This window comes from Cucumis sativus, chromosome 5 (assembly GCF_000004075.3).
Source record: "Cucumis sativus cultivar 9930 chromosome 5, Cucumber_9930_V3, whole genome shotgun sequence".
In the NCBI taxonomy this organism is placed as follows: Eukaryota; Viridiplantae; Streptophyta; class Magnoliopsida; order Cucurbitales; family Cucurbitaceae; genus Cucumis; species Cucumis sativus.
Genome location: NC_026659.2, coordinates 17,055,606 through 17,127,694, shown reverse-complemented (window position 1 = coordinate 17,127,694; position 72,089 = coordinate 17,055,606). Strand labels below are relative to the sequence as shown.

Genomic DNA, 72,089 nt, shown 5'->3' with positions numbered 1-72,089 from the left:
TTGAAACAAGAAAATTAAAAAAAGCGCCACTCATGAATTCAAATGAACACATTAGTTAAGTAAAACAACAACAACATAAAAATAAAATCTAGAAAACAGAAAAGAGGGAAAACTAGAAGTAAACAAAACCCCTAAAGTCAAATCAAACACAAACAGAAGCCAATCAAACTAACAACACCCAAGAAAAAAAACAAGGGGATCGAAGTAAGATTACTGGTGGGATGATGGAAGAACCTATGAGAAATGGACTCATAAATTTGAAGTTGTTGAATCCAGAGAGAGTAGTCAACAATTGACTCGCAGCAGAGCAATAAAATTAAAAAACCATATTCGTTTGAAAGTTTCAGAAGATGGGAAATTATTGGAATCTACTTGAAACATTTAAACAGTGACAAAATATTGTCACTTTCGACAGAAATACAAAAAGAGATTCATATAGTCATCAAACAATTAAAAGAAAAGGGGAAAAAAAAAAAATCTCCTTGAGCATCAAGTAACATCTTCAACATAGATCTTGGGCCAACATGATACGAATAATACCAGGAACAACCTGCAAGAGAAGTGGAAATGACATGAAATGGCAAGAACTTCAAATTAAAGTAAAACGTAAGAAGCAAATAACACAAACCTTGGAAGCCTGGATGTTAGCATGGTGAACCTTACTCCCAGACTAACGTTTAAAATGTTCTACTCAATTAACCAACATAGAAAACAATTAGATAGAAAAAAACAAAAAAGAAAAAGGAACGAAGATGGATCGAACAGCCAAAATGTTGGGAAAACAGGTGGTGAAATCAACACAAGTTCAAGTGGAAGAGGTTGATCTGCCATCATAAATTTAAGATCAGAGCCTGAAGTTCTAGCCCATGTCACTGTAACATTGTGAAAGGTGACCTATTCATCCTCATCATTCCACCTAAAACTACAGTCCTACTCCCATCCTATATCCCAACAAATTTTTTTAAGATATTTTATATTTGGTACACAATTCTACTCAAATAACCGTTCGAAAAAAAAAAGTAAAAGAAAAATTGTAAACGAAGAAGAGAAAAAGACGATGGAAAGGTAAAGAAAAATTGGAGAAGAAAGAAAATGAAAATGAAGAGCAAACCTGAAATATTTAAACAAATAACCAGCTTCATGCACTTTTTGGTTTTGTTATATTTAAGAAAATTTCTTTTTTTAGTATTATCGAAATTAACTAGAATTTTATATAAATAATTTTTTTTACTAAGATAATCATTTAGGTTACCTTTAATATTTGATAACCACAACATTTACGTAATAAAATTATTGAGTTAAATTTGAATCTGCATCATTTAAGAGAAATGAATTGAATGAAAAATAATATTTGAAATCAAAACTTAACGGCATATGATTAATAAAAACTTTTGTACTATAGTTATTTATTCTGCAAAATGATTTATGTGTATTTGATAATGTTAATGTTTTATAATAATTTTTTTCTTCATGTTTTTATGAATTATATATATATATATATATTACATAATTAAAATATATTTAAACTAAAAAACAAGCAAATATTTTAGAAAAAATAAAATATGAAACGAAAAATAAGAAATGATTATCAAACAAATTTCTATTGTTTTGTTTATTTTTTTCAAAAATCGGGAAATGAAAATAGTTATCAAACATTAACACACCTCTTCCAAACCACATTCTCTTATCCCAAGAGATGGCGTGAAGGCAACATATACCGTTTTCTTTCTAAACGATTCTTTCTGACACACTCGAACTTGACCTGAACTAACCTTAACAAGAAAGATACAAATACAATGTAGACTTAAACACAAACTATATACGATAATGAAGTGCACCCATCTAACAACTAATAAGGTTTAATCAGTCTTATATAGACATAAATAACCATAAGTACAAACCGTACAAGGACTAACTCTAACAACCCACAACCCAAAAATTCAAACTGAACTCATATACATATCATATGCACGACTAGAACAAAACATACTATAATAGCAATTCAAAATATTCTAGCAGATAAGCAAATGTAATAGGTGTTAGAGTCCATGATGTCTTCCCGGAAATTAAGAAAACATTTATGGAAAGGGTGAGCTAAAGCTAAGTGAGTGACTAACTTTTAAAACAAAACATGATTTACAAATAACATGAGTTGTAAACTGAAGGGATAAAAGCCTTTTGCAGCAGAATAATTTAACTAAACCCTAGACTCAATTTAATTGGGAAATTAAAAATACCATTATATTATTGGAAGAAATACATGAATTAAATTTACTATGCCTAAGCATGCTTTAAAAATAAATTACCGAGAAGATGAAGCGTACTTACTTTCGCTGAAGTCTCTATATCTACTAATACACCAATATTGGGACATCACCACTTAAGTAGTACAAAAGTGGTCTACGACGACAGTTATTTACTGTCGCGAACGGTAACATTCGGGCATTACAGTAACATTCTATGACATTAAATAACCGACGCCCACGATTTTGTTGCTTCGGGTTGATTGGAGAGGTTTGGAGAAGACGGGGGTGGTGGCGACGGGTTGGTGGTGGCGACGGGTTGGTGGAGAAGGTTTCGACGGACGGGCAGGAGGGGATTGGTGGTGGCGACGGGACTTCAGACGGTCAGAAATGGGAGAAAGCCGACGGGACTTCACGCGGCGGGGAGGAAGAAATTGGGGGAAATTTGGGGAATTTGGGTTTTTTTAAAAATATAAATATGTAATTTTAATTTTTTAAATATAAAATAATAAAATTTTTAACCCTAACATTCTATGACAGTTAATAACTGTCGCGAAAAGTGTTTTCCGAAAAATTCCGTCTTTTCCCGCCAAAAACGCGAAATTTTATATTTCGTGACAGTTTTTTTTTCTTCCATTCATTTTTTGAGATATATAACTGTCATTGTAGGGTTGTTTTCTTCTAGTGCTTGGAAACCTCCCTATTCTTTAAGATTGAGATTTTAGTTGTGAAAACCAAAATTGAAAAAAGGGAATTTTGAGCGAAGAATTTTGTTCGAGAGAATACGCAGAGTTACCCAAAAGCACCTCTGTGTCTCTAACCTTACCTACTTTCCCTTTCTTCATCCTTAAAAAGGAGGAAGTTATTGAGAGATACAGAATACGTGGGAAAGCATCACGTGTAATGTAATTTAATTATTTATAAATTACATAATATTTCATTAATGTTTCATTTAAATCATATTAAAATGAATATCTCTCATATAACCTATAGTTTTGATGTGTATCACGTTAAAATTTAACCTATGGTTTTAATATGAATTTATTTCACCTTAAATTAATATTTGAACTCATTCAAATAATTTATTCTCTCATAAACTAATTTTGAATCATATTCTAAATTAAATTTATGTAATAAAGTTTAATTAAAATATAAACTTTATATTATAATATATCACCATACATTACAGTTAATGTCACACTCCGCCCCAAGTACCTGCTCGCTCACTCTGAGACGTGGCGTGAAGCCAACTGACATTGCTCCCCTTCTGAATAACACCAGTTGACCTTGATTATTGATATTTTACAATGCTTAACAACTTAAGTAAATTAAAACTTATGCAACAGAACTATGAGAAACAAGCTTAACAAACCTATATATATTTAACAAATATTCAAGGCTAGATGCTATTAATTAAAAACTATAGTTACAGACCAAACATAAATTAAACTATGCTTAACGTTATGCAAAACCATGTACACGATAATGTTTAAAGTAAGATTGACCTTTAGTAACTAAACTATCAACAACTTCGCACAGCAGTCTGAAGACAACGGTTAGGTCCTTGGATCACGACCTTTACCTGGAAAGTGAGAAAAGCATTTGGAGAGAGTGAGCTAAAATAGCGCAGTGAGTGATGGTTTTATTAAAACATACTTTTCAAAACAATTTACTTTTAAACTACACATTTAGCATAATTAACTTAATTTACTTGCTATACCATATGAAACACAAGGTGGACCCTCTGACGATCCTCATCTTGTTATATGATATTTACGAGGCAGAATCCAGACATCAGTAGTGCTCCATCTCGTTATAGCTTAATTACTATGAGGTGAATAACTTACAGATATCATAACTGTTGAACCCTCTTCTCATAAATTTGTCCCAATGATAAACATACATAGGTATCTATTGAATACCTCTATCAAAGGAACCTCTGTGCATAGGCCATAAACCCCTGAAGGGTTCATATATATATATATATATTGAACAATATAGTCTAAAACATTCTAAAATAATTCTTTAACAATCATTTCAAATCTCATGCTTTGGAAATATTTTACTAAATCAGAAAAGTCAAATAATTCATACATCAAACCATGCCTAAAAAATTTGATAGATAAATAAACTCATAATTAAAATTAAAATTCATTTTATCACTTACAGATAGTAGCTTAAAACCTTTGGTTTATAAATTTCCTGATCTCCTCTTTATCTGAAATAACGGGAAATAAATCCATTTAATTCCCTTTATTCATGAAAACATCATAAATTTGCTTAAAATTTCCCAAAACATCCCCATGACACTCATTTGACATGGCTCGCGCGTAGGGATGGGCGATAAGGCATTGGCCTCGTGTGCTAGACTACCCACGCTAACCTCATAAGAGGTTTACCATGTGCGCTGAGCATGCCCGTGTGTTAACATCACGCACAGGCACACCGCGCACCTCACTTGGTCGCATGCCTAGTGTCTCGCGTAGCCTCTTGCGCACGTCCTCTTCGTGCGCAGGGCTGACAGCACATCTTACACGTCTTGTATGTTCAAGCCAATTCAAAACGCCATGCTAACCTTACTGAACTCAAAACACCTCGCCATCTCGCCTAACGTAGACCACCTCTCGGTCAATAACCTCTACTACCTAGAAGCTCATTTTCGTCCAGAACCTTACCTCTACTTTAGAGGTTAATAATTATAAATCTAGAACTCAAATGAAAATACTTTCTTCCATAAAATTTTTACCTCAAAATTTCAGCTTCAAATTTCAACAGATGAACTCCACAATCCTCTGGAAGTTCACCTTGCCCATAATCACCCAAATGCTAACATTCCTTACTTTCTTCAACTCAAACTCAATCCTCCCTTACTCAAATTAAACCAGCAACCCTAATACATAAAATAGACTCCAAATGGAAACTTTTGGGAGTTTTACTCAAAACGCACAAGTGGATTGTGAGAAATTCAAAACTGAAGTTGACCTATTTATAGAGTTCCTTGCATGAGTACAAGTTGACATCTCATTCTTGCTTAAAGCCACCTTAAACCTTATTAAGACACCTCACACTTACTTTACACCTTAAAATTTATGCTAACAAAGCTTTGACACTTCACTTACTTCTTGAATCGATTGCCTTAATCATGTCACGTAGTTGTCCAAAACGCAAGCTTGCCTACATGACCATCTCGCTTAATTTCTCGCCAAGACTACATAACCCTATTTAGAAAAACTATAACTTAAAATACATAGCTCTTTTGATAAAACTTCATTCTACAAAGTTGCTGTAAAATGAGTTAATTTCTTACCTCAAAATTTTAGAGCAAAACGCCAAATGATGAGTTATGTAGCCTTCAGGGACTGCACCTTACTCGGGTTCACTCGAGAACTGACCTTCTCGCCTTCCCTTATCCAAAATGCAAACTTTCTTGTATCCAAAATTCCAAGCATCATTCCTTAAAAAAATAGACATAATTTTGAACTTTCAAGACCAATTTGAATGAAAATTCCAAAGTGAGTTGTGAAAAACTACTATCTGAAGTTAGTTAAAACGCCTAACCTTTATGTTCCTTCTTTCTCGCCAACCTTAAACATCCAAAACCCTTTCTAACCACTATAGCTATTTTGCCAAGCTAACCCATAATGCTTAGACACATCTCCAAGATGCCAAATGTGCTATTCTTTGATACTTAGCTAAAATTTTTCCTCTTTTAACTTAATTTCTTCTTAACTTTTAAACAACAACCACTTAATCTTCCATTATTTTACCCATCATAACACACTTATCAAGTCTACTTCCTTGTGTTAACATCACTTAAAATCAAAACCCTTTCAAGCTCTTAAAAAAAATCTTAGTTCTTTACGGTTCGAGGTATACATTTAGTCATTCACTAGTGTTCGTAACATCTGATGGGTCAAACTACCCTTTTATCCCTAGATTACTTCTAGTTCTTAAATAGTAGTGCTCCTCTAATGAACAACATGTTTATGGTCCAACCAATAAACAAAAACCCCTCTCGTGCCATAGAGAGGGTAGGACCCTTTATTCAAGTCCTAAAGACACCATTTTAGGGATACTCATCTACTTACCCTAAAATCGGGAATGAGTGAATTCCATTTTGTGTGATTATATTTTCATCTCCTCACTCAGTCGTGTCCTCAAAATGATAAACATATTGAGTTGAAAAACTGGCCACTCTCACCCTTACTAATCAAAGGACAATCTCTAGCGAACATGAGTTCATAATACACTAAGGAATAAGACTATGTTACCTAGGTTATTCGAATAAAATAGAAACTTAACATTAATGGAGTTACATCTAATGGTTACTCTTTCGTGGTCTGATCTTATGCAAACTCATTGCATATGATATCCTCACCGCGTGTCACCTACACGAACGTGTTGGATCCTTACATTTGTATCAAATACAAAGTGATCCATATTCATATTGTTACTAGGATAAGGTACCCAGACTTATCCCTAGAGTATAGACCCTTTAAGTTGTATCTCGAACATTAATCCTTATATGTCTCTACATATTGTTCAAGACTCATCAAACAACTTAGGTTGTTGATTTATTGGATTTAGGTTATTAAGAAAAAACTAATATTATAATCAACAACGATTTATTGAAATAATACTAATAACATTTTATTAATAATGGTCAACAAATTACCTTTACTATCTACAAGTTTTAGGACATAAAACCCAACGTAAAACACTTATATAATACATTTTAATAAAAGAAAATACATAGTTCTCAATGTGAACCCTAAAAATTTCATTATCCTTGGAACTTATTAAGTTGGTCAAGATAGGAGACAATGAAATTTATAAAAAAATAAAATAAAATACTTGGAAGCTTAAGAATGAAATGTTTATGCTCAAGGGGAAAAGAAAAGTTGGAAATTTGACGAAGTGTGAAAAGATTTGATTTTGGTTGTTTAGAGGTTATGTGGGTATCGAAGAAAGGCTAAGGAACCTCAAAAGTTGTGTCAACAGACGACAAGATGAGGCTTGATAACCTCCAATCTTAGGCATTTAGAGTTTTGTTTGGCTTGATAGGAGAGAAGGAGGGTGGCATGCGTAGAAGACTGTCCATGAGAAGTTAGTTATGTGGGAAAAACTTGACTAGGCAAAAAAGGATGCACACAAGGAAAGTAGGTGGCTAAGGCAAGGCTATGTGAGATGGTTTGGACGTTAGCTATGCATTTAAGACAAGTATGTGGCATGTTTTAAGCAAGTGATTTAAAGTTAATCTAGGTGTCTTAACCATGCAAACATACATTTTGAGGCCAAAGAGGATGTGGAGGAGATGCTAAGGTCTAAATAAAAGCTTAAGAGGCGAGTCTAATAAAAAATTAAATGTCATATTAATCTCATGCAAGGAACTCTATAAATAGTCCAACTTCAACAATGAATTTCTTAGGACTTACTGGTGCAAAATTACTCAAATTTGGCTTAAAAGATCATAAATTTAATCTAGTTTGTGAGAGAAGGCTGATGTGCATTTTAGAATCAGAAGTGTTGACATTTTAGTTAAGCGAGAATGTCATTTTCTTGAATAATTTGAGCAACTTGAACTTTTAGAGCGCTACAAGATTTATGACTTGGAACTTTCCTTCGAAATTTGAGGTAACATATTTAAGACAATTTAGAGCAACTTTATAATAGAATTAAAAAGTGTTTTGGGTAGTGGCTGAGAGGTTTACATGTGTAGGTGAGATGAGTGTGTGTTTTGAGGTCATAGAGGTTATTCTGAGCATGGGTTGATGTTAGACGCACGATTTATGCCCAAGATGCATGGGACACCAACATGTGGCCAAGAGAGACGTGTGACATGCCTATGCGTGAGGTTAGCACGTGGGCATGCTCATCACACGCAACAAACCTCTTAAGAGGTTAGCATGCAAGCAGTCCAACATGCAGCCAAGGCCCTACCGTCCACCCATGTGTGCCAATAGTGTCCTCACATGATTCTACTGTGAAACCATAATAATGAACAGAAAATTTATTATTTTCTTCACAACAAAACATAAAATAAAAAAGCAGTAGAAGACAACATAAAAAAGCAGAAGAAGACAGAAGGTTCCAAGACCTTTTCTTCAAAGCAAATTAGGGGAATGTACAGTTTTGTTCCAATGCAATTAAAAGTATAATACCACTAAATATTCTCACAGATTTTGTTCAATGGAAAAAGAAAAAGCATCTATTGAAAATTAATCTTCATTGAGAAAAGAAATGGCAAGTTATTGAGATTGGAAAGAACTCAAACTCACAAAATAATCACAGGAACAAATTAGGGAGAAAACTTCATAGAGAGAGAGAGAAAGAGATAAGGAAGCGAAGCTTATCGGCGAATGGGTGATGACCACGGTTTGAAGTTTGAAGTGATTACGGAGCTTTGGGGCGGTGGTGGCGACACGGAGGAGGTTTGAACGGACAGGTACGAATTGAAAAGTTTGAGGAGGTTGTGGCGACGGGGCGGTGGTGGCGACAGGGAGGAGATTTGAACGGACGGAACGGACGGGCACGAGGGGGCGGTGGTGGCGACGAAAGATGACCGGATTGGGGAGAAGACGAGTACAAGAGGAATGAGAAAAATTAAGGGTGGGTTGGGGAAAAATTAAGGGTTTAGATTTGGGGAAATTGTTTTTTTTTTTTTAAATATAAAGTTATTTTTTAATATAAAATAATAGATAGACGCGCACGGGACGGGCACGAATTTAATTTATTCTTTTTAAAATATAAAATAATAAATTATTTAATGGTAACATTCTATGATATCAAATAACTGTCGCGGAAAGTGCTATCCGAAAAATTTCGTCTTTTCACTCAAAAAACGCAAAATTTTTCAATTTGTGACAGTTTTTTCTTCTCCCTCCCATTTTGTGAGATACATAACTGTCATAGTAGACAGATTTTGTTGTAGTGCATTTGATTACCATCTGATTTTTACATTCTACTTTTTAATTTTTTTTCCATTTTAGTTGGCCTTTTAAAATAATCATTTAATTTGATTTCCTTCTGATTGTCATATAATTACCTTCTAATTGTCATCTAATTACCTTTTGATTGTCACAAAATTTTCAAGTCCAACAAAGTGAATCAGAGCTCTATGTAATACCTAATTCTCTTTTTCATCGTTTGTATTCTAAAGGCAGCAAAATCTTATTAGAAACTCCTTCCTCTGTCACCGCTACTCTTTCAATATGAGTGGAGTAATCGAGGAGAAATCAAAAGCTCGAGGTCTCAGAGAAGAGGTTTAGAGATTTCAATCCCAAGTCTTCTATCAGATACGCCAAGTGAGTCCATTGCCTCGATCCAAACCTTGACAATGTCGTCGAAATCCTTACTTCTTTTTAGATTCTTTGAGTTGCCAATGACTCTCTAAACGACTGGTACTAGATTCTTCAAGTGAAGTCATTCACTCACATCAACACATTAAAAAAAATACAGAAGGCTCGCTCTACTTGTCAGACCCCAAACCGCACTGCGACCAAAACGCCAAAATAGTGGGAATAAAATGTGAGTTAGTTACAACCTTGACATTTTCTTATCGCAAATCTTATTCACAACTCCTTTTAAACTATTAACAACACTGAAAACATAATTGTCGTCAATGTAACACAAGCAAAATAAATACAAACCAAAACATAAAATTTATTAATAACAGACGTATCATACATTATTACAATACTTTGACCAAATAACCAATGTTTAACCATTTCCAAAACAATCTGAATCACCTCACCGCAAATTTTTCAACATTCTTCTCTACTTGGCCTAAACGCCTGATTCTGGAAGATAGATTTTAAAAACATAATTCTAAAAAACTTAGTGAGGTTTTATGAAAACCTTTCATAATCATTTCGCAAAAAATAATATCAAATCATTTAAACAATACTGATAAATTATTTCATTTCGCATAAACATTTCTTTATGCTTCACAAATCATTTCATTTTACCAAGGGTCCTGAATAGTTCTTTATGCTTACTTTCATTACCTCGACTTTAGACTACTGTATCAACAACATCCGAGAACATACAGATTCGTCCTTGTTGCTCAGGCCGTTAAGCTTTATACACCCTTTTTCAACACATAAACCAACTTCTTATCACCATGTAGCCCATACACCCCATAGTGGCCTTGACTCTTCATGTGCACATAAAAATTAGTGTCATCTCAAAGAAACAACTAATGATTTAAAAAGCATTTTATAGTAATAAAATCATAATTATCAAATCGAGCTTTAACATTATAAATCATGCTTGAAATAATAATTTTTCATAGAAATATTTTTTAAATATTCTCATTTGAATTCTTCTTTCAAATCAGTAAACATAAATCATTATAAAGTTTTTAACATAAATTCATTTAAGAAAAAAATACTTACAAAACTTAACTAAAGAAGTCCTCCTTCTTTTTCTCGCGTGGCTAAATCAGCAGCACTTCAACATTTCAACAAAACTTTTATCATCCCCTCCTTAGTTACTTCAATCTTCTTATTTATACCGTCTTTAAACTAACTCAGTCATGCATAAACTCTTCTCAGTTCGCCAGCTTCTGCTTAAAACTTCACACGTATAAATTTAGTATTCAACTTAACCATGCTTAAATTCTTAATTTTACACGTTAACCCCTGTCAAATCAGATTTGACATTTTCTTCGCCTGACCTTGCTTTCTGCATAATTTAAACCGTGAATAACTTCAACCACTTAACATTTCTCACGAATAATCTTATCGTATGGTTATACTTTTACTATAAGAAACCTTCCACGCAAACTAACAAACTTTTACTCGCATAGAACTCTCATCGTGAACTTAAACATCAAGGCTTCCTCGCAGACTTCTTCTCCACGAAACACTTGGTTCTTCTTGCGAAGACCATCTAAAACTACTAGTCTAACACTCAAAACTTTCACTTCTTTACTTATGCGAAGACTTTTTCTCTTCTTATTGCACAACTTCTTTCCCGAACTACCCACTTAATCGCAAAAACATATACTTAACCATAAAAGATTTTATTACTTAATCCTTCCCATGGATTTATTCAAACGCCAACTTCTTAATACTTAGCCCAATTTTACTTTCTCAAATTAGAAATGGGTCTTACACTACTGTTGTATCTAGATAAGGATCCTTATTCTGATTTCCAGAAGACTTTCAAGCACGTAAGCAAGGAGGACTTTGGTATTTATGAAAACAAATTAACATCGTTTTTTATTTGTCCAATATTAATAATAATTTTTGCCATATTTACAATATCCTAAATAGAGGTGATATGAGCTTAAATTTATTAAAATATTTTGATGTTTGATGCAAATTTTCTATTATTAATTTACTTTCCACTTTTTAATATAACAGTTGTTTATCATAAAAAGTACATTAATTATTAATAACCATTAATAAACAAAAATTTAAGGCTTCCAATCATCATGTTAAAGTACCCCTAATGGTTTTTTTTTTTTTTTTTTTTCAATTAAGAAATAAAACGTGTTATAGTTTTAGACTGAAAAAATAATTAAAACTAAAAATTGAAAGACCAGAAGATAAATTTTCTAGTTAATTACGTAATAGGTTATAGTTTAATTATATTTTGAAAGATTAATTGCAATACGCCTTTACATTAGGTTAGGAGGAAGGAAGGAAGAGAGCAACTTTGATATTTATAAAAATAAATTAACATCAATTTTTATTTGTCTAATATTATTAATAATATCTCATATTTGTAGTATACTAAATAAGCCAATAAGGGATGAATTTTATTAAAAGATTTTGTTGTATGGTGCAAATTTCGGTTATTTATTTATTAGACAATTGTTAATATTTTCTTGTTAGAGGAAGGAAATATTGAGAGAGAAATTTTAGGAGAAATTCTTCGTGATTTTTCTTGTTTATTTATTTAATGAAAAAAATCTACAATACTTCAATTAAGATTTAATAAAATTTATGGAGAAATTTGACCTTATCCATAAATATTTTGGATTGCATTATGGATATTAAAACTTACATATTTATACAATTAATTATTTAATTTATTTATTTTCATTTATTTGTGATGCTATCTATATATGACATACAATTAGTAAAATTGTATTTCGAATTTAATTAACAAATATATTATTTACAATATTTTAACTAAACTCTCTCTCCATCCATTTTTTCTTCTTCCCATCAAATTTTGTATTGTTATGTTTTGTCGTTCATTTCCTTCATATTTTTGGTGAAATATATTACCTCCAATATTCCAACTAAACTCTCTCTTTATCTATTTTTTCTTCTTCCCGTCAAATCTTGTATTCATTTGTCATTCATCCCCCTCATGTGTTTTTAAGTGAGTTCATATTTTTTTCATCTTTTATATTACGTCAAGTTATCATTTCATATGAAACGCTTTTTTGTTATCGAAATGGGTCTTTCGTATCAAGAGTTACAACGTTGGTTTTTTCTTTTGTATAAAAAACACATTGGAATGTTTTTAATAGTGTTTATTACAATGAGTTTTTAGGCATTTCAATTTATTTTTTCTTACACTAGTAAAGATTAATTTGGTTCGTTTTAAGAGGAATATAGTTTCAATTTATAACGATGATGTTACATCTAATTTACAATGTTTTTCATATATTTAAAGATCAATTCAATAAACTTTACAGTATATGAAGTTGGTTTTGATTTACATGTTCATTATATACATGGGCATATTGTTCATACTATGTTACAAAGATTTTTTTTTCAGGTATGACCAACATTGCAATATATTTTAGTCCATGAACATATGTCATTTCAACAGTTACACAATATTTCATAAAAATTATGTTTTATAAATCAACTAGGTATATTATTCATAATTTTTATTGAATTATAGTTGAATATATTATATTCATGGGACAATATTATTCTTATATTTAAATTTTTGTTTCTAAATTTGTTGAAGTCAATCTGAAAGTGATTGAAACTACACATTCAATGTACGTTAGCATACAAAAACTTGAATATACAATATGTAAAAGGAATGTATGACAGTATTTAACAACTAATTTTATTACATGGTATATTATTGGATCTTCAGAATATACTAGGTTTTATATAAAACATTATTACGATTATTTATTATATAATATAATGTATATATATTCAAACTAAACTAATTAAATATACATGTGTATATAAGAGAAAGTACCTAAAACATATATCTTACTATTACGTAACTTACTAAAAATCTATAATTGTTATAATTATATATGATATAAACATGGTATATACTTGAAATTAATAACTAAGTCATATACGTGCACAAATATAACAATTTTACAATATATTATCTTATGTATCAAAAAATATATGAGATATATATTTCCATTTTTCAATACGTTGATCGTCACAAAAAATAAATCATGATATATTTTCGAAAAAAAACTATAGAATTTGTAGAATAAAAAAGGGAAAAAAAAAGTACTACATTTATATAAAACTCGAGCAACATAATGACATAGTAATAAGAAAAATGAAAAAATCATATAACAATGACAAAAAAAAAAAAAGAAAAATAAATAAAATTTATATGAAAAAATAAAAAAATAAACCAAATAGTTACTATTAAAACGTAAATATATAATATCTACATTAAATAAATTGAATCTCATACAATTAACATATATATATATATATATATATATATATATATATATATATATATATTTCAAATTAACTCAATATAGAAACTATTTTCACTTTTTTCCATATTTGTGTCATTACGAATTTTCTTTATTTTTTTTAATAATATTAATGATAATGATGAATATCGAACATATTTGAGTCTTATTTTTGTGTAAATTTGAAGTGAATGTCTTTAAAAAAGATCATAATAATTTAAATTAAACTTCTATGGTAGTTGAGCTTATATATTTAGGCTATATAAGTTAAAATCTCAATAACAATAAATTTCATTAAACCATATGTCCACGGTTTAAGTGACACTTACCCACTCAAACCCGTGGACGAGTCCAAGATTTAACCTCCCTACTTTTGTAAGAAAAAAACACCCACCCTCCTTATTTAATAGAATAACATTACTTTTTTAAAAGAAAAAACCCTTTGTATAGACTTAGAAGAATAAGTGAACACCAAAGTCTTAAAAATACTCCAAGAAACTAAAATAGACATCAGATTAAATAATAGATGCAGCATGTGAATTTAGAATTCATTGAGGTATGGGTCCACTTGGTGGTGAATAAATAATCACACTTCAAAATATTCACTTCTACTTAGAAGCCAGCCAATGATATATAATTTAGCTAGGAGTTCTCAAAAAATAACAAATAGTACCATTATCTTCAACCACAGCAAATCATTCAATTTCAATTGGAGCACCTTATTAAAGTTTTGTCCAGTGAAACTTCTCTAAAGATCTCCAAAAGAAGTAGATAGAGGCCAAGAGAGAAAAAAATTACCAATAATTTCTCAAGATAACAGTGGTGTGTTATTTATTTAAAGTACTGAGAACTGCCTAGAACTCACAGAAATAATAATTAGGAAGTAGGGTGATTAGAGAGAGAAAAAAATGTTAAAAAGTGAGGTTCTTGCTAGCTATCTCCTAGTTTCCCAAATAAGATGGAGGGTAAATAGTGTTTCAAAATTGGATGATAGGATTTCATAGGTTTTAAATCACTCAAACGTACAGAACACACATACACAGATAATATAGAGCGTAAGTCAAGAGTGTAGAACTTTCATAGTAGAGCAAAAAGTGAGATGGGCTCCATTGACACAACAGAAAGTTGAGGGTTCTTCATCCTCAAATTGAAGTGAAGGGGTTATATATACTTGCCTCCTGGGCCAGGTTAAACAGTGTGTGTGGGTCATTCCTTTCGATTAGACGTATCTCAAAACTTATAGAAAAATGTAAAAACATTTTGATGTATCATTCCAACCATCCCATCGATGTCCTTCAGATATATAACCTGCAACAAAAGTTTTGGCAAAAGGGTTTGAGAAGAGGGTACAAGGTTCCAACATCCTTGCTGTCTTTCCAATCTGTCAAACAGGGTTTTTATGCCATTTTTATTCTCAATCCTCTTTTGCCTATGAAGTGTTTGGGATAAGTAGTGTAACCATGAGAAATAATAAGGAATTATGATATCTGATATGTAAAGTGTTGGAAACTCATTAGTCCACCCATAATGTAAGAAGTTGATAAGATATAAAATTGATGTTTTTTTTTTGTAGTGAATTGCCTACCAATTCCTTGGACTAAACAAGAAGTAGAATTTCACATATTCCTACTGTTCGCATGAGGTTTATGGAGAAACGTGTTTCGTAGAGTTGAACTTTTGTTGATGTTGATTATGTTGCGATGTGGTTCGATCTCTAGTATTTGATCATCTGATTCTCTTTCTTGATTGACTGCAACCGCTTGGTTTGAGAAAACGGATGTGATATTCTTAAAGATTTTTAAAAAATTGTCTCCATAAATAAAGAGAACTACCCTATTTGTAGAGTTCTCTAGTGAGTATAAGCTTAGGCTTGGTTGATACATAGATAAGAGATCTATGGGTTCAATCATCTGAATTTGGGTCATATTTAACATTTGAGCTAAATTGATTTTTTTTAGAAAAATGTGAAAATGGCAAAATAATAGAGTATATTTGAGAAAATAGTAAACATTAAAAGTAATTTGATTTTTAGCAAAATCTCATAAAATAAATATTTTTTTTATACTTTTTCATCTAGTTTTACCCCTCAATAAAATGAATATCATGCTTGTTAGTTACAATGTATTTGTTAACTGTAAAATTAATATTTCAGTGTATTTTAATATCATTCAATTTTATCTTCAAACGAAATTAAATAAATATTTATTTTATCTATTGATCTCATGTAACTAAATTATGCTAGATTCATGCCTTAAATTGATAACAAATTATATTTTAAAATAATATATTTTACCTAAAATTATGCATTTTATACAGTAACAACTTAGGTATATTTTCTATAGTTATGCATGTACAGATTTTTCAATAAATGGATTGACCATATTATTATATATAATAATACATATTTAGTTCACATAATTAAATCATTAATAATGTTATTCCTTCAGATAGGTTTGGTTGGAAGCAAGATTCTAAATTTTGAATTTAAAATAATATCTTCTACCCAAAATTATGAATTTTATATAATAACAAATTTATGTAATTAGTGTATCTTTCCTATTTTTAAGCATTATTTTATGAATTAAATGTTAGTATAACTACAAGAATAAAATCAGTTTATGTAATTATCATTTTAAATGAGGGACGTTTTCCATAGATTTTATTGAATATCATTTAAAATTGATTTTAAATATTGATTTAAAACTACAAAAACACTAAAAAAAATTATTCAAATGATAATATCTCAAAAAAGGCGTGAGAATAATACGTTTTTTATTTGAAATTATTAAATTGTATCAATTTTTCCATTTTAGTCTGACTTTTATTTTGGGTAAAGAGTATTCAAATGAATTTATTTTCAGCGGTGAAATTTTTTCACTGCAGCTGTCCTCTTTATTGGTTGCATTTATCGTATGCCTGTTTTGAAATTCCTTGACCTTTATTGTATATCGTTTTTTATAATGGCAATGCAACGTGTGAAACATTTTTTGATGGTAGATGGATAGAATCTTCTCGATACATTGACTACCGTGTGATTGATGTATTTATTCTATGTTCATCTTCATTTAAAGAATTTTTACAGTGCATTCAAGATAGAATTTTTTTCATCCTTACATATTTCTGTGTGTCGCATTACTCTGTATTGGGATGGATGCAACAGTTCGAACCTTATTCGGATTGGTGAAGACAAGGACGTGTATTGACTTATGTTGATTATGTCGAAATTTTCTAACAATGATTTTGTTTTGGTTTTTGATTCTGCAAGAAAGAGAATGATTACCTTCAAAAGTTTAAATTCTAAAAGTATAAGGTGGAGCTTCACAGTAATGGTATGTTTTTTTATTTTAGTTATTTAGAGGGAATTTTGTTTATACCACTGTTTTAGTTACGGTGTAACGGGAGTTTATGTCAGTGTGCTAAACAATTTCTATATTTTAGTTTGGATAAGGGCATTTGAGGAATTTATTTATTTATATATATTTTTTTGTCTTTTGCTATTCTAACAATTAATTTTTTTTTGCTATTTTCCCAAAGTGAAACATATAATTTGTCATTCTTCTTGACAGTCTTTTTTTTTTTTTGGGAAGGAGCTCTCAAGAAGAATAGCAAATTATATGTTTTACTTTGCAAAAGTAACAAAAATAATTTTAAATTGTTAGAATAGCAAAACATCAAAAATAAAAAAAAATAATAAAATAATCCCTCAAATGACTCTATCCAAACTGAAAAATACAAATTGTTTATCCCAAAAACATAAACCCAATTACATTGTAATTGAAATAACAAATTCTACAAAAAAAAAAAAAAAAAGAAAGTTGAACAAAAAGCTGGTTGAAATCAGTAATCGCGTGCAAACGAAAAAAGAAGACGACTTAACCAAGAAGAACCATTCACCACCCTTGTCATCGTCCTCACCGCATCACCAGCCGAAGGAGATAAAAAAAGTGAAGAAGAGAGTGAGATCTGCCAACATGGAACCGGTGATCATAATCACCATTAGTACTGACAGAGAGGAGGAGTTGGAGGAATGAAACAGAGAAGAAAGTGAGAATTACGGTGAATGTGGCTTCTGAACTCATGAGAATTCCTCCAACTCAAGTTACTTCATATCTTTGGTGGCCAATTGTATGCTTCCCAGTCTTTTTCTTCTTCTTCCTCAGCTTCTCATAGAGAAGTTCAAGAGATTTCTAGAATTATATTCGTAATTATGTATTTTATTTTGCTTTTTTTTTCTTCTTGAGATTGTAACATTAAATATAGGGTTGTAAATTATATGACATTGCTTTATCCAAATTTTGTAGAAATTATATTTTGAGTTTATAAATTTGTAAGTTAATTTTTTATTGCATTCCAAAATTTAGATAAATTATAAAAACAATAACATATCTGATTTTTTTTCCATAGTACTAATTTGAACATTGACCAAACTTATTTTTTACACTGCCTATTTTATTTGTTCTAAAACTTTATTTTCTTAAAATAAGTTTATAAATTATACATATCTTTACACTACTTTCAAAAAAAAAAAAAAGAATTGTGGCAAATTAAAGGAAATATCAAAATTGAAACATTAATTTAAGTTTGATAACATTTTGATTTGAATTTTTCTATTAGGGTTAATTTTGTAACTTGTTAAAAGAGTGTATTTATTTAGAAACTTATTACAAAATCATTATAGTTTTATTAAGTATTATCACTTGAAGTGACAACCGATAAAGAATTTGATTTTCTTTTTTATATTTTATGAATATTTTAAGTAATTTTGCTATTTATATTTTTTTTGTTATATTAATAATAAGAAAACCAAATTTTAAATAATATTTATGGAAAATATACCTAATTTAATGATTCTTTCATAAAAGAATTTTATTCCCCTAGTTTCGATGCATTTAACGTTTGGATCATTAGTTTAAGGAAATTTTAATAATCCATATATATCGTTATATTAACCTTGATTCCCTTTAAACAGTGTCAATTTATTATTATTAATATTGTCAAACCGTTTATGGAATAATTGTTACATGCATAATTATAGGGATGATACAATGTTAATATGAAGTTGTTATTATATCAAATGTCGAACTTTAGAGAATGATACAGTTTTAAATTTAAATTTTGGAGATCTTCTAACTAAACTTTTAAAATCCAATGATAAAATAAATATTTATTAATATATATATATATATATAATCCGAAAACAATGAAAGATAATTATGAAAAATGATGTATTTGTATGATATAATAAAATGTTACTAAGAATTAACCAAACCCAATAACAAAAAAAAGTGGATTCTTTGTTATTTTCTTTCTGTATTATTTCGAAATTCAAGGATTAACTAATGAATCACAAATCAAAAACGAAAAAACAGGGAATGGATTCATAATAGTATCCATATGACTTGTAATAGAACTTATGTTTGATATAAATATTAGTAGTGTAGAGAGTTAACGAATGAAGTGAGTTCATTAAAAAATAAAAGACGAAAAAATGGAAAAAAAGAAAGCATTCATTCCCCTTCTATATCTTGCATCTATAGTATTTTTGCCCTGGTGGACAATTATTAAATTATATTATCAATCATTATATGAAAAATAATGTATTTGTATGATATAATAAAATCTTATTAAGAATTAAGCCAAGCTTATGAAATGTACCATGAAAGAATTATATTATCAATCCTTTTATGGTTAGCAAAAAGTGTATGATTTAAATAGTTATTATTATATATATTAATAAAAATAAATTGTTAATCATTTGATTTTGAGCCTACAAATTCGAAAATCGGGTATAAATTGAAAGCATAAATCTAGGAGATGTTGGTTAAATGAGATAAGTTCTGAAAATAAATATTTGTTTAATATTTTTATAAAACAGAATGTTACACTGTATTCGTAATTCTATGTTATATTTCATTATTTTACTTTGCACAAATACATTATACCTGGAAAAAAGTTTAAGTCTATAAAGGGGTAAAATTGGTTGAAAATTTGTCAAAAAATATCTACTTCAGGTGGTTATGTGCTAAAAATCAAAATATTTTTTGGATTTTCTACTTTCCAAATAGTACTATGATATTTTGTCATTTTCACAGTTATCTTTTTTTTTTTTTGCTCAATTGGACTTTCCAAATAAATAATATTTAATTATACCAAAATAATTAACTTGATCCAATGATCATATATAACGAAAACATGTGACATCATTAGAATTGGTTAATTTATATATTCAATTATTTGTAGTTATTTGTTATTAATTTGGTAATGATGTGATAATTTGTGCCTGATCCAAAATTTCTTATTGAAAAAATGTCCCTTTTCGAGATTTATTGAATGAATCTGAAAAAAAAAAGATAAAGTTGAAGTTAAAAGACTAACTTTTTTTTTTCTTAATTTGACATCAAATTAATCAAACTATGAATTTATTACATGTGTTTGATTCAAATTTGGAATAAAACTAAATTTTAGTGTGAGAAAAGGATGAGGTCTCAACTACGCTCCAATTTGTCTTGAGGATGCACAAAAATTTGGTATACGGCCAATTTTAAGTTTCAGATAAATAAGAGTTTCTCAATCTTGGGATAAAGTTAGATTTAGTGACTGCAATTTAAATTTGAAATGAAAAGTTGGAGGTCATATATACACGTTAATTTAACTTGAATTTTGAATTTGGGGTGAAATTTGGATAAAATTTGTGGTACGACCGAATTTTAATTTAAAATTAGGGATAAAATCTAAATTTTGAACGATTTAGAGATTTTAATGATCTCATATGTGAAATTCAAGATTTATCCTTACCTAAAATCTTTTAGGATAACATAATATAATTTGGTTTTTTTATTAAAAAAATACTTGATATGATTCCAAATCAACCGGACTTGTTGATCCTATAAATAGACCCACATCTCGATCATCTTTTTTTCATCCAGAAAAAGAAAGCAAACGTTTAGAGGAATGTATGAAAAAAAGACTTCTCATCTCTTGTTTTTCTTTTCTTTTCTTTTTTACCTCTCTTCTTATTTTTTTTCTTCTTTATTTATTTATTTTTATTTCTCTTTTCTAACTTTCTACCCATTTTTCCTTACTTCTTTATAGGAACTAGATTTGTTGCACCTCCAAGAAATAATTCTTTTCTTTTTTTTTTTTTTGCTTCCAGATATATTTTCAAAATGTGAGCTTTTCTTTCCTCTTGTCTTTTTTTTTTGTTCGATATCTTTTGCAGGGGTGACTTCTCTTTTGTTGTCAGCGATCCCACTTCTAGAAGGAATGATCGGGTACCTTTACTCTATCGTCAATGATCCCGCTTCTACTAGGAACAATTTTTCATCTTTGTTTTATTATTAACGATCCAACTTCTACTAAGAACAATTAGGAATCTTTACTTTGTTGTCAGCAATCTCACTTCTATTAAGAATGATCGGGCATCTACTTTGTCGTTAGGGATTTCTCTTCTAGTAAGAATGATCGGGCACCTTTACACTGTCATATGCGATCCCACTTCTACTAGTGTGAACGATCGGGTACCCTTACTATGTCGTCAGCAAACCTACTTCTACTAGGAACGATTGGGAATCTATACTTTGTTGTTAGCAATCCCACTTCGTAATAGAATTGATTGAACACTTTTATTGTGCCATCAGTGATCCCACTTCAGTTAGAAACAATTGGGCATTTACTCTAATGCAATGATCTACTTCTACTAGGAACGATTGAACATATTTACTTTGCCATCAGTGATCCCATTTCTAGTAGGAACGATCGAACACCCTTACTCTGTCGTAGCGATCCCACTTCTACTAAGAACGACCAGGCGTCTACTTTATCGTCAACAATCCCAATCCTAGTAGAAACGATCGGGCACCTTTACTTTGCTGGTAACAATCCCACTTCTACTAGGAACCATCAGACATTTTTACTTTCCTGTCAGCGATCTCGCTTCTTCTAGAAATGATTGTACATTTTTACTTTATTGTTAGCAATCTCATTTCAAGAAGAAACAATTGGGCACAAGAAGAAACAATTGGGCACTCTTACTTTGCCGTCAGCGATCCCATTCCTATTAGGAACGATCGGACTGAAGGAATAAAAGCCTTTTGTAATGGAATAATTTAATAGAACCCTAAGCTCAATTTAATTGGGAAATTAAAAATACCATTACATTGAAAAAATAAAGAGAAAAAGGAACTTACTCTTGTTGAAGTCTCTGTATGTACTATAATACCAAAATTGGGGAATCATCACTTTGAAACCTCCATAATCTTTGAGCTTGAGATTTTAGTTTGTGGAAACCAAAATTGGAATGGAAGTTTTGGAGAGAAATATTATTCTTCTTGTTGAGAGAATAAAAAGAGTACACTCAAAGTGTCTCTTCAAATCTGCCACATACTCTTACCTCCCTCATTTTCATACTCAAGATAAAGTGAATTTGGGATTTAGGGGAAAACCACCCGCATTCCCTAAATAACAATTCATACTTAAGTGACTTATTAATTTAATTTAATTTAAATAAAAATAAAATGAAATAAATTAATATTAAAATAAATTAATAAATTAATTTAATAATTAATTAAAGGGATCTTTTCAAAAATATAACAAAACAACATAATATTTACACTGTATAAAACGATTTCGAAAACGAAAAAAGCCTGCAGACCCACAATGAAAAATACCAAAAATGTCTTGTAATTAATTGACACCCAACACATAATATATTTGGTAAATAATCATTTAGATTTGACTATCCAAACGTAAACAATTTTTTTCAAGATTCTTTGTTACAAGATCGCTTAGATTTGGTTATTATAATCTTTGAGCTTTGGTGTGATATAACTTGCGTGATTAACTCATGATTAAGGGGACCTTCTCTCAAAGTGTTTAGACTCTACACTTGCTCATCTCTTGCGATAAAAATGATTGTGCTTGATTGGACGAGCTATATTTAGAAGACTTTGTTTATAATACTTATAGAACTTCTCGTTTAAGGACAGTAACTTCTCAGCTTCTAATGTTATCACTTGTTCACCTTTCGAGATGCAAATGTTGGAAGTTATCTCGCTAAGGTGGAGTATGTAGCCGAACTTCTCCTTGTGCTCATTAGTCTTATCCATGCTACTTGCTCTCTTGGGTAGTTAGCGATTGACAATGGCCTAGTGATGAACATAGCTCCACTAATGCAATAAGGCTTATAAGTTAGATTCCTTATCAAAGACCTATCATAATTGTAACCACTAATAACACATTGACAGATAAAAAGGCAAGAAATGATGGATTGAAGAAGGTGCAAACATGTAATAGATGCATAAAGAATATAGGCATTTTGCCATTGTACAATATGAACAATATATATTACAATGAAGTGCAAGAATGGAGAGAAAGAAGGATGGAAACATATTACAAGTTAGGGGGAAAATAGGGGAAGGACTCATCTCTTGGTTGAACTCTATGCACCCAATTGGTCTATTTGGGCCCGTTGGCCTATTCGGTACCTCCCCTTGGTCTTGGGGAAGATGAAGTGTTTGTATAGGCTATTTTTCGGCGATAAACTTCTATTCTTCTAAGCGTGTTAGCACAGACTCTGGAATTGTCAAGTCACGTCATTCCAATTACCATTCTTGTCTTCTAGTGAGTTTTCCTTGCGTGATGATATGTTCTTCCCCTAGGTTGTTAATCTCCACGTGAGTTTCTATCGCGTAACCTCTGCGTGAGATGCTCTTCGTGATTTGCTCCTTTCTTCTTTTCCCATTTATCCTGCTGTAGACATGGTAATAACATAAAACGAGAATGATGCTTATGTAAGTTGTATTTCTAAATATTTATGAATTGATAACATGAGTTATTACATGCTTTATCTTTTCTTATGTGTTTTGATCTCATTATTCTAATAAAAGATGATATAATAACTGGTGTTAATGGGTCAAAGCCATTAACCTTGAAATGAAGTCTTTGTACTTCAATTCAGTGTGGGAGCTTATAAATCTACCTAAAATGGTGAAACCTATAAGGTGCAAATGGATCTATAAGAGAAAGAGAGATTCAGTTGGGAAGTTACATACCTTCAAAGCTAGACTTGTAGCAAAAGGGTATACCCAAGGTTGACTATGAGGAAACTTTTTCCCTTGTTGCTATGTTAAAGTCAATAAGGATTCTCTTATCCATAGCCACATTTTATGATTATGAAATATGGCAAATGGATGTCAAAACTGCTTTTCTAAACGACAATCTTGAAGAGAGTATCTTTATATCTCAGCTCGAGGGGTTCATAACCCAAGGTCAGGAGAAAAAAGTTTGCAAGCTGAATCGATCCATTTATGGGTTGAAACAAGCATCCCAATCTTGGAACATTAGGTTTGATAATATGATCAAATCTTATGGTTTTGACCAAAACGTTCATAGACCTTGTGTATACAAGAAAATCAACAAAGGTAAAGTAGCTTTCTTAATACTTTATGAGGACGATATCCTTCTTATTGGAAATGATGTAAGATACTTAATTGATGTTAAAACTTGGCTAGCAGCCCAATTCCAATGAAACATTTGAGAGATGCACAATATGTTTTTGGGATCCAAATAATAATTGATCGTAAGAACAAAATGTTAGCATTGTCTCAGACAACCTATATCGACAAAATATTAGTTTGATATTCGATGCAGAACTCTAAGAAGGGTTTACTAACTTTCAGGCACGGGGTTCACTTGTTTGAGGAATAGTGTCCTAAGACACATCAAGAAGTTCAGGATAGACATTTATGCTCTGCACTAGGTTAGACATTTATTATGCAATGGGAATAGTCTGTAAGTATCAGTCCAATCCAAGGTTAGACCACTATACGACGATTAAAATTATTCTCAAGTATATTCGGGGAACGAGAGACCAGATGCTTGATTTCCAAACCGATAAGGATTATAGGAAATCCATATCGAGATCAGTGTCCACCCTCAACGAGAAAATTGTGGTATGGCGTAGCATCAAGCAAGGATGCATTGCAGACTCTACTATGGAGGCTGAATACGTTGCTGCTTGTGTAACAACAAAAGAAGCAGTTTGGCTTAGGAAGTTCCTGCATGATTTGGAAGTTGTTCCAAACATGAACATGTCCATCACTTTATATTGTGATAACAGAGGACAATAGCCAATTCTAAAGAACCTCGCAGCTGCAAACGAGGAAAACACATAAAGAGGAAGTACCATTTGATATGAGAGATTATGCAACGAGGGGATGTGATCGTCACCAATATCGCTTTAGAGCACAACATTGCCGATCCATTTATGAAGACTCTCACGACTAAAGTTTTTTAGGGTCATTTAAAAAGTCTAGGTCTGCGAGATATGTACATTAGGTAATTAAGGGCAAGTGGGAGATATGTAATGTGTATGAGGATGCCCTAGTTTATTGTATTTGTATATATATGTTTTATGTAATATACTTGTACATTTTACCATTTTCAATGTCTGAGGATCTTTTAATTATGTACATCCCATAGAAACTAGAATTTTAGTCCAAGTGGGAGTTTGTTGGGATTTGTGTCATAAAACTCGTAGATTGCAAATATATTTCATTGACCGTTATTAATAAAGTGTTATTATTATAATTTCAATGAATGTTATTGATTATATTATTAGTTTTGTCTTAATAACCCAAATTCAATAAACTAACATCCTAAGTTATTTGATGATTTGTGAACATTATATAGAGACATATTGGGATCAATGTTCGAGATCAACTTAAAGGGTCTATAATATAGGAATAAGGTTAGGTACCTTATCTTGGTAACACTATGGATATGGCTCACTTTGTATTTGATACAAATGCAATGATCCAACACGTTCGTGTAGGTGACATGCGAGTGAGAGTATCCTATGCAATGAGTTTGTATAAGACCGGACTATGAAATACTAACCACTAGATGTAACTCCGTTAACTAGTTGAGTTTCTATTTCATTAGGATGACCTGGGTAACTTAGTCGTAATCTTGAGTATACTATGAACTCATGTTCGCGAGGGATTGTCTTTTGATTTGTACAGATGAGAGTGACTAGATTGTCGAGTCAATATGCATAACATTTTGGGGACAAGATCGAGTAGGGAGTTGGAAACATAATCACACAAGATGGAATTCACTCATTCATTCCCAACTTCAGGGTAAGTAGATGAGTGTTCCTTTAAGTGGTGTCTTCAGAACTTGAACAAAGGGTCTTACCCTGTCTATGGCACGAGAGAGATTTTTGTTTAGTGGTTGGACCATAAACATATTGTTTACTAAAGGAGCATTGATATTTAAGGACTAGAAGTAACTTAGGGGTAAAATGGTAATTCGACCCAGGTAGTGTTACGAACACTCGTGTAGGACTAACTTACTGTTATTATTCTATATTCATGGACACAATAATATATCTACAATGAGAACAATTCAGCTGTGAGTCTTTAGTGGGATGTACACACAGTTAACGACTACTAATTAATGTGGTTGATGAGTTTAGCCAATTAATCTCATATCGTTGTAGCTTCTAACTCTGTAGGTCCATTAGGTCCCCTTCCTAGCTCTTAAAGGGTAATGAGATTTATTTATATAGGTTGTAATTTGAAATGTTCAAATTTACTTTGGGAGTTAGTATAATGTATGGTGACACATAAAATATAAAGTTTATATTTTAATTAAACTTTATTATATAATTTTAATTTTGGATATGATTCAAAATTAATTTCTGAAAGATAAAATATTTGAATCAATTCAAATATTAATTTAAAGTGAATTGGATTCATATTAAAATTATTGGTTATCAAAGAAATTTATATTTGAATATGATTCAAAATTGAATTAAATTAAATATAAGATATTTAATTTTGTAATTAATAGTTTAGATTAATTTTATTTAATTAAATTAATTAAAATTATAAGATATGTGAAAGGTATTAATTAAATATGATTTAAATGAAATATTAATTAAATATGATTTAATTAATTAATTAGTTAAATTTATATTTCTATTAATTTAATATTTTTTTAAATTAATAGAATTTCATGATTCTCTCCTACTCCGTGAAGAAGAGAAAATTATAAATACGCAGAAAAAAACATGTTTTTCAACCTAAGGCATTTGCCTCCCTACGAATTCTCTCATGATTCTCTCAAAAACGAGGTTAGCATGCGACAAGGCCCTAGGCCATGAACTCGCGGCCAACCCCATCCACCATGTCATTGGGAACCGTTGGGCTATTTTGAGATGTTATGATATTTTGGGAAGTTTTAAGTGATGTTTTGGATATTTTATGATCAGAGGATTAAATATGAATTTTTTCAGATCAATGAGCCTTAAGAGAAGTCTTTGACGAAGGAATCATTCAAGTACTATGAGTAACAAAATGTTTTAAATGATATTTATTAAATATGGTTTCAAGCTTTACAAGCAATAACTTGCAAAATGATTTATAAAACATAAATTTCAATGTTATCATTTCAAGTTATGATTTATGATAAATCTTTATGACTATGTTCAAGTTATACCATGTTTGAATAATTTCATGATCAAGGACAAGGAAAACATTTCAATGTTTTTAAATGTTTTCTTCATGCTCAAATATTTCATGAGACCTGTAGTTGTTATTGTATGAAAGGTCTTAATAGCTTCGTGCTAAAAGACCATTATATTTGTACTTCACTAAGTCATGTTATTGCGAATAATGCACTTGTCATGACTTTCAATATTGCTTGTGTTTGGTCTCGTGCAATAAGTCATGAGTAATGATCATTGCATTTGAATTGCTCCCATGTACTTCTTCATCGCATGGTTTCTAAGTCCTTGTTGAATACAAGTTTTCTACTACTTGCCCAAGTGCAAGCGAACAATAGATTTATCTAGGTGATCCAGGGTCGAACATAGGAAATTGTTTTAGATGTTAGTTTAAGATTTTACTTTAGCATTAAGGCGTTATGACAATTAAGCTGTAAGAATGTGACAATAATAGCACTGACTATTTACAACCATAGACTCACACACAGAGGGTAAACTAACTTAGGGGGGAATAAATCAAACTAACTTGCATGCAGATGAATATTGAAGGAAATTCTTTGTGCTATTAACTGATGAGGAGTTGCGATCACCTTAACCCGCTATATTTGCATAACTGGCACATGATTAGGGTGACCTTCTCTCAAAGTGTTCAATGCCACACTTGTTCACCTTTTGGGATACAAATGACTATGTTTGTTTAAGCAAATTATAACTAGGGAACTTGGCTCATAATACATATATCTCAACACCTATTGTCCGCACATGTTCACCTTATGGGATATAAATGTTGGAAGTTATCTCGCTAAGGAAGAGTTTGTTATCAAACTCCTCTTTGTGCGCATTAGCTTTATCCTTGCTACTTGCTCTCTCGGGTAGTTGGCGATTGACACTGGACAAGTGATAAAAATAGCTCAACTAATGCGATAAAAATTATAAGTTAAACCCCTTATTAAGAACGGTGTTCACAAGCCTTCTTCCTTAGTAATACACAAATAGATGAAGAGTTAAGAAATGATGGATTGAATAGGAGCGATTATGTATAAAGAAAAATATAGGTCTTCGACCACTGTACAATATAAACAATACATACAATACAATAGAATAACAAAAATGGTATAGACAAAAGAATGGAAAATGCAATTACAAGTTTAGAGATTAAACACAAAGATTCTTTTCTTTTAGTCCGGACGATTAATCTTTAGGTAGCTTGCTCAAGCTTTCTTTCTCTTTGTGCAACATCTTCACCAGACATTCGAGTCTATGCTCTCTCTCTCTCTCCCCCCCCCCCCCCCCCCCCCCCAAAAAAAAAATGGACTGATTTTTGGCTCCTAAATTAAGCTAAGTACTAAATTATTACATAATTAATTTGGTGTAGTACAAAACCACTCCCAAAAACTTCGAACCGGCTGAAAAACCAACCGAAACCGCTTGAACCGGCCCAAAAACCAAATTTATTGGCTTGAACCGACCCAATTAACTAAACAGGCCCAGGCGCACACGGGTCGGGCGCAGGCGGCGCGCGCGGCGGGAGCGTGCGAACGCAGGAGGCCGCGCGGGCGCGTGCGGGTCGCGAAGCGGGTCAAGGCGGGTTTTCGGGTCTGTGACCTTCTTTTCTTCATTTTTTTCAATTCTCTCACCCGGTTGAACCAGTTACAGCCTAACTTCAACTCTAATGACTTTTTTTTTATTTTAAAAAAAATACAAACACTTTGCAACAATAAAAATAAGCCATTAACAAGGCTAATTACAATGATTAGAACAAAAACACTTAATCTAGAGCCAAAATCATAATATATCCATTTTAGTTCAAACCAAAATTTATCTAATAAATATGAACCCACCACATGCAATTGGGTAAAAATGAAGCATGCTCTGATACCACATGATAGAACTAAGTCATGCACAGCGGAAAAAGAATCGAATTTCTACCCTAATTGCCACAATTAACATGTAACCATAAACTAATCAAATTAGGGTTTTAAGAAATATTACCTTTGAAGCTTTCAAAAGGTTTGATATCTTCTCACCAATTCTAACCGAGACCACCACTAGTACTCAACTGCTATCCTCTAGACAAAGAACCGGGTTGTGGGACCCAATTTTGGTGTAGAAAGAAATGGAGATAAAATGGGATTGGAAGGTTTTTTTTTTCTTTTGTTGAGATGATGAAAATGATAAAAGAGGCAAAACTCCTTCAACATTTGAAAACACCTCTATTTATAACCTAATTACATGCAAAAATGCATGCAATTCATTTGCCAAATCTCAACACCTAATGTTCCACTAACAATTAGTGGAACTTAGTGGGCTAGGTGTTTATATCTCATATAGCCACATATCCCACTAAGAATTAGTGGGATTATCCAACAAAATGTTGGATTTTCCCACTAACTTAGTCCAAGGGTAAAATTGTCATTAGATATTTCTAGTCAAAAGTCAAACTTTGACTTTTCTTAGTCAAAAGTCAATATTTTGACTTTTTACCATTTTGTCCGTCTTTACTAATTCCAACCTCCCGAGCATGAATCCGCATTCATTTTTCCAAAATTCAAATCACATTTGAATATAAGGCCGGTCAAAGTTTGACTTTTCAAAGTCAAAAGTCAACATTTTTGACTTTTTACTATTTTTGACCAATTCCATCAATTCCGAGCTTCTTAGTATGAATCCGCATTCATACTTATAGTATGTAAAACATAAAGCTCTATTTCTAATTAGAAGATCGACGACTATATCACTATATTTGTCGGTTTCCCTTTCTTCTCCCAATTCGAACAATTCGACTTATTTCATCACACTGTTCTAAGTTTAATCCATATGAGCTAGCAGAGGAACCTAATGGACCTATAGATCATGGGCTCCAACGATTCAAGATTAACTAGCTAAACTCTTTTAAACCGAGTTAATCAACATTCGTTAAGTAACGGGTCATTCCACTAAAGTCTCGTAGTTGCACTCCCCTCACTATAGATATATTTGTGTCCATTTGATAAAACCATAATCAGTAAGTTAATCCTTCACAGATTGCTCGTAACCTTGGCTGGGTCAAAATACCGTTTTACCCCCAAGATTACATCTTGCTCCTTAAGTCCCACTAATCCACTATTGAACAATTGGTTTAAGGTTCAACCTATAAACTTAATCCCTCTCGGGCCAATGAGAGGGTGGGGCCCCTTGTTCAAGACTTGGATTCAATGCTTAAGAGAACAACCTATCTACTAACCCTAAAGCGGGTAGGAGTGAATTCCATCTTGTACCCTATGTTCCCAGCTATCCACCCGATCTTACCCCTGAAATGGGAGGCTTATTGGGCCAACGCTGATGAGCTGCCCTCACCTATGCAGATCTAAGGATAATCTCGTGTGAACAGGAGTTCATAGTTAACTCAGGATTAAGACTAAGTTACCTAGGTCATCAATAATTGAGATAGTCAGTTTTAAACAGTAAACGGTGTTATAACGTAAAAAAGACTAATTCATGGTTCAGTCTTATGTAAACATTTTACATAGGATGCCCCCACTTTCATGTCTCTACATGAACGATTAGGACCACCTCGTTTGTACTACAAAGTGGGCCGCATCCATAGTTTCTCTAAATAAGGCGCCCAACCTTTATTTCATATACTATAGACTATTTAGGCTATATACTCGAACTTGATCCACGTTTATGTTTACACATAAAGTTCAAGTTTATTCAAAAATAGCCTTGGAACTTGATTTATTGGATTTAAGATTATAATATTTAATTTCTCAATAACAACTTTATTGAACAGAATATGATTTACAAACTACGAGTTTTAGGACAAAAAATTCCAACATATTATAGGTTACTTTTTCGATGGGAAAACGTTGTTCCTCTGAATGTGTCAACGCCACAATCCACTCCTTGTGAAGTCACATCATTCCAACTACCATTTTTGTCTTTTTGGTAGCTTTCCTCACATGATGTTTAGGTTTATTGCTTGAGGTTGTTAACCGCTTGGCACGATCCACCGCCTTGTCTTTGCTCGGGATATCTCATGTGAATTGCTCCTTTTTGCTTTTTCCCACTTGCCCTGCATTTAGACATGGTAAACGCGTAAAAAAGAAACCACATTTATGTAAGCCTTATTTCTAAGTATTTATGCTTTTATAACATAAGTTATGCGTTTTGAGCATCCCTTAAGCATTTTAATTCCCATTATTCTACTAAAAAGGGCTATAATAACAGTCATTTTTGCCGTTATCAACCTATTGTATACATGTGGTTAACATCATACTTATGTCAGAAAAGGTATATATTTATCCCTTAAAGGAGGGGGATAGCTTTCCAATGAATGTTCTGTCTTCGAACGAAGGAGTAAATAATGCCCGTGGTTATAGAACATTATCTTACCAAAGCTATGAAAATATTTCATGTATTATGTTATGAAATGACTGTTTACTGATAAATGTATTTAAAACTTTACTTTTATATTAAAACTATTTATGAAAACTTGTTTTCTAAAACCACTACTCACTTATATTTACATGTTTTGTACATTTTACTTGGTATTAAAAAAGACATTGCCAATGGGTTACACTACGGTTTTAAAATATTTTAGTTAAAAGACTTCCGCTGTTGAATGTGCCAAGGTGAATTGAAGTCGTTTAAGAGGTGAATGGCTTCAGCTAACATCACATCACATCTCGGGCCAAGCAAGCAAGTGCTTGGAGTGGGGTGTGACAAGCTCAAACAGGAGATACAGTGCTTAAGAAGTTAGCTGAAGAAGTAAAACTAAAACTTCGAACGAATTATAGTTTGAGGAATGATGATGCCTTGATGAAATATGATAGGTTGTGCGTGCCTAAAGATCAAGCAATAAAAGATCAAATTTTGGAAGAAGCACATAGTTCTGCATATGCAACACATCCCAAAAGTACAAAAAGGTATTGAATTTTGAATGAGTATTATTGGTGGTCAAGTATGAAGTGTGAAATTGCAGAATATAAGTGTTTGATTTGTCAGCAACTTAAACCAGAACGTTAGAGACCGACAGGACTCCTAAATCGACCTCTAGTGCCAAAGTGGAAATGAGATCATGTTACCATGGACTTTTTATTTGGACTTCCTCACACATTGAGTGGGTATGATGGCATTCAGGTGATAGTTGACAGAGTTACAAAGACAACAAGATTTATGATCGTCAAGATCACTTTTGTTGGATTTTATGTCTTAAAACTCGTAGTTTGTAATCATATTCTATAAAGTCATTATTGAGAAATTATTAGTGACTTTGAATATTATAATCTTAAATCCAATAAACTAAGCTCCGAGGCTATTTTTTAGCAAACTTGAACTTTATGTAGAGACATAAACATGAATCAAGTTCGAGTATATAGCCTAAATAGTCTATAGTATATGAATAAAGGTTGGGCCCACTTTAGATAAGTTTCTAAGCATTTTGGAACGGGTGTTGAATATTCATTTAACTTAAGTGATAATATTGAGTATCCCTGAATGTTGGATCAATTAGATGCTTAATTTCGAACTTATAATTTGTTGAAGCTAAAGGTACTTTGTTAAGTTTTAGAATAACTTTGTTGAACTTTCTCAGATTTCTTGAATGTTTATTAAGTTTAAGCATTAAAATGAAATTATCCATGATACTTAGATCCTATAGTTAAATGATTAAAAGTCAAAATGTGCTTGCCATTAACTTTCGAGTTTGTTTAGGTGTTACCTCTATAAGGTTTAAAAAAATAAATGGTTTAGGTGAGTTTAGGAAGAATTAAGATTGTTGACTCATGCGGATATAATGGATCCAAATCTTTGAAAATATCGATATTTAGTGTAAGAGTATATGAGATTAAAAGACTCACTAAGATCGAGTTAGCTTGGATGCTTATGGTGTTAAGAGTTTAAGTTTGAAGTTAAGGGTCCTAAAGTGGAATCTTAGTTTAAATTAAAGCGTTTAGGAAATGGTACAAGTTTAATATGGGAAGTGAGAGTTGGAGTCTTTGGAACTTAAATAGCTCAAGTTAATTGTATGAAGCGTGTTGGAAATAGGTGCGAGAGCGGATTTATTAAGGGGTCAGGGAGACACGTGTTGATTTTTGTATTTTAATATTAATTTTGAAGTGGTAGCTTATAATATATATTAAATGTAGATTCAACTTGCCATAGTTGTGAGTTCAAATCTCATCTCCTACAATTATTTTTACTCAAACATCAAAATATTTTCTTTCTTAAATATCAATAATTTTCTTTTATTTCTTAATTTTAATGATTTCCTAAAAAGAAGATATCAAATTTCTTTATGATAAAATGAAGATATCAAATTTCTTCCTGAATTTTAATGATTTCCTAAAAAGAAGATATCAAACTTCTTCCTAAATTTCAATGATTTTCCAGAAGGGAGATAATTTGATTTCCTAAAAGTAAGATAATTTTTTAAAAAGAGGAAAAAAAACTCATCTAAGATATAACCCTAACTTGTTTTCTAGCCTTTGTTCGTTATCTAACAAATGATTTTTAAAAAATGCAACAAAATTGGTGATCCAAACTTCCAATCACTCAATAATATTCCATGAAAAATGTATTATTCTTTTCTTTTTTGTATGCAAATTTTAAATTCACATATTTACATTACAAAAAAAAAATCATGTGAAAATTGTCGGCCGTTCTTTATTGCTACAAATGTAGTGAAAGTTATTGTAACATTAGTGAAACGTTGAGATATTTTTAATGTTTATTATATAGTGTCCAGTGTCTCCTATGAGATTGACAAACTTGTTGCTCTACAAAACATTGATTAGAAGGAGATTGAACAAATGTGTCTATCAAATTAGAATGAGATTGACAAACTTATTGCTCTATAAAACATTCATTAGAAGGAGATTGAACAAATGTGAAGAAGTTAATTGCACATAATTTCTACTCAACCACCTTTAACTTATTATCATAAGTTGGAGAATGATTAACATCCCCTATTAGATCTTGGACCTAAAATGCCCCAAGATGAAAAACACAAGCCTTTATATTTTTAGATCTCGGGCCTACAATGCCTTAAAGATTTCTCGAATGAAAACGTAAACTTTCATGTTCTTTGTGTTTTGTATGCATTTTGTGAGGTAATATGAGGGACGATTTCGCTCACATCACAGTATGCCTATAAAACCATTATTTCGTGGCATTCCAGTGTAGTGTTGCTCGAGTTTAATGATGAATTCATGTTGTTCTGGGCCAAGATTGTTCCGAGATGGTATCAAGATTCAAGACAGGTTACTTATTTTGTTTTGTCACGTTTGATTTTCTGTTTTGCGGATGCATCGCCTCCAAAATCAACTCAAAAGACATTTGCAATGTAGAACTAAGGGTGTGTTACTTCTCAAAATTTTCCTCCAAAGACCATTAGGCATTCATAGAAGTAAAATAAGATAATAATAACAATTACCTTAAGAAGTAGGAAAGGTTAAAAAGTTTCTTAGTAAAATAAATGGGCGCCTCCAAAATGGACTCTTGTTTGAACGTTGGGTTGTGGAGTTCATGTTCTCTGTCGCCAAATTGAAGCTTTTGGGAGCACGACTCCCAAATCAATGGCCATCTTTGTCTTCAAGCAATTGCCCACGTTTACCCCTTTGAATTTCAAGCCTTTTTTTTTCAATTTTTCTACCCAGATACTTTCAAAGCGGGGAAATTTTGACTCTGCTACAAGGCAGAAAAGCAGCAAGTTTCTCGTTTATTGCAACTCCCAAATCACAAAATTGGGAAGGAATGGTTGTATCAAGGAAGCAGAGTCCATTTTCAATCGTATGCCTAACAAGAACACCGTCTCTTGGACTGCTTTGCTCACTGCATACGCTGAAAACAGCGAAATAAATAAAGCCCGTGAAGTGTTCAACAAAATACCTGACCCAAATGTTGCATCCTATAATGCGATGATTACGGCATATCATCGGAGAAACATGGTAGATGAGGCTTTTGAGTTGTTTTCTAGCATGCCTCAGCGTAATTCTGTTTCCTATGCTACCATGATCACTGGGTTTGTGCATGCTGGAATGTTTGATATGGCCGAGAAGTTGCATCGTGAAAAACCGGTTATCGTGTCCTCTAATGTGTTAATCAATGGGTATTCGAAGGTGGGGAGAGTAGAAGATGCAGTTCGGATCTTTGATGGCATGGCAGAAAAGGATGTGGTTTCTTGGAGCTCAATGATTTCTGGGCTTTGCAGAGTTGGGAAAATTGTTGAGGCGAGAAAGTTGTTTGACAAAATGCCTGACAGAAATGTTGTCACTTGGACATTAATGATTGATGGGTATATGAAGATGAATTTTTTAAAAGATGGTTTCATATTGTTTCTAAATATGAGAAGGGAAGGGGTGGAGGTTAATGCAACTACCTTGACGGTTTTGCTTGAAGCCTGTGGTTCTTTTGATCGATATGGAGAAGGAATTCAAATCCATGGGTTGGTTCTATCCTTGGGGTTTGACGTAGATGCTTATCTAGCCAACTCTATAATCACAATGTATTCTAGATGTTATTCTATCGATGCAGCTGCTAAACAATTCGATTTAATGGTCAAGAAGGATATAGTTACATGGAATTCTTTAATTACAGGTTATGTTCAATCTGGAAACTTGGAAAAAGCTGTCTTTCTATTTGAGAATATGCCACAAAAGGATGTGGTTTCCTGGACAACTTTGATTTGTGGATTTGCCAGCGAAGGGAGGATTGACGAATTCATTGGTTTGTTTCAAATGATGCCTGAGAAGGATGCTATTGCTTGGACTGCTGTAATTTCAGGGCTTGTGAGCATAGAGGAATATGAGATAGCTTTCCATTGGTTTATTAAGATGCTTCAGAGTGTAATCAAGCCAAATGCATTCACATTGAGTTGTGTGCTTAGTGCGGGCGCCAGTATGGCAATATTAAACCAAGGGTTGCAGATCCATGCTATTGTGACAAAGATGAGTATGGAAAATGATCTGTCAATCCAGAATTCTTTAGTTTCCATGTATTCAAAGTGTGGAAATGTGGACGATGCATTGAAAATGTTCTATTATATCAAGGTTCCTAATGTTGTTGCTTACAATACCATTATCACTGGGCTAGCTCAAAATGGACTTGGGAAAGAAGCACTTGAGATATTCACGAAAATGCAGGATGATTACCTTGTACCTAACCATATTACATTTCTAGGTGTTCTTTCAGCATGTGTCCATGTGGGACTTGTAGAAGAGGGGAGAAGATACTTTGATCTAATGAGATCTTTGTATGATATTCAACCTGAGCCTGATCATTACGCTTGCATGGTTGATCTTCTTTGTCGTGCTGGAATGTTCGATGAAGCAGTTAGTTTGGTTTCTTCAATGCCATTTGACCCTCATCAAGGTGTTTGGGGAGCAGTGCTTGGGGCAAGCTGGACCCACCTCCGTCTTGATGTTGCAGAGCTTGCAGCTCAAAATCTCTTTGAACTGGAACCTAATAGTGCAACACCTTACGTGATTTTATCTAATTTACATTCTATTTCTGGTGATGAGAGAAAACATGAGCTTATAAGGTTGATGAAGAAATCAAGAGGGTTAAAGAAGAGTCCAGGTTGTAGTTGGATAATACTTAAAGATGAAGTCCATCTATTCCATGCAGGACATCAATCCATCAAAAACATCAAAGAGATGACAGAAATTATATACGCACTGGCAGAAGAAGTAGGAAGGTGGAAAACATCATAAGAATGAAAAAATGGCAGAATCAGATTGATTCCTTGGGAATTACCATTACAAATATTGGATTGTATTTCTTCAATTTTGTACGATTGGTTTTGTTCAAAAGTTAAATATTTGGATGACAGTGATTCTTTGTGTTCTATTTCTGATGACGTCAACATAATTTCTTTGGTCTGTTGGAAGAAGCCAAAGAAGCAAACTTTTTTACTGAATATGGGGATGCTAACAGATATAAGATCTTGAAGTTATTGGAAGGGGAAGTTATGGAGTTATTTGTTCTGCTATTGACATGCAAACTGGGGAGAAAGTTGCAATAAAGAGAATTCATGATATTTTTTTATCACGCATCTGATGCTATTCGTGATTGTTGCGGCATCCTGATATTGTTGACATCAAGCGTAGTGTTGCCACCTTCTAAAAAGGCATTTAGGGACATTTATGTGATTTTTGAGCTTATGGAATCTGATCTTCATTAAGTTATTAAAGCAATGATGACTTGACGCATGAACATCATCAATTCTTCCTCTATCAAATGCTACGTGTATTGAAATTCATGCATACAGGTACTTCAGCTGTTTCTGTTTTTGGTATAATACACGACTGCATGCTTGTTTTTTATCTGTGGCAATAGTATTAATATATATATTTCTTTTTCTTTCTTATATTTTTTGTATAAATGGTATTTGGATTTTTTATTTTGTTTTAAATCTTGTATACTGACCTGGTAAAAGTCATGTTTGCAGTGGATGTGTATCATAGAGATCTGAAGCCAAAGAATATATTAGCAAATGCCAATTGCAAGCTTAAAATTTGTTATTTTGGACTTGCAAGAGTAGCTTTCAGTGATACCCCGACTAAGGTATTTTGGACAGTATGTTCTTTCTTCTACTACTTGCAAATTATTTATTTGTTTATTGGTGTTTCTAACTGATGATGTATTTTAAAAGCCAATTCACTTTCCACAAGGAGAATGACGGTGAAAGTGCGCCTGTTTTGCCTCTAGCACGGAAAGAATTCTCCCTGCCACGATATGAGGTTAAATTTTAAACAAAATACTTTTTTTCATTCATTTTTTTCCCATTCATCACTCCCAGGAGCAAGTGTGGGGTTCCTCTTTCCTGCAGGGGAGTCTTTTCATGATTGTGTCATAGCAAGATAGCATATACTTAGGTTGGGGACGGGTGTAGTGTAATATAAGTTTTTAATCCAAGGTTGTGTTCTTACAGTGTCAATCATTTTGTTAACCGTTCTTAGGTCCACTGTTTGCACAAATTTGGTTTCACCTGATCATGAACCCTTTTGGCGAAATCCCAAAGTTTGTAATGATAGTATGGGATTACCAGATAGAACATTTGGGAATCTATCAAAGGCTCATCCTCCACCTAAAGTGCCTACTGGTATGAACATATTTCTCATGGATTCCCCCCTCAAAGTTTCTCTTTTCTTTTCAGTGGACAAATTCTTTTAAGAGTTTCTTTTGAGCGAGAATCTTGTAAGCTTGTATACTGCAAGATTTTACTATCTTAGCTCTTTCAAGCTCAACTAACACTGTGTATACTGATATACTTCTCGCTTTGGTTTTGCCGCAAATCTAGGACGAGTTGCTGGACCTATTCTCCCATAGGAGCACCGAAACATAAAAGATATTTATTCAAAGCTAACGTCACAAATTAGTAGTTTGGATTTCTGAATGAGGAATTTTCTTAATTCAATCCCTGATTTCCTGGCATTGTAATTTGATGAGATCCTCACAGTTCGCTCGTTCTGAAACTAACGGTTATTACCCGGCACAATCAGCAGTAGATCCATAGAATGGTTCATCCATTAGAGAAGCTATTTCAGGCTGAGGCTTAAGTTGGGAGTGGCAGCCATTGCCACTGCCATTCCTGCTTATTGGAGTAACTGAGATAGGCATAACCAACAGTAGTGTATTGCTGATCGAAATGGAATTGCTGTAGTTGTAGGCTTATATGCCTTCTCTCAATGGTCTTTTTGTTAAATGCATTTGCTTCTTATCATGCCATGTAATTATGAATTCCTAATTGTTATATATACATTTGAATAAAGATTTGTATACTGTAATATGAGCTGTGAATCATAATAAATAGAATGGTAAATTGAAACATTTTTTAAATTGAACTTTGCTTAATGGTAATTGACACAAGTTTGAATGTTAGAGGTGAAATGTTTAATTTTTTCTATCACTTTATTGTATTGGAAAACATATATAAATTTAGTTTTATAAATTAGTTATTAAAAAATTAATGTCAAAATATAACATTTTTGAGGTTTTAGAGACGAAGAATTAAAATAAAAAACTCCTAGATAAAAGACAAAGGTAGGACTCTTTGAAATGGATAGATCTATTGACATAAAATTATATTTTCCAAGCCTTTGTATTTTAAAGACTAGAGTATGGGCTAATTCTTATGCTTTAAAAATTCAATCAACCTTAGACAGAGTATCATGAAAAAAGGTAATGATATTAAAGTAATTGATATCAGAGTGATAGAGTGTTTCTATTATTGTAATCTACATAGGAATGAGCAAATGTACATGACATCACTTTTGATATCATTGTTATAGAATGAAATACATCACAAGTGCCACTTTTCGAAATGAGTATCACTTAAAGTTAAACCATATATATTAACAATTAAGATGTTAATAATTCGACTTTACCTTTTGTACTAGAAAATGAAATCTCAACCAAAAAAAATTAAAGGATTATTTATTATGGGTTTTTGCAAAATTTCTTTTTTCTTTTTACGATAGTAGCCATTGTTACTGTATTTTTTAAATTTTAGAAGTCGATAACCGTCTTATAATGTTTAATAGTCTTCTTATAGCCAATTGATGTCATAAGTTTTATCATATTCGTAATATGTAAAAGAGATAACTGAAAAATTGGATAACAAACTGAAAAATAAAAACTGGCGATGTAGACTTTTTTTTTTATTATTTTTTATTTATCGATTATACCCCTTTGTATACGAAAATTATTTTTCGTCAGATACAGTATATTTGTATATATAAAAAATGATACCGGATATAACATATTCACAGATACTGTGTATTTGCAAAAACCATCAATTTTAAAAAATATTAAATAATTTTTTATTTTCAGACTATATAAGAATACAAGATTGTCAGATATTTAGGTTTCAAATCAATTAATTAACAATTTATTTCTATAATTCATAATATATATAGTAATGACTATTTAAATTAAAAAAAAAAATTATCACCTCTAAAACAATGGTTAATAGGGGTGAAAAAACCCGAACTGAATTGAATCAGTTCAGTTCGATTCAGGTTGGATTGGATTTCAACAGTATTATTATCGAATCGAACCAAATTGAATTGGGTTGGTTCAGTTCGGTTCAAAAAATGAAATGTCTTCCTCCATCTACACAAGTTCATCGGCCATTCTTCATTGGTCGTGGGTTCGTTCTCCATTCTCCATTCTCCGTTCTATGTGGGTTCGTTCGAAAGTCCAATTTTCGATTCTCCGTTCTCGGTGGGTTCCTCCTTTTGCTGCAAAATTTTTAGGCTAGGCCATCTCGATTCTCATCCTGGGTCTTCTGTTACTCTTCTTGGGTAAATTTACTCCTCTTTTTTTACATGATTTTCGAACTTTTTCCCTCTTTTCCTTTACTCTCTTCCCTCCTTTTATATTTTTCTGAATTGAACTTGGGTAGCTCTGTTCATAATTTTATGTTTGGTGTTCTGTGTATATATTTGTTGACTGTTTTGGGGGTGGATATGTACATAATGATTTTGTTAATCACTCCTATGGTAAATCTTGTAGTGATTTTGTTACTTTATGGAGGAAATAGTTCAAATCGATAGATGCAAAAGCAATAGGTGGTTTTCAAAATTATAGACAATAAAATTAATGCAGACATTTTAATTTAACAGAGGAAGCAGAATTTGGGAGAAAACTTACTGACTGCAGTAAATTCCTTTATTTCTGTATGTGAAAAATATTTACATCAACCAAGCTTGGTATTTATAGATGCTTGACAGCAACTAATAACTGTCTAACAGATTAACTAATACAACTAATACAATAGAAAATAACATTCTAACTACTTCTATTGTTAATATTTCCCCTCAAGTTGGACGATGAATGTCTTTCATTCCCAACTTGGATATATGTCTATTTAAGGTAGATGAAGGTAGTGCTTTAGGGAACATATCAGCTAGTTGTAGGCTAATGTTGATAGGTAAAACCTTTAGAAATCCTTCAACTATTTTGTCTCGAACAAAATGACAATCAATTTCTATGTGTTTTGTTCGTTCACGAAATGTCAGATTCGAAGCAATAGCAATGGCTGCTTGATTATCACAGAAAACAGTGGTTGGCATCAAGGTCTTTACTTTAAAATCAGTAAGGAGCTGTGTGATCCATACTAGCTCACTGGTGACTGATGCTAAGGCTCTATATTCAGCTTCTGCAAAGGACCTTGAGACGGTTGGTTGTTTCTTAGATTTCCAGGAGATGATGGAATCCTCTAGGAAGATACAGAACCCTGTGACCGATCTTCTAGTGTCAAGGCACGATCCCCAATCAGCATCAACGAAGGCTTTTAAGTGAAACGAATCAATAGGTTTTATTAAAATATCTTGTCCTGGGGAACCTTTGAGGTACTTCAATAAGTGATGAGCAGCATCTAGGTGATGTTTAGTTGGTTTGTGCAGAAATTGGTTTAAGCGGTGAACAGATAAGCAAATATCAGGTATGGATATTTGTAAGTATATCAGTCTGCCAATTAATCTTCTGTAGCAAGTGGCGTCTTCCTCATTTAGTTGTTCTCCTTCAGATTTACATAGCTTCAGATTAGGATCCATAGGTGCTACAACTGGTTTAGAATCAAGAAAACCAGTATCTTCTAGGATTTGAAGACAATATTTTCTTTGGGAGAGCATAAGTCCTCGTTCAGATCTTGATAATTCTAGACCCAAGAAGTATCTTGCTTGCCCTAGGTCCTTTAATTTGAAGTGTGCCTTCAAAGAATCTTTGACTGAGTTGATATTCGAAGGAGATGGTCCTGTTAGTAATATGTCATCAACATATACTAATAATGCTACAAAGGTGCTTCCATTCCCCTTAGTAAATAAGGAGTAATCAGCCTTGGATTGGATGAAACCATGTGAGGATATTGCTGCTGCAAATTTTAGGAACCATTGCCTTGATGCTTGTTTAAGACCGTAAATGGACTTATTTAGTTTACAAGCCAATTTCTCTCCTTTGTCTGGTACTTGAGAGGTTTGATAACCCAATGGTAGGGTCATGTGCACTTCTTCAAATAAGTCTCCATTGAGGAAGGCATTATTTATGTCATTTGGCTAATGGACCAATTATAGGATGTGACAAGAGGTAAGAATATCTTCACAGTGCTTATTTTCGCCACTGGTGAAAAGGTATCCAAAAAATCAATTCCCTCTTGTTGGTTATAGCCCTTTGCTACAAGTCTTGCCTTGTATCTATCAATGGTACCATCCGGTTTGCACTTTACTTTGTACACCCATTTGCTACCAACGGTGTGATGATCCTTTGGAATGGATACAATTGTCCATGTATTGGTTCTTTCCATGGCTTCTATTTCCTCAGCCATAGCTTTTCTCCAAGTCTGATGTTTCACAGCTTGGTGATAATATGTGGGTTCATAGATGGAGGTAACATTGAACATATAGTTCTTATGGTGTTGGGAATAGGCATTATAGGAGAGGTATTGGTTAAGGGGAAAGGGAGTTGAATTTTGGGAGGTGAGGTTGCAATGGAAGTCTTTTAGGTAAGATGGTGTGGGGTGTGGTCGGGAGGATTTTCTGGTCATGATGGGAATTGGTTCTTGGTCAGTGTTACTGGTTTCTTCTGAGTTACTGACATGTGGATTTTGATCATCAACACCGTGGCTGTCTTCAGGGCTATCCTCTGTCGTAGGTCTTGCATCAATACTATCTTCCTTTTCTAGGTAATCAAATAGAGGGCATGGTATGACGAATTGCTCAAGGAAGTCATGGGAGATGAGAATGTCCTTTTCTTTGATAGAATGTAAGGGAAATAGTTCTTCAAAGAATAAGATATCCCTAGATATAAAGAACTTTCTCTTGGCTATGTCATATAATCTGTATCCTTTTATGCCTGGTGGGAACCCCATAAAAACACAAGGTTGTGCTCTAGGATCAAACTTAGATCTGTTTACTGAGGGGGTAGAGGCATAAGCAAGACACCCGAAGGTCTTAATGATGTTGTAATCTGCTTTCTTCTTAAATAGAGCAGCAAAGGGAGTGTTATTTGATAGTAATACCATAGGCGTTCTGTTGATCAAGTATGCAGCACTCAGAACACATTCTCCCCAAAAGATAAGAGGAACCTTTGATTGGAACATCAATGCTCTTGCTACGTTAAGAAGGTGTTGGTGTTTTCTTTCCACTACTGAATTTTGTTGAGGAGTGTAAGCACACGAGAATTGATGAGTTGTTCCAGTTTTGGCAAAAAGATCCCTGAAATTCAACTCAGGAGCATTGTCAGATCGAAAGACCTTGATGACTTTTGAAAATTGGGTTTCAATTAACTTGAAAAATCTAGGAATAACTTGTAGGATATCACTCTTATGTTTCAAAAGATATACCCAAGTGTATCTAGATTTATCATCTACAATGGTGGCAAAATATGAATGACCAGCATGTGTTGGGGTTTTGAAAGGACCCCATATGTCACAATGTATAAGATCAAATATATTTTCAGCAATATTATTCAATATAGGAAAAGAGAGACGTCTTTGTTTAGCTAAGGGACAAATATGGCAGACTTCTTTACAATTTGGAAAGTCAGAAATTTCTATCATCTTAGCTAACTCCTTTATTCTGCTGATAGAGGGATGTCCCATCCGTTTATGCCACATAGAGGCCGAGACTTTACACATTAGTGCAGTGTGCTGAATGCAATTAACTCTTTCATTTTTCATTCTGAGTAGGTAGAGCCCATTAGTTAATTCAGCCTTCCCAATCGTTTTCAAAAGCCACTTGTCCTGAATAAGACAATTAGAATCAGCAAATGATATGGCAAATTTGTCATCCTTGAGGAGAGTACTTACTGACAGCAGGTTATACTTGAAGTCAGGAATATAAAGTACATCTTTCAGGACTAGATCATTTGATATGAAAACATCTCCTATATGCTCAACCTTTAGACGAGTCTTAGTGGGCAAAATAACAAACATATTCTGGGCGCTATAGAGATTTGTAAACATAAACTTGTCATGGCAAATATGTGAGGAAGCACCAGAGTCAATGATCCATGTTAAGGGATCATTGAGTGAGTTAGAGAGGCAAGTACCTGCTATGTGTGTAGTCTCATTTTTGAAATTCTCACCATTTTGAGGTGTGTTGAGATGAGTTTGAAGCATGCCCAGAAGCTGTGTATATTGATCACTGTTGAGACTAGCAAAAAAGGCAGATTGATTCCTCTTAGAAACTTCTGTCACTTTGTCATTTCCATCTTGGATTGTGTTGTTCTGTCTTTGATGGACAGAATTATTGTTGTTGGCAAGTCTATGTCCGGGTGGGTAGCCATGTAACTTGTAGCATTTGTCAGCAGTGTGTCCTTTATAGCCACAGTTGGAGCATATAGGTCTTGTATCTTTCTTCTTGGATTTATCAGAAGAAAATCTTCTTTCAGAGTTAGCCATCAATGTGATGCTCTCAATGGAGGGTGAAGATCCAATGGATCTTTGTCTTTCTTCTTGGATGATTAGAGAAAAGACTCTATTTATGGGAGGTAAAGGATCAATCAACAAAATTTGGGCTCTAATTTGCGAATAGGATTCATTTAATCCCATGAGAAAGGTCATTACGAATTCTGCATTCAAGAAATCGATCATTTTCTTTGATCCTTCACAAGTGCATTCATCCATAGGACGATATTCCACAAGTTCCTGCCATATAGTGGTGATTTTTGCATAGTATATTTCAACTGATAAACTTCCTTGTGTAGTGGTTACTAGGTCCTTTCGTAACTGGTATATGTGAGATCCATTGGACTGTTTATACCTTTCTTTCAATTCATCCCACATCTCCTTTACGTTTCCATTATAAACGAGGCTTGCTGCTATCTTTTTTGAAATAGAGTTGATAATCCAAGAAGCTATCACATCATTGTTGCATTTCCAAGCGGATAATAGATTACCTTCTGAAGGTTTCTTGATCAGGCTGGTGATGAACCTAACTTTGTTCTTTCCAGATAAGGCCAACATCATTGCTCTACTCCATGATGAGTAGTTATTTGATCCTGCCAATGGTGTAGAAACAAGGTTGGTGGGAGTGATGGAATGATGAAGCACGAAGGGATTTAGTTGGGCGTCAAGATCAGAAGAGGTAATCGGAACTGAGTGGTTGGAGTTGCTGGACGTCGAACTCTCAGGTGTCGTCATTACTGTAGACTGCACGAGGTTAAAGGACGTTCAGGTTTTATTTTGCAACTCTTCTTTGCGGAAATAGCTCTGATACCATAACAGAGGAAGCAGAATTTGGGAGAAAACTTACTGACTGCAGTAAATTCCTTTATTTCTGTATGTGAAAAATATTTACATCAACCAAGCTTGGTATTTATAGATGCTTGGCAGCAACTAATAACTGTCTAACAGATTGACTAATACAACAGAAAATAACAGTCTAACTACTTTTATTGTTAATATAATTGATAGAAACTTAGAATTATAACAATGGTTCTCAACTTTGATGTTAACTCCCACGGTGAACTTCTGAAATTGTAATCCTCATTCCTTGGCATCTATCTACTTTTAAATCACGAATGAACCAAAAAGCTTGAAGTCATGGATTACGGTAATTGTAATCATATCAATGCTTCAATATCTACCATTACTAATATACTAAAGATGAAGGAAAGTTACAAATAAGAAGTTTAATTTGGTATATCTGCATTTGGGATCTCTTTATTAGATACTCACAACTAAGCTTGAGAACAAGAACCTTGGTATGATTCCATCAGAACGTAACAAAAACCTAAATTCATCTGATTTATTAAACCAGGTGAACTCAAGCTGGAAGCAAGTTTAAATGAATTAATGGGGAAAGAACCCAGCAGCTGACGTAATGCACTCTCCATAACTTTCTTATCATTTTTAGACACTTTGGAAAAGTTCTCAATTATAAAAAAATAGATATTTACTTCAATGTGAAATTTGGTGCATTTGTATTTTACCATATGCTTTACTTATTGTTTTGTTTGATGATTATTAGTTAAAAATTGTGTGCTTTTTTGTTTGTTTTGTTTGATGATTATTACGATGACTTCATTCTCTATAGACGAAACTTCAAAACAAAGTTGTTCTAGTCCAGTGTTAGAAAAAAGAAAACCGGTTAAACCACCATCATCGGTATGAGAACATTTTATAAAAGTAGAAGGATGTGATCCTAAATATCCTAGGGTTGCTTGTAAACATTGTGGAACTTGATATGCTTGTGATTCCAAAAGAAATGGTAAACTAATTTAAAAAGACATTTAGAGAAATGTAAGAAGTATGTAGATCCATTGAAAAAAAATGTTGAAGGAGAGGGAGATTCTGAAAGTAGTTTAATGGCTACATCCTTCACTCAAAAAAATTGTAGAACAATGCTTGCTAGTATGGTTATCTTGGATGAATTGCCATTTAAATTTGTAGAAAGTGAAGGATTTCATCAATTTTGTCGGGCATTAAATCCAAAGTTTGTGATTCCATCAAGAGTAACTGTTGCAAAGGATTGTTTTCAGATGTATATGAAGCAGAAAAAAAAGTTAAAAAGTGTATTAACTCGAACTGACCAAAGAGTTTGCTTAACAATGGATACATGGACTTTTGTGCAAAGTATTAATTATATGGTTATAACTGCTCATTTCATTGATGATGATTGGAACCTTCACAAAAGAATTTTGAACTTTTGTCAAATAGTTAATCATAAAGGAGATACAATAGGGAGAGTCATTGAAAAGTGCTTAGAAGGATGGGGTATTGATAGACTCTTTACTATAAAAGTTGATAATGCAAGTACAAATGACGTAGCCATTGCATACTTGGTTAAAAAGTTTAGAGGCAGAAATGGGTTGGTGTTAAATCGTGAATTTATTCACGTTAGATGTTGTGCCCATGTTCCTAATTGATTGTTAGTGATGCCTTAAAAGATTTGCATGTGTCTATCATTCGAATCAGAAATGATGTGAAGTATAACGATCATCTCCTGCTAGACTTCAAATATTTAAAGATTTTGCTAAAGAAGATAAAATGTCAACAAAAAATTGTCTTACTATGGATGTGCTAACATGATGAAATTCTACTTTTACTATGTTGGATGGAGCAATTAAGTGTCAAAAGACGTTTGAAAGATTAGAGGAGCACGACCCTAGTTATTTGCCAAATGATGATATTCTTACTGTTGAAGATTGGGATAATGCAAAAATGTTTGTAAAGTTCCTAAAAACTTTTTCAAAGGTAACAATGAAGTTTTCTGCATCTATGTATGTGACTTCAAATATATTTTTTCACGAACTTTGTTTGATCCAAGAAATAATTTGTGAATACTCGTTGTATGAGAATGCATTATTGAGTCAGATGACATTAAGCATGCAGACAAAATTCAACAAGTCTTGAGGTATAGCTACAAATGAGAAAACCAATTTACTATTATATGTTTTTGTAGTTCTTGACCCTAGGTACAAGTTGGCTTATGTGAATTATTGTTTTAATGAATTTTTGGAGGAAGATAGTGCAAAAAAAAAAAAAAAAAAAAGGACGAATAAGGTTGAAGAAGCATTTCGTCGATTGTGTGATGATTATTATATGAGAATGTCAATGTCAAAAGAAAAATACTCACAAACACAATCATGTACTCCTATCGAAGGATTTATGTTTCAAAGTCAAAGTGAAATGTCTTCTATCTCATCTAGTGGATCTTATCAGGCACGTGCTGCTGTTCATGATAGATTTAAACAAAGCAACAAAACATGTCTCGATGATGCTAAAACAGAGGTGACTCGTTATCTATATGAAGCTCGTATAGAAGATGAATGGTTAAACTTGCTAAGTAGCCAAGTAGCCAGGAACATCTACAATATTCCTATATCAATTGTGCCTTCTGAGTCAGCCTTTAGCACCGGAGGACGGGTGTTAGATTCTTTTCGAACTTCATTAACTCCTCAAACTGCAGAAGCACTCATTTGTCTCAGAATTGGATTCAATCTAAACCTTTGGATGACATGACTGAAGAAATTGACGGGACTAAAGAAATTGACGAAGGTAATATTCTTTTCGAAGTAAGCATTTAAGATTTAAAATTGTCTCATTAAGCTAACAGATTGTCATTTTGATCTAGAATTTATAAACATAGGAAAGGAGATGGAAGCTGCATTTGAGAATCTGAATCATGTCTCTGTGGTATAAATCCTTACTCTCAAATCTATTTACATTTTTTTGTTTTAAATTGTTAACATCTTTGAATCTTGTTTGTTTAGAATCTTGAAGAACAATGATGTATAAACTTTATTCTTCTCTAGTCCCATCACAGTAAGTTATTTGCTTACCTTATAAATTATTATTTTTCTAGATAGTTCACTAAATTAGTATATTCTTCTCTATGCAATAGGGGAGAAGGTGGAATGTTGGCTAGATTTGTGCTAATAGACTAATAGGTGAAAAGTTGAATATTGGATACCCACGTGGTTCTTTTGTTCTACTCTCAAATTTGATCAACATGGTTCTTTTGTTATTTTGTTCTACTCTCAAATTTGATCCACATGGTACTTTTGTTCTTTTGTTCTACTCTCAAATTTGAACCATCCAAGCTTGTAAATTATAACATACTCCACCAATTGCACTATTATTATGGTGATTTTGATTGTGATGAATGTGTATGAGAGTCAACATTATTAAAATTGGTTATTTTGCAATCAGCGTTTGAAAGAAATAAATAAGAAAAGAGAAGAAGAGAAAGATAGGAGAAAAAAAAAAGACCTGGCCTGATCCATGTTGACCCGACCCGAATTTGGCTCGGATTATAATTGAAAGAGACCTGTATATTTCGAGTCAGGTCAGGTTTGAAGGAAAACCGACCTGTCCAGTCCAATTACACCCCTAATGGTTAATATAATTTCATCCGTTTCCATTTCATAAAGTTCCTTTTAATACTTACTAATATTTTCTAATATAATACATAATACATATTTTCATATTTCTAATAACAATTTGAACAATAAAATCGTCAATTGAATTCTTTTAAATGATCATATCCCTAAAATAATGACAAACATAAACATAAATTCAATGTTTTTTAATTATTTATATTTCAAAATTTTTATAAAAAAATTTTGAATTTAAATACCTCCAAAGTACATACGCTTAATAACAATTTGAATTTAAAATTTTCTCATTTCCTAAATTCGTGCTAATTACGATTATTCACTTATCTTTTTAAAGAAAATTCACTCTTAAAGTCTTGCTATTTAGTTTAGTTGATATTCCTAAAATAATGGAAAACATAAATTTAATATCTTTAGATTATTTATATTCGAAAATATTTATAAAATTTGAATTTAAATACCTCAAAAATATACAATAATGTCATTTTTTTTATATTTTCAATCGATTTTACCTGTATAGAGAAAAAAAATTTATCTCATAGATACAATGTGTATAGAGGAAAATCTTTATCTCATAGGTACAACGTGTATATAGGGGAAAATCCTTATCCCATAAGTACAATGTGTATAGACGAAAATTCTTATCTCATAGATAAAATGTATTTGTGTAGGTTAAAATGATGTAATATAACCCAGAATCACAGATACAATGTATTTGCAAACAATTGAGTTGTGTAAAAATATTAAACAAATATTTGTTTTCGGGATGAATCTGATTGATTCAACATCCCTATATTTATGCATGCAATTTATATCAGATTTTCGTGTTTGTAGGTTTCAAGTCAAGTAATTAACAACTTATTTAGTTGTGGTTATTAAAATTAAAATTGTGTCTTACCCTTATAATTATGATGCACTTAATGTATATATGATTATTTTAATAAAATTTTGATATTTCTCATATAATCGTGGTATTTGATTGATTTTCTCCAACTTTTCATATTTCTAATAATAATATATTTATTTAACCTAATAATAAATTAAAATTAAAATTGTATCATACCCCTATAATTCTAAGAAAATTTTGACCTCCCTATAATCGTGCTACTTGATTGATTTTCCTAAAACGATGTCAAACATAATTTCAAAATTTCAGGATTATCCTGTTAATATCCCTTATCTATTTTTCATAATTTTTTTTAAAAAATAGATTTTAAATTTTGATTTGAAACCACCAAAATATTCAAATTGCTTTAAAACTTTATAAAAATATGTATAATAATTTGAATTTAAAATTTTATCACTCCTAAAATCGTGCTAGATTATCCACTTAGGTTATTAAAAATTTTATCATCTCCTAAAATCGTGTTATTTGCTTCATATCAGTAAAATCATGCTAGATTATCCACTTATGTTATTAAGGGGAGACACTGATCTCGAACTTTGATTTGTTCCCGACATAAGGTTGGGCAGTGCAGAGTGTTTTGAACCACGAAACCAGAGACTGTTTTAAATGGTAAGTGAACTTTATGCCTTTAGGCAACTCCATTATCTCAATGGATGGTTTGTAATAGCTTTTGTCTGTTTCTTTTTCTTATTTTGCTAAACAGACATTACTAGTGGTCCTCAACCATTCTTGGAACTGAGGAAGGAGGAGTCCAGAAGCTCAATCTCGTCTACAAGTTTGTTTGATGTTGTAGGTGATGATCTTCAGAAGCTTAACCAAAATCTTCTGTCTGTAAGTGGTGCCGGACTTCACACAATATTATGTAGATTTGGGGTTTCAGTGCTGGCTGAGATTACATTCTATGGTTTACTATTATTATTATTATTAAGTATCTAACTCTAGTTTCAACCTTTTGAGTTTAAGATAAGTTTCTGATGTTGGCCTTTATTTGCTAAATTTTGGGCAACTGCTTCTAATCTGAATTTTACTTCTCTGGATAGTATTTTTATGTAATATATATTAAGGGAGATATTAGTTTTCAATTTTTGTCTGCAATTTATATGATCTGAAGTTGACTGATATATTGGTGCTGATTGATGTCACTCGCAAGATAAATACATAGGAAAAATTAAATTGCTAAATATTTAATCACAGAGATACTTTAATATTTCCTTGTACGTAGATCAAATAAGCCATGCTTAGTTGAGTTTGGGGACTGTTTTGGAATAAAGTTTAATCAAAGCATAGAATTTGGAGGGCATTCATTCGCAAAGAATTTTGAGGGATTCGAATGATTTAAGTAGAAAAAAGTTGTGTTTACAATCAGTAGTACAAACATGTAGTAGATGGATATCAGAATAACACCAATGTTTGTATGTTTTCTTCTTTCTTCTTCTTTTTGGCATTCATCAACAGATTGATAATGGATGGGAACTTGTGCCATTTCTTTTTGTGAATTTTGTATCAAGTATTAAGATAGATGTTGCACGTCAAGGGTGTCATTTCACAATTGAATGAACATTGTTTTAAGAATAGTGTATTATGAGTCTTCATCTTCTTATATCTTCGGTGGCAGATCTAGAAAATTGCTTTACAAATTAGTAAAAATAGTTTTGAAAAAAAATGTAAAGAGTGGGACTTTGAAACTCAGTTTTGGTATTATTTCAGTTTTTGATATATATATATATATATATATATATATTATAAAGAGCACAAAGTTGAGCCTAAACCACGGTACGACCAAAACGTCGAAGTAATGGGAATAGTTACAATCTTGAAATTTTCTTATCGACTAATTCAACCTCAATTCCTTTTAAACTACCGAGAGAAAACATAACACAATAGAAGTCGTACTGAACTCCAAACACATTCAAAGACGTTCTTAATATGAAAAACTTAACAAAATCAATTCAACAAAAACTTACACTTTATTAATAATAGGTGTTTAGATATACATAACTTACAACACTTTGACCTAAAGTTAAATTAAATAAACTCTTAAACGCCTAGTAGCTTTCTCATCTCGTCGCAAATCCTTCAATCTTCTTCTCTACTTGACCTAAAGGTCTGATCCTAGAAGATAGATTTTGAAAACGTCATGAGGTTTTATGAAAACCTTTCACAATACCTTTTCATAATCATTTCACAAAATAATATCAAATCATTTAAACACACCAACAAATCATTTCATTTCGCATAAACCTTTCTTTATGCTTAATAAATCATTTCGCTAAGGATTCCAAATTACTCTCTACGCTAGGTCATGTAACTTCGTGTTTAGACTACTGAACCATCAACATCCGAGAGTATCCTGATTCGTCCTTGTTGCTTAGACTACTAAGCATTATACACTCCTTTCAACGCATAAGCCAGCTTCATCACCACGTAGTCCCGTACACTCATGGTGACCTTTAACTCTTTATGTGCACATAAAAGTTAGCATCATCTCAAGGAAATAACTAATGATTTATAAACCATTTATAGTATTGAAATCATAATTATCAAATCAAGCTTTATCATTATAAATTATGCTCGAAAACATATAAATTTTTCATAGAAATCTTTTTTGAAACACTTCTCATTTGAATTATTCTTTCAAATCAGTAAAGAGAAATCATAATAAAGTTTTTAACATAAATTCATTTGAGAGAAAACACTTACAAAAATTTGAAAGAAAAGTACTCACTCTTCAACTTTCCTCTTATCGCAAAGTTTTCTCACAGAGACCAAGTAGCAGCACTTTAGCATTTCAACAAAACTCCCACCATCCCTTACTTAGTTACCCAAATCCTCTAATTATACTACACTTTTAATATGGATTAGTCATCCTTAGTTCTTTATCCGATTGCCAGCTCCTACTTCAACCTTACAGTTGTAAAATTTCTATTTATTTTAGTCATGCTTAAAACCTTAATCTTACACGTTAACCGTTGTCAAATCAGATTTGACATCTTGCCTAATACCATTCCGTGAATAACTTCAACCACTTAACAGCTTCCCAAGGTCTTATCGTATATTTTCTTTCGCGAACTACCAACTTTTCTCGCGAAGACTTTTTCTCTTATGAGCGTCTAGACTTAGATGTTTTATCACAAATCCTTCTCATGGACTGTCTTAACTTAAGCTCTTGACACGTACTCAAACTAAAACATCTTCTTATCCAAAACGGCAAGTTACATAGTCAAAATTTTGTCTTTTAACTTTTAATTTATGTTCGAGTCTTACATGTTTGAGTCCCCCTTGGACCTATACTAAATCTACCAGTGGATATGTTGGTCATGTATAACGTGGAATTCTGTAATACAATCTATCCTCTTTATTAAAAATAATTTTATTATTTTAACACTTAATTCGAAATTTTAAAGCTCTCAAGTCAAGCAACTAACGAAAATGTCCTGCAGATGGTTGGTAAGGAGAACTCTGCCTTGGTATCTTCTCCTCAGAGGATATTTGGTGCTTGAGGGAAGAGGATGAAACCAGCCTTGGTATTTCTGGTGTCAAGAGCAACAGTCGGGTTGTTTGGGTTAGAGTGAGTAATTTCTACCAAATGTAAACACGTTCCTCAAAATCTGAACTTAATACGGCATTGAAAAAAACTTCAGTTCTTAATTTAGTTTGCATTGCCTCCAAAGAACTCACTGTGGAGTATCAGCGTTTGGCAGAGATCATTGAAATGATCCGCACTACAAGCTTGATACATGATGATGTCTTAGACGATAGTGATATGAGAAGAGGTATAGCCCTTTAACGTGTGCAAACTTGAGAGATTCTCATCAATGCTTTCTCTAAATAAACGAATGTCTATGCATGTTTAATGCTATGTAATAAGGGTGACCTAGGTATGTGCCTTAAATAATGAAAATTGTTTTTAGCGAATTTAAAATGTTTCCTCTTCGTTACTGGGAAATGGGCATTAGAGGGCTATTTTCTCTTTGGTTTGGAATTCACTCCATTTGTTTTCTTCTACTTCATCCCTGTTGAGGCTGTGATCTTGTAAAGATTCTGATTCTAAGAAAACAACATGGAGTTGTATTTCTATATCATAATTTCCTTCATATATAAAAAAATCCTTCCAACAGTTAATTACAAACCTCCACTTAGTTTCTAATTAATATTCCCACTCCTTAGTCCTATCATAACAGTCTCACAGATCCATCATGGAACTCTGGAGAAAAGATTGCCTGCACTCCTATTGTTTTGTTCACCAAAATGAAGGCGTATCAATGTTAAGCTCTCGGCAGATGTGCCACCAGTTCGAACGTTTAAATGATGATATTATGCTTGATTCATCACTTGTATTTGGTAGTTGCGTGGAAACTATTAAATCACCAATTCACCCAAAAGCTTAAGCTAGTGGTTGAAGGCAAATTTAATTATATATCACCAACACTCCCTCACTTGTGGGCTTGAAATATTTGAAAGGCTCAACAAGTGGAAATTGATTTTAATTGGGGAGGAAACGACAATGTAGGGGCTTGAACACAGGACCTTCCTGGACCACCTACTCTGATACCATATTGAAATGAGAGACAACGAGCACACACCAATTTATGTAGAAACCCGAGTACCGGGAGAAAAATCACGATTGTTTGTTGTTATTATTTTCTAATGAATAATATGATAGGTGCAAGCGTGAATAAATAGAATATACAATGGAATAAAAAAGGAAAAAATTTAGGAAATAAGAAAAACATTCCCATAATCTTTCCATAAATATTCTAAGATTCTAACAAGGAAAATATTAGAAAAGGAAAGGATTCCAACGAAACAATTAGTTTAATTTTATCACCAAATGCATATATAATTTTCTGGCTTCAATACCTTTTCAGGATACAATTTTGTCCAGATAGACGGGTTGGTTACTGAAATGTAGAGAAGAGCATCAAGTGCTAGAATAAGGTTAGTAATTTGTTGTAAAAGTTTGAGATTGTCAGAAAGGATGAGACTTCCAAGTTTATCCGTCTTGGATTTTCTCACACACTTGTAATGTGTCGCTTTAATTACTACTTTCCCTTGGCTCCTACGACTTCCATTAGCTCAGCTACATAGATATTGTCCTGATGGTTAAGGCTGTTTATTCCAAGGAAGGAAACATCACATCAATTATACGGCATTAGAGTGGTAGTACTGGCTGGAGATTTCATGTTTGCACAGTCTTCATGGTGTCTTGCAAATCCAGAAAACTTTCAAGTCATTAAACTTATTAGTTAGGTAAATTTGGTTCCCCTTTACTAAGTCTAATATCTCGCAAATGTGAATGTACCTATTAATTGAATTTGGTGATCACTATTGACTATGTATCATCATAGTAACTGGATCTTGATTTGCAATCTCTAGCTTATAACTTTAATATATCTCAAAATAAGACCACCCAGTAGTTAGGTGTGAACTTTCGAAACCTTTGACACTATTCTAAGTTATGTAGTTTCTTTCTAGGCTCTAGCTATTGACCCATTTTTCAACGTTTTGAGACAAAACTAAAAAACTGAGTCTGCGGCATCACTGTTTGGCTTTTGTGAGCAAAAAACTTTAATATCACACAAAATGAAATCACCCAATAGTTAGGTGTGAACTTTGGAGACCTTTGACACTATTCTAAGTTATGTAGTTTCTTTCTAGGCTCTAGCTATTGACCCATTTTTCAACGTTTTGAGACAAAACTAAAAAACTGAGTCTGCGGCATCACTGTTTGGCTTTTGTGGGCAAAAAACTTTAATATCACACAAAATGAAATCACCCAATAGTTAGGTGTGAACTTTGGAGACCTTTGACACTGTTATAAGTTAGGTAGTTTCTTTCTAGGCTATAACATTGGCCATTTTTTCAACGTTTTGGGAAGAAACTAAAAAGTTGAGTCTGGGGCATCACTGTTCGATGTTTGTTGGCAACAAACTTTAATATCACTCAAAATGAGACCACCCAGTAGTTAGGAGTGAACTTTCGAGACCTTTGACGCTCATTTTGCATTCACGTGCCGCAGCACAAGGATAAGGACTTGTTGAAGGGTGAGGTGTGACATAATGTTTCTTGATTCATTCCCCGAGTTTAACTGAAAAATTAGTTGTGGGTCACAAATCAACTCATTAACAGGTGAGGACATTATAGAGTTAGATCTTCTGGTATTGATCGAAGTAGAATTATCTAAACTACATTCACCGTTAGAAGAAGAAATTAGAGGGAAAAGGGCTTAATCATCATCATCATCTCTGTGCTTTAACAGTTCTTCTTCAAAATTGTTAACCACTAGTTGATAGACTCCATAACAGTTATGGTTCTCTTATTAAACACCCTGAAAGCTCTACTATCTGGAGAGTATCCCAAAAAATTCCCTTCATTAGACTTAGAGTCTCATTTATGGTGAAACTCTCTATCACCTAAGATATAACAAGTACTGCGGAAGACAAGGAAGTACTTTACATTTGGCTTTCATCCTATCCACAATTGATAGTTTGTGAGCAAAGTACCTAGAGGAAGTGAAATTTGGTTTTGAATGTGGCAGGTAGTATTCAAGACCTTTGCCTAAAAGTATAAAGGAAAAGAATTGGCACGAATCATCACACGAGGCATTTTTTGCAATGTTCTACTTTTATGCTCAACAACCCTATTTTGTTTGGGGTCAGATGAACCAAGAATTCATGGAGAATTCCTTCATTCAGACAGAAATCATCAAAGCCAACGCTTTCAAATTCTCTTCCTTGGTCACTACGAATTTGAACAATTGTGTTGTCTTACTCCTTTTGAAGTTGAAAACATAAAGCACGAAAAACATTAAAGGTGTCTGAATTCTCTTTGATAAAATTTCACCCAAGTATAACTAGAAAAATTGTCAACACAAATGAAAGCATACCTTTTTCCACTAAGACTTTCTACCTACATAGCACCCAACAGGTCCATATGAAGAACCTCAAGCACACAGTTCGTAGTACACTACCCAACTTAGTTGTGAGATGCCTTAATTTGCTTCCCTGCTAAACATTCACCACAAAAATTATTGGATTCAATCTTCAATAGAGGAATTCCCAAAATAGTGTCAGCACCAATAGTTTTGCATATGAAAGGAAGACATATGTGCCCGAGACACTTATGCCACAACTCCACTTCATCAGATTTAGACAAATTGCACACCGAAACTTTTTGAGTTAGAATCCCAGTTATAACAATTGTCGAACAATGACCGAGTTCCTCTTATAACAATATTCTTGTATTTATCTATAACTTCACATCTATCTTTAGAGAATTTGACAAAAAAAAAAAAACCGCGATCACACAGTTAACTGATACTAATCAAGTTAGCTGATAACCCTTTTACATGCCTTATCAAGTAGGCATGGCTTACAGATGTTCCCTTTTCCAAGAACTTTTTCTTTTAACTCCATCACCAAAAGTAACATGCCCAATAGAACATTCCTTGAATTCAGAAAAGAATGTTGAGTTCCCAGCCATGTGTCTATAGCACCCTCTGTCAAAATACCATTCTTCTCTGTTGGAAGCATGAACAAAAGTAAATGTCACATTACAACTGTCAAAATTTTCCATTCTCTTCACTCTTCATATAGTCTTAGATACTGAACGAGAGAAATTGTTCTTGTTGATATTTTCATGATAACTCTTATTTTAGTGATGAAGATATCCATGCAATCGAAAATAAAAACGTCATAAATGACTAGGTCTACCACAAAAATGATATGTCCATCTTTTTTAAAGCCTCTAAATAACCTTTTGAAATGAGATATTGACTCTTGAGAGAGGAGCTTTCTTCTTCATTTCTGTCTTTACTGTCTAAAGCACAAACAAACACAGTAGAGGATCTTCCAGAACCTAAACATTGTCCAGAAAAGCTCATCCCTTTCTTTTCACTTCTAGACTTTCCATCATTCAAAATATTATCCAGACTCTGATTTCTGTTAGAAATTAATAAGCTAGATACATTATGGATAACACATTAATAGATACATTTCTAGTTTCAAGATACATATGCATTTCTAGATACATGTAATTTATTCAAGTACATGAATGGTATGTATTCATGTACTTCATTTATTTTGTGTCTTTTAGGAAGTGTCTCTTGAATACTATATATAGAGATCAGTTCCTTCATTTGTATACAAGATAAAAGAATCAAATCAATAGAAGCAAATTGAGTTTTAGAAAGTAAGTAAGTTTCAAGAGAACAACATTCTTCTCTTGTGTGTTATTGAGTTTTCTAAGAGAACAAATTTCTTCTCTTAAAAGTTTGTGAGATTTAGAGTGAATTTAGAGTGGGCTCGTCAACGCCTCCAACAATTTCGAAGGTGAGCATTTTGAGATATTTTGAAAGCGACTCAAACTCACGCCAAACATCCTTCAACTCCATTTTAAAAGTGGATATCATGGACAATAGATTATGATTGTCATCCATCAGGACTTGAATCCTCTCTTTTTCTTGTTTCAAAACATCTTGATCTTCTTCCCACTTTAAAAAAAACAGTCTTCATAACTTGGTCTAACTGACTCAGAACCACTAGTATCTTCAGTACAACTAGACTTCTGAGAACAAGTAATTTTAATGGCCATTTGATCATCCTTAATTGCACAGCTAATAAGAGCTCTATCATATTCTTCTTTGTCATTATCAAAAGATGACTTTTCATCTGACAATGTAACAATCAAACTTTTATTCTTTCTTTTGAGAAAAATAGGACATTCTGCTTGATAGTGCCCAAAACCTTCATACTCATGGCATCTAAAACTTTTGTCACCCCTGTAAGTTCCAAAACAAGAAGAGCTTGAACTCCCAACAAATTTGGAAGAGCTTGAACTCCTAAAATTCCTACTATTTTGACCTCCATAATTTCCAAACCGTTTGTAAAAACTGACTTCTTAGTTTGGAAACTCACTTTGTCAAAAGAGCAATGGAGTCAGCTAACTGATCATCATGAACTCGTTGTTTATGCTGGTGGGGAACATTCTCACTCACAAATTGTAAAGCTACTCCATTTCTCTCTTTGGGTTCACCATCTCCCATATTCAACTTAAAAGTTCTCAAGGAACCAAATAACTCATCAAGTTTCATTGAGGCAATATCATTTGCCTCTTTTATTGTCCTTACTTTCATGTTAAAGCGTTGAGAAAGAGAAAGCAAAACTTTTCTGACCAGTTTGGTGTTTGAAATCTTTTCCCTTAGAGTAAAAGATTCATTTGCAATATCGAGAACAGGAAAATTTAATTCAACAATTGATTTATCTTCTAACATTTTGAGAGCTTCAAAATTTGAAGTTAGAAATTGCAACCAAGACATTTTTACGTTGAACGTTCATTCATAAGCCACTTTTAAGATATTCTAGGCCTCCTCAACAAAAGTACAAGTGTTGATTAATTTGACCACATTTTAATCCACTTCGTTAAAAATGGCATTTAAAGCTGGAGAATTTCTTAGAGAGGCTTCATCTTTAGCATTAGACCATGAGATTTCAAGCTTAGAAGAAATCTTTCTATCATCGGTCACAGTCAGATGTTCCCATCTGGTTACTACAGCTTTAAATGTCTTGTTGTCAATAAATTTTAAAACGCTATCATCCTTGCCTTCCAATAAGAATTATTGGAGCCATCTAGAATAGGAGGCCTTTGTAGTGGAACTTCCTTCACAAACAGATTCCATAAGACAAACAGTCTTCACAATCAACCAAATGAAAAGTGAAGACTCGATTAACTTGGCACCTTAAGTTCACACTCGAGTTAATAACTGAAGGAACAACTAAAGTAACAAATAGTAAAAACAACAATCAGAACACCAAACATTGGTAATCCAATTCGATGACACTGCATCTATATTTGGGAGTCCTTGACCCATGATAAAAGATCATATATTGTCACGTAAAATAATTCGTGATTACATAATTATGGCCTACAGTACAAACATCATCACAAGTACTCAACATGATGATGTACATATTGATACTAATACACTGATACATCAATCAGAAGAATAATGTTCACTTATAATTGCCGCAATAACACTGAAAGAAAAAACTCCCCCTTAATTTGAAGTCACCAAGCAATAACTCTGCCGAGCTCCCACTTGATCATTTATGGTCTATCTTGATGGAAAAGCTCTTCAAACACAGTTGTAGAAAGTTGTTGTCATAGGAGATAAACTCACCATAATCTCCAATTCACCAACGTGAGAATAACACTTTTAGTTTCTTCCAATTACTCTCCACTTGTGCACCTCGCCAAACCAAACGTGTATAGAATAAAATACCAACCCGAAAAAAAGGACTAAATCCAAACATCTAGCCAAGATAGTAGTAGAAGTGAAACAACCCAATCCAACACTCTTAACATTTTCAATTTCTAACAAGAAATATAACTCCTTTCATAAAAAAATAAATTCTTCTGAAATTAACAAGTCTACCATAAATATTGGTTGAAATTTTATCAAGAACATGGAGAAAAACAACAAGAAAAAATGAAGTTAAAGTTTAAAAGAAAAAAATAAAATTGAAAGCACATGAAAGAGGGCCAAAATGATATTTTCATTATGTAAAACCCTCGATTTAAAATACGGAAAAGGAAGAACAAATTTAAAAATTAAAATTAAAAAAAAAATTAAGAAAATATGATCATTTTGTGTGCACAAAAATATTTTATGTTAGAATTTGCAATTTCTCAATAATTATTCTTTTTAATATTTTACCACTGTGTTTGTGACTTTTATTGGTTTGCATTATATTTTCTGTAAGGCGCTTGGTTGCTTTAATTTGTTCTGCAAATTTCTACAAATACTTTCCTTATTTACAATTACACATCTCTTTCTTTGTTCATTAAACCACAAGGAAAGACGATATCTTCATGAGAGGAGTCTCTCAATCATTAACAAAAAAAACGGAAGTGAAGACACTAATATTGTCATACTTAGGAGGAGCCACCATCGCATAAAATGGCGTCGGGAGATAGATCATCCGGCTTTCAGTTATAAAAAACAATAAACTTAATTTGGTATTTCCCGACGACGTTTTTAATGGTATTGGAAGTTCTCTACCAACTCCTGCATGTTAAATAATGCATTGGGGGTTCTCTTCAAACTTCCAACAGTTTAAATAGCCCCTCGAGAATTCCCTATTAACTTCTGGCACCCTTCGTACGGCGTCGGGAGATTGCCTTTTGAAAAACCCACAATAACACAGATATGAAACTTCATCTCTCACATCTTCCTCTTCGAACTTCTAGGGCTCCCTTTCGCCGCCGCCCATTGTTAATCTTCTAGTTGCCTGCCTCTGTGTCTCCGCTCTTTGTCCATCCCTCTCTCGTCCTCTGCCAGCCGCAATTAGTTTTGCTCAACTCTCTCCCGGTTTGTCCTTTTTCTCTCCACAATCCTTATTAGTTGGGTTTGAATTGCAATGTTCATATTTTAAGATTTGTTAGTTTTCCAATCTAAACTTCTGGGGTTTTGTTTTTTTTTGTTTTTAATTAAAATTTAAGGAGTTTGACACTGGTGGATTGTATTTTCAAAACTGGTGCCCAAAAGTTACTCCAAGCAAGAGCACGATCTTAGTAGTCTTCTACTATATGTTACCAAAATGTTGTTCTTTTCTGCATTGGTATTGTATTAAGTCCATTTTGTAAGTTTAGATCTGAGGAGTTTACCATGTTTGTTTTACTAGAGAAAAGAAAGTATAGAGGCTGCAAGGATTAGAGAGAAATATAATGATAGATTTCTGGTAAGAATTTAATATTTTTTTGAGGTAATTGCCTTTCTTTTTCCTTTTATGTTTAATGTTTTGAACCTTATTGGGAATTTACTTATTATGGAAAATGTATCCATTCTTCCTTAATAATATAGGCAATCAAATGCTATAAGAAAACCAGCCTTTTGGAAGAAAATATGTTCATGAAAATGTTCATGTTGATAGTGGTCAAAACTTTGTATTATATTGCTTTGAGTAATGAATTCCATAAAAAAATTTGTTACCTCTATTTTAAGGAAATTTTATTAGAATTAATCTCTACCATCTTGTTCTTGATTTACCGTGGTTCTTTATCCATTTTTTCTTTGTTTCAAGCTTTTAAGCCTTCTTTAAACTTTGTATGGCTTTAATTATTCTATGCTTTCTACGAAAATAGACAGAAAAAGTTTTCACTTAATGAATTTATCTATATCTTCAAGGTGCTACCTTGAAGATTTTCTAATGTCTATTAATAAATACTTTGGAAAAATATGGTAAATGACTCCATCCTCTATATGTTATTCTTTTGTTGGTGTATATTGTAGGGGATAGAATGAAGTTTTGTATATGGACAATTGATTAATTAGCCTTTGAATTTACACTCATTACTTTAATCTTCAAAACATGGTGAATCTTGTATTTTGTTTACTCACTATGAAGAAATTACTTTGTAACTTTCTTCCTTGTATTAGACATAACTAAATGTGTCATGTAATGAATTACAAAATTTCAATTATGAGTTAGAAACTTTTGATTTTGTAATTGACATGATGGGTTTGATTCTAAAGTATGAAAACAATTTACTTAATTATTATTGATTTGGGTTCAAAATGGTAGATTATAGAAATAAACAAAAGTAATAATGGAAGGTAATTTTTTAAAAAATTTATCAAACTCTCAACGTCTTTGATATCGTCGTCAGACGATCCATACAACTTCTCCTAACCAAACTCTTCACAACGCCCTAAGCATTATTTTTTAACCTTTTCTTTCCTTTTACAATTACATGGGTTTGAAAAATACCCCTTTTGTAGCGGGGGAGCCTAGATAAGCTTATTTAGTTTAGCTCTAAGGGAGTCGTTGTAGTTTGTAGTGCCTATTACAAATAAGTACTACATTTTAATTTGCTTACTTTTGATATCAGTTGATTATCTTTTTTTTTTGGTAACTCTACCTTTAGATGTATAAATACTGGGTTACCAACTTTTGTGTTTCCTTTTCTTACTTTTATTTGTTGGTAATTATTTGTCATAGTTATTGTCTAGACTATCTATATAACATGTATGAGCGGAAAGTCATCTTTAGGCTTTTTGATCATCTAATTTAAATAAATATAAATAAATAAATTTAGTATAACCTATGAAAGTTATATATAAATAATTCGATTATAAAATTCGTAAATTAAATAATAACATATAAATAAATAAAATTGAAGACTACTTTCTTTATGCAACAGGTATTTTAAATTTAAAATTTATCAAGTACTAATTTGCTCAATTTAACAGTTTAGTTTTTTAAAAGCACAGTAGAACTGTGTATTTTAGAAACTACAATAATCTCAAGTAGAACTTTAGCATATTTGTGTCGGTTATATCAAGAAAGAATATTTTAGATAGATTGAGAAAAATGCATTCCAAAAATATATGAGAATTTTGAAAACTACATCTTATTTTTTTTAGAAATTACCTTTTTTAGACCTTATTTATTAATAATTATCTTTAAAATAAATTAAAATTATTGAAAATATTAACAAATATAACAAAAAATTTAAATCTATCACCGTACTTCTATCAATATCATAAATTAATACCGATAAAAGTGTATCTATGATTGATATATTTTAAAATTTTATTATATTTTATAAATATTTTGATTTTATTTTGTATATTGAAAAAGTAAGGAAAGTAACAAAATTATTTATAAAAGGACAGTTTTCACGTTATAGATATTTTAAAGTGTATTGATTTGTACGATTTGAGTGTGTTATTTTTGGATTATTATGTTCTTATTGTTATGCGAACTTTAATTAATTTCATATCATTTATATTAATTATTCAGTGGTTTTTAAGAGGCAGACTATATATTTAGTCTTATCATCCAATATATTGCAATTTTAAACTTTTGACTTTTAAAATAAAAGTATAATGTAAGGAAAAAGAATAAAAAGAAAAAAAACTTTTGATGTTAGAAAAGTAATAAACGTGGTCTCATTATTCTTATTATTGCTATTAGTTGAACTATAAAAATTTGACTTTTGAAACAAAATCATATATCCTAAGACATATACTTTTAGCTAATTAAGTAGTTAAGGTGCACTTATTGGTTGATCCAATACATTGATTGAGAAGGGTATTATTCCAAGTCCATAAAATATCTAACCATTTGGATAATATTTTAGATCCATTTGCAGTCATTTAATAACCCAACTCAAAATTTGAAGAAAAGAAAAAGAATTTAATGGTTAAAAAAAGGGTAAATATTATAAGCAATTGATTAAGAAAATTAAAAGGCATAAATAAAGAGATTAAAAAAAATGTTATTGTTTTGTTTTGGGTTAATACAAGTCAGGTTGCGCAACTTGGCAAGAAAAAGAAAAAAGGAAAAAGGTAATTAAATTGAATATGTATTACAAAGGTTTGATTATTCTTTGCTTCTTGGTAGGTTGTTGTAATTCCAAGAATGCCCCTTCTGTCTTCCCCACCGGCAGTTGCAAAATATTGACTCCAAAAAGCTTAACAACATGAACTGGGTTAATTCCCGGTGCACTGATGGGGTTAGCATGAATGTAAAGCTGCTTATCTGGTCCAGTAGAGCGGAGAAAGCGAACCACATCTCCGGCTCTGAGAGTGTTGTCTTTGACGAATCGGCTCCATCCTTTCGTCAACACATAGCTCTGGCTGCTGTTCCAATACGAGTACCGGAACCGCCAAACCTTCCCTCCCATATCCTCAAAATTCAAAAGCATTCCCTTCCCCGAAACCACTCCCTCTTCCATAGGGAAATTCTTCTCCGCGTGTTGCTTCGGAATCACCAGCCGGTTCAACTTCCCCACGTCACTTGGCGTCACCGTTTTCTCAAACAGCACTTCCCGGTTTGAATCCGACCCCGGGTAATGGGGGAACGACCCCGAATCAACTGCCATCGCCCCCCGCTGCTGCCGCTTGCTCTGTTGGAGCTCCTCATTGTAGGTGTGTTTACGGAGCATGTCCACAATCTCCAACTTGGAATGGGAGTTGAGGAAGTCGGCCTCGAGGGCGTTGTCGTGGTCGTGGTTGAGGGAGGGTTTGAAGTTGGTGACGGCATCGCGTCCACGGAAGCGAAGGGCGGCGATATCGTAAGCCTTGGCGGCATCGTTTTCTTCATTGAAAGTGCCGAGCCACACTCTTTGGTGTTTCTCGTAAATCTGAGCACCCCATCGGCCGTTGGGCTGAGGGACAACTCCTTTGAAACGGGAAGATGGAAGTTTACGGGATTCTGCTTCCGCCGTAGCCGAGGGCGATGAGTGGAAGAGTAATGGGGTGACGGGAGAAATGGAGGTGGAGTCACTGGCGGTGCTTTCGTCTATAGAGCTTGCGTCCATCAGTTTCTTTTCTTTATAAAATTAATTTGAATTCTGTAATTGAGTTTTAAGAGAGAGAGATGGAAGGAAATAGGAAATAAGAGAGAGATTTGGGGTTTGGATTGAAATGAATGGAAATTGAGGGTCTCAGGGGGATGGAATATATATAGCAACTTAACACTTTTTTTTTTTTTCTTTAAATTAAATAATGAAATGAATAAAAAAAAAAAGAAGAAGAAGAAAGAGGGAGGGGGAGGGGGGGGAATGGAATCCAATTATTATGGGTGTGGGAGATATGGGTATGTGGGTGAGGTGGGTCAACTTAGAGATAAACAGAAAGAGAGAGAACTATATTTATAAATATAATATATATTTTGGCCTAGGGGTCAGTAAGTATAGGAAGATTCATGGTGAGTGAAATTTTGATTTTGATTTAGGCATGAGGAGAGGGGAACATACATAATATAATAATAATAATTCGAAATTTTATTTTTTTAATAATTATATTATTATTATTACTATTATCATTACGTTGGTTACATGGAGGATATTCAAATCTCCCACTTGTTTTTACATTTCTCAGTCTTTTTCTAATTAACACAAATTTAATAACCTACATGGGTTTTGAAAAGTTTTTATAAATACATAGTTGAGAGATAAAAGTTATAGAATAATTAAGGAGGCTTGAATAATAAAGTTTTTTGAATTGGTTAATTTTGTAAGATAAACAGCCATTTGCGAAAAATATTATATTATTCAAACTTAAAAAATTACAGATTTTATTGATTATGTGTGGTAGTGGTAATTGTTGAATTATTTAATAGGAATGAATGAGATGAAAGGCAGGAAATATATAATCTAGAGGCAATTGCATTGCAACATAAGAAAATTAAGAAAAAAGAAGTTATAGTTAATAAAGGGTGGTTTTGATTGGGGAAAGAAAAATGGGAATAGAGAGAGAAAAGTGGGGCCGAGAGGCCAGAGTAAGAGGCAAGTTGGATGGGATTCACATGAGTGTGGACCTTAATTAGGGCATTTGTGTGTGTTTTACAAATTCATCCCCCCTGAACTCTGCTGCCACTCCTCTTCTCCCATCCCCTTTTCTCCCTCCCTTACCTTTTACACACACAAACCCTTTTCCTTTTCCTTTTCCTTTCCCTTTTCTTTATATATCTTTCTTATATGTCTCTATATCTTATCTCATCTCAAAATCTTCCCCCTATTATAATTTCTTCTCCCATAACACCATACCACATTTCACATTAACATGATTAACATTCTCTCTATAATGCATTCTTTAATAATGTCACACTCTTCAAATTTTATTTTCTTTTTTTAACTTATTACAAATGGAGACTATTAAAGTTATGTATTTTGAATTTCCAAAAAAATGCAACAGTTAGATTGTGAATATATATATATATATTCTAATAGGAGAGAAAACCAAAGGAACACAACTCCCACTCCACTCCCACTATTTAGAAAGATAATGAGATATGGGCGCTCATGTGGGCCTAAAACCAAACACAAAATCTCTCCCTTCACAACCAACATTGTATTGAATGAATCCAATTCATGGATATACATTACCCACCTGTGCATTTCATCTCTCTCTCTCTCTCTTTTTTATATTTCCTAAATAACTAAACCTTATATACACATACCAAATTCCATCTATTTCCTCCAATTTTCACATTTTCATATATCTCTTCTCTCCATCTCAACTTTATAAAAGTATAAGAAACCAAGATTATAAAGAATAAAAACGTGTGTCTAGAGTGCAGACTTGAGAAGACGTGTGAATGTAGCAATTATGCAAGGTAGGTATGGATTTCTACATCATGGTAATTATGTGATAAATATGGTAGACAAGTTGCTAAAATGTTTACAAAAAGAAAAAAAAAAGAAAAGAAAAAGAAGAGGAAGAGGATAAAGGGAGGAGGAATTGAGAGAGCACACCCAACAAGAAACTTCCTAAACCCATAAATGACCCATAAGTCTGATCTGGCATGATTTGATTCGTCCTTTTCATTCACCAATTTGTCTTATACAAGATTGACCGCTCCACCTTTTGGTTTTATTTTTTGGAAAACAACAATTTATGAATTCCCCAACTAGAAGTAGTGTAAACCCAAGTTGAGATTGATATGAAAGAATCATGGAAGCATTGGATTGGTAAAAGTCAGAGAAATGGAGGGTGGAGATGGGGAGAGTAGTGTAGGGTAGGGAGTGCGCCAAGGCAGTGGAACAATAATCTCAAGTGTACGGAAGAGTGAGTGTAATGGGAGGGGCAAAATTGGGATATATGGAAAATAGTTATTTAAGTGGGCCCAATGGGGGTTGCGAGATTCCCATCCAATTGGAAAGAAAAAACGTATTTTTGTAGTATATCTATATATTTTGTAATGTAATATTGTATGGTATTGACCATTGACTTAGTCCACTCTAAATATTTATGTTTTTATTTTATAGGAAATATTTATGCCATCAACCCGCGTGGTTTCTTTCAAAACCGTAGACCGCATCCACTATTTTCCTTTTTTCTTTTATTTTTCTTCAATTAAAATTCCGATTTTCAATACATTTTTATTCATTTTAGTTAACAAAAATATTTTCAACACTTTATTATTTATCATAATTTTAAAAATCTAGAAACTCAAAAAAATATATTTAGGGAGATGAAGAAAATTTGATATTTTTGGTGAATTGGGTGTAGACATTTTTTTAGCTAAATAAAGACTAGGGATTTATTAGTTGTTTCGAATATTTAATTTGACTATGTTGGTTTCTGATTTATGCTTCTTCTTTTTTTCCTGGATTTGGATTCTTTTTTTCTAGTTCATTTAGGGTTCTTTTATGGCTATATTTAGGCCTGAATATTGGCTGGATTTTTAGTAATTTATTGCATCTACCTTTATGGCTCAATTTGTCAAGTTGATCACATTAATTTTTGTACACAAAGTTGACTTAATTTAGTTAATTCAGGGTAAGTATCTTTTTTGGGTATCCATACTTTTTTTCCCTCTTATATAAGTTCTTATTTAAACTAAAAATTGACTTGCTCACACTGAAAATCTAATCTAAGTCTTCTCCTCCTTTCTTCCTCTTTTGGATTTGAAATCTACATCCAATTTTTATATTTAAATGAAAACAATATATGAATACTATTGTGGACTAATTAAGACATAGTTTATAGTTATATGTGAATATGATGACATATTAAGCTTACATATACCTATTCTCAGAAAGCTTTCAACAAAACAAGACACAACAAGTTAAAGCTTAGTGTATTTAGTAAACCTCTAAATTAAATTGTTGAGAATTCAAAATTAAAAAAATAAAACTTCGTTAAAAGTCATCGTTAAATTATAATACTTCTTAAGATTAAATATAATTATTAACTGATTTTTAAAGTACTCCCAAAATTCCAAATCTCTTCGAGTTAAATTCAACAAAACATTACTACACTCTATTTACAATTTAGTCATTTTTCACTTTTATTTTTGTGATTTTTTAAAGAATAGAAGAATCCAAATTCTAATTTCAAAACCAATTATGAATTATTATATGTATATGCAAAAATGGTCTGAGTAATTATTATTTAGAAATAACTTTTGATTATTGTAAAAAATCAACTTAAAGAAATGATGATTAAAATTTGAAAAATCACAATATAAGTTATCATTATTAGCCAATCAAAAAGACATTCATTAATCCCATGATAATTCTTTTTCCTTTTTCATCGGATAGAGCTTAAAGTATACTATTTTGAGCACTCAGTCTAATTTAGTCACATTTCGTCTCTCTCTCTCTCTCTCTCACTGATATCATTTTTCCTTACATATATCCATTTATTATGGCTTATCTCTTTTATTGCCCCACAATGTATTAATCAAATCCCTTTCACCAGGTCTATTTTAGATAGACTAACACCCATTTACACATTGGCTTTTCTGTTTTTTTTTTCTCCATATATATATATATATATATATTCTTGTTGGATTTTCCATATTTATTAAGTAAAATTTATGAATTTCATTAAATCTTAGAGATGCATGTATAAAACTGTCGTTGAGAAATTAAAAAAGTGGTATTTTAAAAAAATTAATTAATTCAACTGGCAATACATATGTTTGATGGTAATTGAAAAGCAGAATTATTTGTTTAATCACAGACCTTTGTCTATTAGCCAATTTCCACTATATATATAGGATTGAGAGATTTGGTTAAGATATATATGTATTCTCATTCTAGCTAACTTTAAATTAATTTATTTCAAACTTTCTTTTTTCTTTGAAAAAAGTGTGTAATTCTGATTTAGATCAGATTTGGTTGAGCTTTTGAAATTCTTTTAAGAACTGAAATTTGCAAGACAAAGGGATGTTAGTGGTAGAGACATAAAATTTGAAGTGATGAAGAAGATGAAAAAGATAAATAATGCAGATACTTATTTAATAATTAAAATGAATAAAATTAATCTACTTTATTCATTAGATAATGCAATCTAAAATGGTGATAAGTATGCCAAAAAAAGGCTACATTATTTTGCTGTAAAAAGCTTCTTTTATAGCTATAATCTAAGCACAAACTAAGTTAATTGGTTAACATACGGATTTATAAAAAAATTAGAAATTTGAATCTCCATTAAACATATTAAAAATCATTAATTTGCTTGTATTAAGTTTTTTTTCTTGTTTTTAGTGAAAAGTAGAGGTAATAAAATGTTTGAAGTATGTAACTAAATTAAGCAGATGTGTAAAAGATTTCATTTATTTTATTGTTAATTATAAAACAAGAGGGATTTTTGATAGAGTGAGATAATCACATAAAGAAAGGAAAGAAAAATAAATAAAAGATAGGTGAAAGTTCAAGAATAATAGTTTTGTTTACAAAACCCAACGTACAGTTGATGAGAAAGAATAAACAAAAATATGCTAACAATATTCTCAAAATTAGGGTAACTTTGATGCGGATGAAATTCGTCAATTCCATACACGAAATCGCTTAATTCAATTCAACTTACATAGTCAGCCACATCATTTGACTAAAATTATGTATCGAGTATTAGTATTTTGTTTAATTATTTTAGTTAATTTATTTAATTTTCTTTAATATTTCTTTATTATTTATTTGATAATGAAATGATAAGTATTTTAGACAATAATTTCAAAATGTAATCAAATCAGTAATTCAATCAATTGTTTTTCTTTTTAGCTCAAAATAGGTAACTCTTTCCTTGTTCTTTTTTTCCTTAAGCTTCTAATATATCTTAGTTTTTGGTGAAGATGAGAATGCAATTTCATTTGATTTTTAATTGAAAATAGAAGTTCATATGAATTAAAAGTTTGGACTACAATAAAGTTGTTCCATATATGTGGTTCATACCTCTAATTTCTCTGTGATATCTTCGCCTTGTTGTCATCATCTACGTCGAATACGTCTTCGATCCATGTCAACAACATTGATTCACGCATCTTGTTTGTTGAAAATATGTTCTACATCTATCAAAGGTATGATCACACACATATATAACTCAAATCAGGTATAAATTAATTGGGTTGCATCTAGTTTTGGTGTACGTCTTGAAAAGAATTATTATGTACGATTAAATATCCAATCCAAACTCGTTCCAACATTTTTCTATATGATTAAATGTAGTAATATAATTAAAACGAATACATTGATGGTAGCAGCCACGAAAGGTTACTTGAAGAGGAAAAGAGGTTTTTTTTTTTTTTTTGTTGATTACGAAGGAGGCACACATGAAAAGCAAAGGTTTTTGTTTTTGAGACCGCAAAGTCGTAGATTGAGTTCACAACTTGGCATAACTGCTACACAAGTCTATGCATTGTGAACAACTGGTAGTCAACATTGCCAAACTAGAACGTCAATTGTAGATATGCGTATGAAGTCGTACGTGTACTTAGTACATAACTTTTTCAACTTTGTTACCCTAATTTTGTTAATACTTTTATCAACGGCTTATTTTTTACAACATAATTTATTCAAATGTCTAACATTATTTTTTAAAAATATCCTAAAAAGATGAAAGTGTGTGTGAACTGTGGATATTGCAAATAATTTTTTCTCGAATTTTGTGTGAATTTGACATTTTATATGAATCAAGATTACTACTACACGTCATTTAATTTTGTCTCCTTTGTCCACAGCCCCATCCCATTTAAAAAAACACTTTTTGGTAAATAAATAAATAAAAGAGTGAAATAACACTTTGGTGGTGTCTAACGAGTTTTACTCTATTGCAATCTCATCTCTAACCTTTCATGCTATATTTTAAATTTATAACAATTTAATCCCTAATTTTAAAATTAAAATTAACAACAATAATAATAAATTGATGTTAACGTTTATTATTTTATAACATATACTCTTTATTTTTTAAAAGAAAATTAGAGATATAAAAAATCACATTAAACTTTTACATTGATTTCTAAAATAACTACTAAAATCGTTACAAACAGAGAACATTCAACTCTACTACTATAACTATATTTACGTCATTCCAATATATTAGTTAGTTGAAATATTATAAAAGAGATTAAGTAGTAAAATGAAAAATTAACTGTATCAAAATATGTTATTTTCAACCAAAAAAACATATTCAATTTTATAAAAAAATTAAAAAAAAAG

General features: G+C 32.2%; 2 protein-coding genes and 4 long non-coding RNA genes across 10 annotated transcripts in view; 3 read left to right on the top strand and 3 right to left on the bottom strand.

The window, feature by feature from the left end:
- Positions 1-938, bottom strand: part of LOC116403778 — a 1,066-nt gene extending 128 nt beyond the window's left edge. The window contains exons 1-2 of the long non-coding RNA XR_004216608.1: positions 629-938; positions 1-550 (exon numbers count right to left, since the gene is read on the bottom strand). The exon at positions 1-550 is cut by the window's left edge and continues 128 nt beyond it. This is a non-coding gene — a long non-coding RNA (uncharacterized LOC116403778). The remainder of the gene's footprint in view (positions 551-628) is intronic.
- A 2,444-nt stretch (positions 939-3,382) lies between these two features.
- On the bottom strand, positions 3,383-8,900 carry LOC116404125. Its single transcript, XR_004217044.1, has 2 exons — positions 8,522-8,900; positions 3,383-8,224 (listed from the first exon to the last, which is right to left on the bottom strand). It is a non-coding gene; the product is annotated as an uncharacterized LOC116404125 (long non-coding RNA).
- Positions 8,901-34,809: 25,909 nt separating this feature from the next.
- Positions 34,810-39,231, top strand: LOC101207622 (pentatricopeptide repeat-containing protein At1g53600, mitochondrial). Of its 2 annotated transcripts, XM_004151259.3 has the most exons (5): positions 34,810-37,655; positions 37,836-37,951; positions 38,040-38,127; positions 38,347-38,489; positions 38,688-39,231. In XM_004151259.3, the coding sequence occupies exon 1, from the start codon at positions 34,963-34,965 to the stop codon at positions 37,096-37,098; it is 2,136 nt and encodes a 711-aa protein (XP_004151307.1). In that variant the 5' UTR covers positions 34,810-34,962; the 3' UTR covers positions 37,099-37,655; positions 37,836-37,951; positions 38,040-38,127; positions 38,347-38,489; positions 38,688-39,231. The 2 variants fall into 2 exon arrangements, with proteins under 2 accessions (XP_004151307.1, XP_031742302.1); XM_031886442.1 differs by lacking the exon at positions 38,347-38,489.
- A 1,266-nt stretch (positions 39,232-40,497) lies between these two features.
- LOC116403695 lies at positions 40,498-48,997 on the top strand. Of its 4 annotated transcripts, XR_004216511.1 has the most exons (5): positions 40,498-40,692; positions 48,054-48,389; positions 48,466-48,527; positions 48,605-48,656; positions 48,736-48,997. It is a non-coding gene; the product is annotated as an uncharacterized LOC116403695 (long non-coding RNA). The 4 variants fall into 4 exon arrangements; XR_004216510.1 differs by having other exon boundaries at positions 48,605-48,997; XR_004216509.1 differs by having other exon boundaries at positions 48,466-48,656.
- A 1,616-nt stretch (positions 48,998-50,613) lies between these two features.
- On the top strand, positions 50,614-51,217 carry LOC116404126. The gene is made up of 2 exons (XR_004217045.1): positions 50,614-50,744; positions 50,839-51,217. It is a non-coding gene; the product is annotated as an uncharacterized LOC116404126 (long non-coding RNA).
- A 13,171-nt stretch (positions 51,218-64,388) lies between these two features.
- Positions 64,389-65,592, bottom strand: LOC101206328 (AP2/ERF and B3 domain-containing transcription factor RAV1-like). Its single transcript, XM_004151012.3, has one exon. It carries the CDS (start codon positions 65,457-65,459, stop codon positions 64,506-64,508), a length of 954 nt encoding a protein of 317 aa, XP_004151060.1. The 5' UTR covers positions 65,460-65,592; the 3' UTR covers positions 64,389-64,505.
- Between the last annotated feature and the right edge of the window lie 6,497 nt (positions 65,593-72,089).

Coding starts and splice junctions, on each gene's coding strand:
- LOC101206328 (XM_004151012.3), bottom strand. CDS start 65,459: ATGGACGCAAGCTCTATAGACGAAAGCACCGCCAGTGACTCCACCTCC.
- LOC101207622 (XM_031886442.1), top strand. CDS start 34,963: ATGGCCATCTTTGTCTTCAAGCAATTGCCCACGTTTACCCCTTTGAAT.